The 59,816-nt window shown below is 41.2% G+C and overlaps 3 protein-coding genes and 2 pseudogenes across 5 annotated transcripts; 2 read left to right on the forward strand and 3 right to left on the reverse strand.

Annotated features, from left to right (window-relative positions):
• Positions 1-4,430: 4,430 nt before the first annotated feature.
• LOC309960222 (protocadherin beta-3-like) lies at positions 4,431-6,810 on the reverse strand (annotated as a pseudogene). Its single transcript has one exon. The product of its transcript is annotated as a protocadherin beta-3-like (transcript).
• A 3,519-nt stretch (positions 6,811-10,329) lies between these two features.
• On the reverse strand, positions 10,330-48,693 carry LOC309958907 (uncharacterized protein; the record flags this gene model as incomplete). The annotated part of the gene is given in 9 exon segments (XM_082835034.1): positions 10,330-12,684; positions 12,688-12,745; positions 14,606-14,679; positions 35,058-35,234; positions 35,319-35,430; positions 46,342-47,324; positions 47,328-47,684; positions 47,687-48,606; positions 48,609-48,693. Coding segments are annotated over 9 exon segments (5,121 nt in total).
• On the forward strand, positions 29,372-30,793 carry LOC309960227 (transcription initiation factor TFIID subunit 7-like). Its single transcript, XM_082836883.1, has one exon. The coding sequence runs from the start codon at positions 29,507-29,509 to the stop codon at positions 30,554-30,556; it is 1,050 nt and encodes a 349-aa protein (XP_082693009.1). The 5' UTR covers positions 29,372-29,506; the 3' UTR covers positions 30,557-30,793.
• On the forward strand, positions 35,800-36,702 carry LOC309960234 (mitochondrial ornithine transporter 2-like; annotated as a pseudogene). Its single transcript has one exon. The product of its transcript is annotated as a mitochondrial ornithine transporter 2-like (transcript).
• A 3,519-nt stretch (positions 48,694-52,212) lies between the features above and the next one.
• On the reverse strand, positions 52,213-54,606 carry LOC309960216 (protocadherin beta-2-like; the record flags this gene model as incomplete). Its single annotated transcript, XM_082836875.1, is given in 2 exon segments — positions 52,213-54,567; positions 54,571-54,606. Coding segments are annotated over 2 exon segments (2,391 nt in total).
• Positions 54,607-59,816: the final 5,210 nt, after the last annotated feature.

The following is a 59,816-nucleotide window of genomic DNA, read 5'->3' on the forward strand; positions in this document are numbered from 1 at the left end:
TTTGTGCCTGGCTGTGTCTGTCTCTTAGGAGCCTAGATATGCTTCAGTGCTCTATACTTCCAGGTTGTGGGTCCATGTGCTAAACATTAAGTACTTTGAGGCTTTGAATCTTTGATAAAATAGTCATGAGTTCTAGCTCATCACCATCCAGGATACCACCTTGTTCTACCTGGTACCAACTCAGTACACAATATAGGATTGCTTAGCAGTGGGTTTTCTTTGTCATCCAGCAAGTTGGGTGTGTCATCCAGGACCACCATATGCAGCACTGTCATGCATATTAATCAAGACCATGTTTTTTCCCTGTAGGTAATTCTCATGTATCAATTACTTCAGTTACAAATCATTTTCCTCAAAATCAGCTTTATTCTAAGATTAAATCAGCTTGCTTACTCTAAAGATTGAAAAGTAAATGATGTCTTCATTAGGTCTCATGTCTATAGCCTTATCAGACATCATGACAGCCAAGAAGCAGAGGGTGACAGTCCCTAAGATTTTGCTTCATAGAGCAAATGCAGAGCAGTGCCACCCAAGGGAGACTGGGGCCCAGCTCAAACACATCATTAGGTGTTGGTCCAGAACTTCTACTTGTGTGTGGCAAAGTTGAGCTAAGCTTCTTAATTAAGGCTTGGATTTGTAGAGCCTGAGGCTGTAACCACTTTGAGACTCCTTCCTCCCTTTGCAAGACTACCAAAACCAGTAATGGTATGAGGGAAACCTCCAATAGAACATGAGTTCTCAATAAAATATCACCAACTAACAAGACTAACAGTGTGAAAAACAGACTCAACAAATAAAAGATGTTTACAGAAGAAAGAGAGATTGGAACAACATGGAAAGAACTTAAAAGTAGGGCTTCCCTGGTGGCGCAGTGGTTCAGAGTCCGCCTGCTAAGGCAGGCGACACGGGTTCGTGCCCCGGTCCGGGAAGATCCCACATGCCGCGGAGCGGCTGGGCCCGTGAGCCATGGCCGCTGAGCCTGCGCGTCCGGAGCCTGTGCTCCGCAACGGGAGAGGCCACAGCAGTGAGAGGCCCGCATACCGCAAACAAACAAACAAAAAAAGTAAAAGATATTTAATTTCCTCCAACAAAAAAGAAGGAAATGGCAATTGTTTAAAAAAAAAAAAGAACAAATTGTTGTGAAAACCTGCCAAATGGAAATTTTGGGGGAAAAAAGCCCACCAAAAACTATAGTTAACTTAAAAAAATTCAGTATATTGGGTGAATCTCAGGTTTGGACCTAGCAAATATCAGAACATCAAGAATAAAGAAAACATCTTAGAGTAAAGAAGTTTATAGATAAAAGAATGAGAACTAGACTGATAGACTGTTCATCAACAGTCTTCAATACCAAAAGAGGGAGAAGGAAAATTAGTTTACATTTTATTTTTTGATATAAATTTATTTTTTTTTTTGCTGCGTTGGGTCTTCGTTGCTGTGCACGGGCTTTTGCTAGTTGCGGCGAGCGGGGTCTACTCTTCGTTGCGGTGCGGGGGCTTCTCATTGAAGTGGCTTCTCTTGTTGCAGAGCATGGGCTCTAGGCGCGTGGACTTCAGTAGCTGTGGCTTGTGGGCTCTAGAGTGCAGGCTTAGTAGTTGTGGTTCACGAGCTTAGTTGCTCTGCAGCATGTGGGATCTTCTCAGACTAGGGCTCGAACCCGTGTCCCCTGCATTGGCAGGCGGATTCTTAACCGCTGCACCAACAGGGAAGTCCCTAGTTTACATTTTAAAATCTATGACCAACCAAACTATTGGCTAAGAACATGAGGATTAGACATACAAATAACTGAATTATGCCTAATAAGTTGCCAGCTTTAAAACATGTAACAATCTACTCTAAAAAGCAAAATATAGTAGTGGAATATATGTTTAAAAACTGTCATTTTTTAAAGTCCCCATTTGCAAGGAAGCCATATTCAAGGATTAAGGAAGATTTATTAAAAGTGTGGTAAGTTAGTTCACTAGTTTTAATGAGTGATATTTGAATATAGTTTAGTCTTTTAACAACTCTACATAAAAGTTTAAAGTTCATTTTCATCTCTTTGCCTTTCAGTATTAAAAACTAGATTAGAATATTAGTAAGAGATCAATCTGGAAATAATTCACAGTAATGAATTTGTCCATCCTTTAAAAGGAAAACTACTGGGAAATTATTATGAATGTAGAAAGTCATCATTTTTACCTAGTGCTGGACTTTCGGTTGGGGGAATTCCAAAAAGTGGCAAAGATACTTAGTACTATACATATAGTGCCCTCTCTGTCATGTACTTAATAAAATATCCAGGTAAAGAAGTTTCTGAAAGTTGTCTTCAAATAAAAGGGTAAAAGGTTTCCAATAGCCAAGAAATAAAAGCAACTTTGAACCAAGAGTAAGGTATAATTTTTTCCTATCTTCAAATTTAGTCCATATGATCTTTTCTGGCTTTACGAAACCCTGATCACTTCTCAACAATATGTGAATTTAGTGCATCTATCAACTAAGATATTATTAAGTATCTGTCTTCTTATGTCTGGGTCTAAATAACTCCCCGGTTATATAGTGCCTCCAATTTGAGTCCAAAATCATATACCATATTGGCCAAAAAAGAACTGGCCTCCATATTTTCTGTAGTTGAAAACTTCCCTGGTTCTCACATGAGCTGGAACTAAGCCAGCCAAATACAGAGAAGTCTTGATCAGAATTCTTTGCCTTTTCTCTGATCTTCATGAAAATTCAGCTAAGTATGAAAAGAAGAAAAAGAAATCTGACCGAAGATTCAGATTCAATATCTCTATAAAGTACTTAATGAGTGAAAGGAAATACTGTCTTTCCCCTGATTAGTAAGGATTCGTGTATTTCACTCTCATACCTAAAATCACACCATTTTAATATGATTATAACTTTATGTGTGATTGAAGACATGTCAGTATTAAATTTTTATTTTAACAGTCATTAGGCATTTAAAATTTTTGAGCTGTAATTGACATGTAACACTATATTGGCTTCAGGTGTGACAATGATTTGATATTTGTGCATATTGCAAATGATGACATAAGTCTAGTTAACATCTAGTTAACAACATTCTTTTTCTCTTTTGAGAATTTTCAAAAATTTGAGAAACTTCAGTTCTCTTTCTTCTAGTCATGAGTATTCAATTTCTGGAAAGTTCTATGCCTCTGGATGAGAAAATGCCTATGAGGAGAAATTTTATTTTTTCCTAATCAGATTTGATAATTGGAGACTAAATATTTTGTACTTTAAAATAAGGTTTTTTTCTATTTCATTCAAAATAGACATAAAAATTGATGTTTGGTTGCTTCAAGAGTTTATTCTTAGTTGTAGTTAATTTAGACTTTCACAGTGATATCGCTCTCTCCCCTTTAGAACTTCCCATTCTTCTAATCTTCTTTTAGTTACTCTATAGGAGGTAGAATGCTGATGTGGTTGGGCAGTGTTTATCCCAGAAGGACCATACATAATCCTAAGTCATGTCAGGTTGAAATCTGAAGGAGGGAACTAAGAGAGGAAACAAAGAAAATATTTCCTTCATATATCACCATATAAATGCCAAGTAGATATTAATTTTTTTAAAGTAGGATTAGATGGGACACCACTTTTGCTATAAAGCATTTAGAGAACATATATACATGTACTTTCTTGAAATTTTTTTAAAATGGCCCTCAGGTTGATAATACTTACATCCAGAAGTTAAAAAACAAACTGTCATTCCACCAGATGCTTATTAAGTAATCTTTTCATGCTAAACGGAAAAGCACGATCAGTTGTTCAAAATGCCTATGTTTAATTTTTTTCTCAGTCATCCATCATAAATACACTTTAGGCAAATCTAAGAGTAATCTGACCTATTAAGCTAATTTTTGTCCATTTTTAGCCAATATAAGCATATACAGTGTTGAAATATTAATTGCAAATGTCAAAACAGAAAATGAATTATATGTGTAAGTTTTATTTGAGTACTAAGCCCCTACAGGATGATACACCTTAAAATGGTACATATTAAAACATTTTTAGTTATCCACTTCATTAACCACAGACAAAGCTGCTTTAGGAGTAGTATAAAGAATATTACCTGACTATATTCAATAGGGTAAATTATAATATTGGTGGTTCAGAACTCTCTCTACATTGCTTTGGATAGAGAATTTGAAATGACTACCTTAAATAAACCTATTTGAAATCATCATTAAAAGATAATGCATTTATTTTTACTCACCTATTAGAAAAAGAAAGAGACATTAATACTGGATTGAAAAGGTAGGAAGCAGATGAAAAAAGAACATGCAGGGTTAACTAGACAGAAAGTAAAATCAAGATACAAACAAAATACTATATCAACTCAAGAGCCTTGACTTAAAAGTCAAGGAAAGAAAGAAAGCATTTGTAGCCAGAAAACTTTCTGATTCTTCTGTTAATGAAACCTACGCTATTCTTGCAATTGCCTTTTTGCACTAGTCCTGCCCAGTGTCTTGAACCAGACCACTAGGGAGAATCGGCTTCAAGAAGTTAAACTCATTTAACCCGGAGCCTCCCGTCAGACACACCTCGTACTGGTAGCTCTGGGACAGGGTCCCCGTGCCGCTGACGTCCACCAGGTGGCCTGGAAAGTGGCCCTCGGGCACCGAGCAGCGACTCACCGAGGCCGCCCCGCCCCTCCTGCACAGCCGCACCGCGACGAACACCAGCACCGAGAAGAGGAAGAGCCAGGACACCGACGCCAAAGCAACCACCAGGTAGACGGTGAGCCGGGCGGCCGGAACCGCGTCCGCCGCTTCCGCTTCCGGGGCCGGCAGGTAGGGCTGCGAGAAGCCGTCCACCAGCAGCACGTGCAGCGTGACGCTGGCCGAGAGCGGAGGCTCGCCGTTGTCCTTGACCAACACCACCGGCCTGTGCTTGGCCGCGTCGCGCTCGCTCAGCAGCCGGGCCGTGCGAACCTCGCCGTTGTGCGCCCACACGCCGAACAGGCCGGGCTCCATGGCCTTGAGCAGCTGGTACGACAGCCAGGCGTTCTGGCCCGAGTCGCCGTCCACCGCCACCACCTTGGTCACCAGGTAACCCGCCTCGGCCGCCCTGGGCACCAGCTCGGTGCAGGAAGCCGAGGCGTTCTGCAGCGGGTACAGCACGAAGGGCGCGTTGTCATTGCCGTCCGCCACGAGCACGCGCACCAGCGCCTGGCTGCTGAGCGCGGGCGAGCCGCGGTCGGCGGCGCCCACGCGGAACTCGAACGCCCGCAGGGCCTCGTAGTCCAGGGACCTCAGGGCGAACAGGTGGCCGTTGTCCGGGTTGATGGACACCAGGGAGGCCAGGGGCACGTGCGCGTCGAGGGGCGGCAGCAGCGAGTAGGTGACCTGGGCGTTGGCGCCCGCGTCTCTGTCTGTGGCGCGGACGCTGCCGAAGTGCAGGGCGGGGCTGTTGTCCTCGCGGACGGACAGGGTGTAGGAGGTCTGGGTGAAGGCGGGGGCGTTGTCGTTGACGTCGGACACCAGCACGGTTATGTTGTGCTCGGTTTTCAGCCTGGGGATTCCCATATCTGTGACTGTGATGGTGATGTTGTACTCAGCTCTGATCTCTCTGTCCAGCTCTCCTTCTGACAATAGGGTATAAAAATTCTCTACAGATGGTTTCAAGATGAAGGGGAGATCGTTCTCGATGGAACACACCATTTTCCCATTGTCTCCAGAGTCTAGGTCGGAAACACTGAAAACAGCCACCACAGTCTCTGGCGAGTTCTCTGGGATAGGGCTGGTAATTGAGAACAAGGTCAGTTCTGGTGGGTTGTCGTTCACATCAACCACCTGAACTATATCACTGTTGATTTTCCTGAAAGGCCTCCACCATCCTTGGCTTCTATGTCCACTTCATAAGTATGGATCGCCTCAAAATTCAAATATTTTATTAGTTGGATATCACCAGTAATTGGATTAAGTTGAAAAGTTTTTCTAATTTCTTCAGAAACATGAAAAAATGCATATGATATTGTCCCCAAATTTCCTGTATCTAAGTCAGAAGCTGAAACAGTGACAATAAGAGAGTTAACGGGGCTGTTCTCTAGAACTTGAACCTCATAGAGGGACTGTGTAAATTCTGGGGTGTTGTCGTTTATGTTTAAGACCAGGATGTGAACCTGGACGGTCCCAGACCTCAGTGGGGTCCCGCCATCCAGCGCAGTGAGCATTAACCTAAGCTCTGGCTGCTCCTCACGATCCAGTGCTTTGTCTAGTACTAGTTCTGGGTACTTCCTTCCATCCCTACGACTGCGTGTGAGAACGTGGAAATGGGAATTAGGAGTGATCGTGTAGTTTTGGAGACTGTTTCTTCCCACATCCAAGTCTTCAGCATTTCCCAAAGGAATTATTGTTCCTGGGGGAGTGTTTTCTAGGATTTTCAGCTGCATTTCATTTTCAGAGAATGCCGGAGAATGGTCATTTACGTCTATCACCTGGAGCTCATTTGTAATAAACTGCAAGGGATTTTGCAGGAATATCTGAAACTGCAGTATGCATGGCTCTGCGGAGCCGCATAGCTCCTCCCGGTCCAATTTCTCATGCAGGAGCAAATCACCGGTCTGATGGTTGAGCTGAAAATACTGTCTGTTCCCTTTAGACACAACTTGGGCCCCTCTCGCGGCCAGTTTCCCTACACTCAGCCCCAGATCCTTTGCTAGATTGGAGATGAAAAACCCCCTCTCTTTTTCCTCAGCCACAGAGTAGCGTCTCGACTGGGAAGAGACCCACCCAGAAAAACAAAGAGAAACAGGACTTGCCTTTGTCTAAGAAAGCGCTCCCCTCCGGCCTCCATTGCATTTTCTGCCATGTTCTTCCGAGAAATATTGTCAAGCTAGCCTCCAACAGCACTGGGAAACGCAGTCTTTTGCCTCCTAACCTTTGAAGAAAACCTAGCGAATAATCCTTACTAGAGTCTTAGATTTGCTTGCTTAAAAATCTGCCCCGACTCACAACCCCTAGTTTACTGCACTGAATCGTTGTGTTACTGAGTATACACAGTGCCTGCGGTTTAATTCTCCTTCTTAGTCAACAGCGCCACCGTGCGTTCGCTCACAGTTTCAGAATCTTGGAGAAGGTGATGTTTGCTGGGCTTTTTGTTTTGATTTTTTTAATCGCTTATTCCCTTTTATCAAACCGAGTTGATGCTACTGTAGGAATTCCTTCTGTTATATGGTTCAAATAAACACAATCTAGGGAGAAGAAATGCGCTCTTATCTAAAAGAAGTGACTGTCCCTGGTAGAGTCCCATTTCCATGATTTTGCGGAAGTGGGCACCTGCTAGAACTACTCACCCCACCTCCTGTAATTATTACAGAAAAAGTTTTACAAGATTTTGCTCTAAGTGATGAAGCTTCGCTTTCCTACTTGTGTTTTTCTTTATTTTCCAAATTTTGTAAAATGCACACGAGTTGCATTTATAGTCAGAAAAATGCTACGAAAAGACAACCTCAAGCAAGGTGATAAAAAATTATAATAGATCATGTCAGGGGATATATCCAGAGACCACAAATGCCTAATTCCTTCCACATTTTCGCACTCACTCAAGGAACACAGAGCTTTCTCCTCTTCCTATTTCACAGTAATTCTATGATTACTGGTTTCATCTGTATTAACTCTTTAATCTGCATAACTGTATTTCACCTGTGGAAACCGATATTTATTGCGTTTGTAGAAGTTAGATGTATTGTGGTAATAAGACAGACTGTGTCTATATATCTTATAGAGTTTCCCATCTAATGGGGTGAACAGAATTTAAACAGATGTTTAAACAGTACTATACAGGAAATGTATAATGAGTGCACTGGAAGTATACAATATGGAGACCTAACTTAATGGGGGGGATTCAGAAAGTTTCCCAAAGATGTCCCATTTAATCTGGAATATGAAGGATGAGAAGAAGTTTGCCAGGCTAAAACTAAAATGGGAAGATTCCATATATAAGGAATGCAAAGGCCCGGGGACAGTAAAGCATAGCTATTCTAGATAATGAAGGTAGGATAGTGTACCCAAAGTTTAGTGTCTCAAGAGTAAGTGGGGGGCTTCCCTGGTGGCGCAGTGGTTAAGATTCCACCTACCAATGCAGGAGACACGGGTTCGAGCCCTGGTCCAGAAGATCCCACATGGCGAGGACTAAATTAGCCCGCACGCCCTAGAGCCCGTGCTCTGCAACAAGAGAAGCCACCACAATGAGAAGCCCGTGCACCACAACGAAGAGCAGCCCCAGCTCATGGCAACTAGAGAAAGCTGGTGCGCAGCAACGAAGACTCAACCCAGCCAAAAATAAATAAATAGACATTAAAAAAAAAAAAGAAACATAAATATCACCTATTAAAAAATAAAGAGTAAGTGGGAAGACAAGGCTGGACAGGGAGGCAGGGGCCAAATAATAGATGGCTGGATTTTATTCTAAGAGTGAAAGGAAGCTATTGCAAGGTTTTGGGCAGAGCAACGAAACAGCACAAATATTATGTGTTCAATATAGCTTCTTCACAATTATAAGTAATGTTATATGAAGGACCATTTATTAAATTTACTCTTAATATTAATGATACTAAAAATAACAAAATTACACTTCTTATCCTTATGTTATCTTATTTGGACATAACTGCAAGCTATTTAAATAGCTGTTATCATTTCTGGGGGTACAGAAATTATATGACTTATCCAAGATCCAACAGGTAATAATTTGATACCAAGATACTTCTCTATATGAATGCTAAACTCAAAATGAGACCTTTAAATTTTATATTATAATTTTAATAGTATGTTCAAATAAACATGAAATAATATAAAAATTTAAAGATAGTCTGAAGAACATTAAAAATTAAAATTCCGTTTTAATGTGTGGATCAGAAATTGAACTGCAAGAAATAAATAAGAATAAAGAAAGTTAAATGAATCACTTAAGGAATTATGGAAGGAAAATATACATCATAAAATTGAAAACACAATTTCCCCATGTGGATTCCTTAAGCTAGTGGGCAGGAGAGGAGATTAAAATTAAGCAGAAAAAGAAAAAGGAAAACTATCTTGAAGGAAAGAGACACCAAGTACTAGTAACTGCATAATGTTTGAATAACAGTGAAGTTCTGTTAATAACCAAAAATTAAATCAGAGAGCATTTAATTCCAGCAAAATTTGTCCTGTGAGTATTTTAATGTATTTGAGTGTCAGTGTATCAAAGATGAAATAAAGACATTTCTTCAATCAGTCACTTAAAATTTTTATGAAGAACCTAGTCTTGCAGTCATTGTGCTAATCATGCAATAAATGGAGAGCTACTGAGAAACATAACTCAAGCACTAAAAAGGAAACAAAATAGCATTGAAAAGTCTAGGAAACTGAAAGGGGGAAAATGGAAGTATTCAGTGAAAAAAAAATAGAATGAGCAAACCAAGATAAATTTTTTTTTCCATGGGCTTATTTCCAATTGAATCATAAATGCTCCAGATATTTTTTTTAAATGCAATGCCAAATTACATATGAAGTTTCTAAAATTTGGTCATAGACAAAAACATGTACTCTCTCAGATCTTTTGGATTTTAATGAAGTACTCAAAGAATAGATGGTTTTAAATAATTAAAACAGATTTTTAAATGGAGGGATTGAAACAAGCAGAGGTTTTAAAATTTTTAATAAAAAGCATGAATAATTAGCATGTCTGAAAATGACTGGACATTGCTATTTATTTAACTACATTTTAGAATATTGGTAGTTGATTTATTGAAGACTTTTAATGTGGATGATTTGTAGAATCCAACAGTCAAGGTTTTCACAATCTCTAAAGAATCATACTTATCAGGTATGAACATTTTAAGGAAGTATATATTTAGAAAAGTGTGAGAGGGTGCTTTGTGATTCATGAATGTACCTATGTTAATGGTTTTAGCCAATGTGAGTTCACAGGAAGAAAGTTTAAACTAGCCTAAGAGAATACTCTATACAAACACAAATATTCTGGGTAGGAAAAAGAGTAATCCTGTGTACTTACTGCAAACTTTCAAAAATGTAGGAATGCAAAAATTACCTAGGGACTATGGAAGGTGAATTTTGAAAAAAAGTGCTCTAAAAATTAAAGACTTCAGAAAATACAAAATATACTTTTACACATTAAATCGAATAAAGTTACAGTGATATTAACAGTAAGAAAGAAAATTTGCATTCATTATACCACAGAGCAGCACATCTAGAAACACCAGTAACATGCGCTGAATTGGAATAAGATAGTTACATTTCAAATACAAAGAAAACAACTCCAATGGGCAAGGCAGTAAAAAAGGACTCTGCACAATTTGACTGAGACGGCATCATAGACCCTTATTAAAATTTAACTGAATTCAAAACTATTCCTGAAACTGGGGTTTGCCTCACTAACCCTCTCCTCATCTTGAGTAAGGAAGTTTGGGATAACCGGCTTGAGGAACTTGAAAGTCCCAGAGCCTCCCGTCAGACACACCTCGTACTGGTAGCTCTGAGACAGGGTCCCCGTGCCGCTGACGTCCACCAGGTGGCCCGGAAAGGGGCCCTCGGGCACCGAGCAGCGACCCACCGAGGTCGCCCCGCCCCTCCTGCACAGCCGCACCACGACGAACACCAGCACCGAGAAGACGAAGAGCGACGACACCGACGCCAAGGCGACCACTAAGTAGACGGTGAGAGGGGCGGCCGGGGCCGCGTCCGCCGTTTCCGCTTCACGGGCCGGCAGGTAGGGCTGCGAGAAGCCGTCCACCAGCAGCACGTGCAGCGTGACGCTGGCCGAGAGCGGAGGCTCGCCGTTGTCCTTGACCAGCACCAGCAGCCTGTGCTTGGCCGCGTCGCGCTCGCTCAGCAGCCGGGCCGTGCGCACCTCGCCGTTGTGCGCCCACACGCCGAAGAGGCCGGGCTCCATGGCCTTGAGCAGCTGGTACGACAGCCAGGCGTTCTGGCCCGAGTCGCCGTCCACCGCCACCACCTTGGTCACCAGGTAACCCGCCTCGGCCGCCCTGGGCACCAGCTCGGTGCAGGAAGCCGAGGCGTTCTGCAGCGGGTACAGCACGAAGGGCGCGTTGTCGTTGCCGTCCGCCACGAGCACGCGCACCAGCGCCTGGCTGCTGAGCGCGGGCGAGCCGCAGTCGGCGGCGCCCACGCGGAACTCGAACGCCCGCAGGGCCTCGTAGTCCAGGGACCTCAGGGCGAACAGGTGGCCGTTGTCCGGGTTGATGGACACCAGGGAGGCCAGGGGCACGTGCGCGTCGAGGGGCGGCAGCAGCGAGTAGGTGACCTGGGCGTTGGCGCCCGCGTCTCTGTCTGTGGCGCGGACGCTGCCGATGTGCAGGGCGGGGCTGTTGTTCTCGCGGACGGACAGGGTGTAGGAGGTCTGGGTGAAGGCGGGGGCGTTGTCGTTGACGTCGGACACCAGCACGGTTATGTTGTGCTGGGTTTTCAGTCTCGGTGTCCCCATATCTGTGACGGTGATGGTGATGTTATATTCGGATCTTGTTTCTCGGTCCAGGGCTCTGTTTGTGACTAAACTGTAAAAATTCTCAACAGAGGGTTTAAGAATGAAGGGAAGATCATCTTGGATGGAGCAAACCATCCTTCCATTGTCTCCAGAGTCAGGATCTGAAACGCTGAATACAGCAATTACAGTCTCCTGCAAGCTTTCTGGGATCTCAGTGATAAGCGTTGACATGGTCAGTTCTGGCGGGTTATCATTCAAATCCATCACTTGGACAAACACCACACAACTGCCAGAAAGGCCCCCACCATCTGTCGCCTGAATATTTAATGTATAAGTCTGAATAGTTTCAAAATCCAGTTCCTGTGTTAAAAGGAGTTCTCCCGATTTTGCATTTATTCCAAATGTTTTCCGAATATCCTCAGATGCTTGGGAAAGTACGTAAGATATTTCTCCATAGGTTCCAATATCTAAATCTCTGGCAGAGACAATGGCAACCTGGGATCCAATGGGGCTGTTTTCTAGGACATGCGCCTCATAGTGCAGCTTTGCAAACTCGGGGGCATTATCATTGACGTCTAAGACTTCAATGTGGATTAGGGCGGTCCCAGACCTGGGTGGAATCCCGCCATCCAGCGCTGTGACGGTTAATCTGATCTCAGGCTGTTCCTCTCTATCCAGTGCTTTGTCCAGCACCAGCTGTGGTAATATTGTGCCGTCGGCACTGTCTTGTAATTTAAGATGGAAGTGGGAATTGGGGCTGACTGTGTAACTTTGGAGACTGTTGCTTCCTACATCTAAGTCCTGGGCACGCTCTATTAGGAAAGTAGTTCCAGGAGTGATACTTTCTGAAATTTTCAATATTATTTCTTTGTCTAGAAAAACTGGAGAATGATCATTTATGTCCCTACTCCGTAGCTCAGCCTGGAAAAACTTCAAGGGATTTTCCAGTAACATCTGGAAAGGTAGTACACAGGGCTCGGTAGGGCCACATAGCTCCTCCCGATCCAGTTTCTCATTTAACAACAAATCCCCGGTCTGCCTATCAAAATGCAAACGCATTTTTTTCCCTTTGGAAACGACCCGGGGGGCCCGAGCAGCTAGATCATCTACCTCCAACCCCAAGTCTTTCAACAGATTGGCCACAAAGGAGCCACTGTCCATTTCCTCGGCCACTGAATAACGCCTAGGCTCAGAGCCAGCCTGAGCTATGCCCAGCCAAACAAAGAATATCAAGACTTGCCTTTATTTCAGAAAGCATTTCTTCCTCTCTCCTGCCTCCATCGCTCTCTCGTTTCCCAGCAAACTTGACCCAGCTCGGATTCACGTTGTCGCTGATCTATCTCCCAGTATCACTCAGACACTGGGATAGGTGGAGATGCCTATGGCCCTGATTTCCCGGAGCAACTGCCTTAGAAAGCCTCCTTTTCCTGCTTGCTTCTTTAGCAGAGCATCTGGCTAGAGGAGCGCAGACTGGTAGCTTTCTTCCTTCTACTTCTAATGCTGCAGCGCCACCCTGCGTCCTTTCCGAGTGTTTATTTTTACCAAAACATTAAGGAAATCCCAATCCTTTCTTTCAGACTGATGGCAATCTAAATGGAATATTTTCAAGTAGTGTCTCTCAATGTACCGAAGTAACAATAATTCCATATTAACTAAAATCCAGTCCCTAATAACTTTTTAAAATTATCCTTCCATTATCCTCCCCCAGTTTTCTTCAACTTAAATAAGAATTCATATTCACTCTTGAATTCCTTTTACAAATGCACTTATTTTCTTAACCACTTGACATAAGGAATGTCTTAGAAAATTTGTTTTTAAACCAAGTTTTATGATTGTATTGGTGTTACATCTGTTTATTCTAGAACAGTCCCCTGTATTTTATTGATATTGAATTTTTTGAAGTGTCCAGATCAGTTGTCTTACAGGTAAACAAAAGATAAAAATAGCTAAGGCATTGGTACTTGTGACTATAAATTAACAATTAGCTATGCTTCAGAAGAAAAGAAAACACTACTGAAGATAGAGCAATAAAACAACAACTATAGCATTATTCAGAAAGGGGGTGTTTCCTCTACTTTTTACCCAGAGCCCAAAAAGCAAGAATGCCAAGGGTGATAGCTGTCTCCACATACTATCTTGTTTTTAGCTTCAAGTAACCTAATTTAATTGGAGATAAGGTGATGTTAAAGAGATGTATCTCCCGTCTCTCTGTCTTGCATTAGGTTGGCAGAATATGGGGATTTTTTTTTTTTTTTACATTCAATGGAAAGAAAATTCTGGAAGGAAGGACCAAGGCATTTTCTTTTTATTCCAGAGTTCTGAGATAATCCTTAAAGAGGTGAAGTCTTCTTCTGGAAGTACTTGTAGGATGAGCAGGTAAGTGTCAACATCACCAATTTTATGGAATTGTCATCCAACATCTTTTACATGAAGAAAGGTATTTCTGAAACTATGTCCTATGTAAATTTCCTGAATGTTTGCCATGTAGCCATGAAGTTGCCTGGTAATTTTCTTGCAGTGGATGTTTATAATGCACAGATATGAGTGGTATTTAAAATGTGTGGTGAGTACGCACCAGAGATTGGAGAATTCAGTGAGACTGGAAAATTCAGTGAGCCTGGAGAATTCTGTGAACAGCTCCTTAATATACTGAGATTAAATCTTGAGCAGGCTTTGACAACCAGGTTGCTGAGGAGCATGCATCTCAAAGGTTGCCACTGATTGTCACGATCTGGACCTTAGGAGGTCTGCGACTAGTGTTGATACCTACCATTTTCTTCTGTGAGAGTTAAACTTACCATAGGTTGTTCTTCATCCAGTGATTTTCCCCCAAGAATGGGCAAATTACTCACCCCACTGTTGCATCGCATATTATTGTGAAATTAAACTCCCTGTGTGGTTTCCAATGGTGGAAAATTCAACCAAATCTCATGCACATCCCCATGCACATTCTGAAACATTCACAAGAATTTTTCAAAGGGGCAACATCTCAGATTCAGAGTTTTCTCAGAAAACAAAAAAATTTACAGGTAATACTTGGAAATGTATAGTTTCTATAGGTCTGGCTTCCTATTCAGGAGGAAAGGCTCTTCTGTGGGTGTATCTAAACTATTCTTTGATCTCTTAATAGTTTAGATCCACCCACAGAAGAGCCTTTACTCACGAATCTTTGGTCAGTTTGGAAACCACCTTGCTCAGGTCTGTCCGCCCGCCGCTACGCAGACACTCCCCTTTCCGCTGCGAGGCCAAATCTCCAGGAACCGGCTATAAAAAGCAGCCTTCCTTTTCCTGGGCTGCTTACGCTACGCCCAGGAAGAAAAGGAAAACTCACCACTTGCCTTTTTCTGCTGGATTTTCTCTCAGTTTCCAGCATAGCCTCTTGGACTGCGTTGTCTTTAATGAAAGAAGCCTTCGGAAGTCTTCCAGTAGGGATAACATCAACATATATCTAGTTCCCATTTGTTTGAAGAAAAGTCTAAAATCTCAGCTTGCTGCCTACGTTTTCCAAGGCGCGTCAACCCCCAGCCCCTCTCAGTTTTGTCTTTTGTAAAATGGAGTCTGTGGCAAGCGCCTGGCTCCACCTCCATTTTTAGCCTGCAGCGTCGCCAGGCGTCTGAACTGCAAACCTGGTTTGTAAGGCGCTTTCCCTCAGAAACTGTCAAAAAACAAACAAACAAAAATCTGTTCGTGTCACGTGGTCTAGTGGCACAATTCTTACCTCCTGATAGTTTAAATTACTTCTCCGACTTTGGGTTGAGCTAATTACAATTTTTAATTAGTATACGGCTTTATTATCAGCCAGCTGTACAATTTCTTTTGAGAGTAATTTGAATTTGATTTCTTCCATTTTAGACAGGCCAGTCGTTTGGCTGTACATTCATTGAGTTTTTAAATTCATCGGCAGCTGTTTATTACACACAGATTAATTTCAGGCACTGTGAAAGGCATTAGGGATATAAAATGGAATAAAGCCTGGTACTTACACCCCAAGAGGTTACAGCCTAGAAGTAAAGTAAAGCAATAATTACTGTAGTGAGTCGTAAGTGCTAAGACAGTGATTTGCACAGGCACTCTGAAGTACTCAAAAGGAATATTTAAGCAAGAACAGAAATGGGGTATCAGGAAAGATTCTCAGAGGAGGTGAGGTTCGAGGTACGTTGAATTTTATGGTACCAACTTAAAAAGAAACCCATTGAAATAGTTTTCGACTGCAGATAAAGTAGATAAAGTATTTCTGATTTTACAGGAAAGAAGTTTTACTCAAATGATGGGACCATCATGGCTTATTTGGGATACAGTCTTTTACTCAGTCAACATCACAGAGTTCTGTATGACGTGTTGTGGGGTGACAACTAACTAAAAGACTAGGGCTGGGCCCTTGTTTCCTGTTTCAATTTGCTCATCTATCTAATACTCAACTTAAAGGAGAGTCCTAAGCATGAGTATGTGTGTGTGTGAGTGGCTTGTTCTGTTAACAATATCTTTAGGAGATATTTTTGAGTGGTGATTAAGAGCACAGACTTTTATGTCAGGAAATATTCAAGTACTGGCTCTGCTACATCGTATATGTTAAGTTAGGAAAATTCTTTACTCTCTCCAGACTTCAGTTTCCTCATCTGAAGGAAAAAAAAAAAAAAAAACAACTGATGTAAGGATGGTATCTACTTCATGAATTTGTAAGAACTAAGTGAAACAATGCTTATGAAATAGTCAGCCTAGTTCTTGGAACATCATAGTGTTTCATAAGTGCTCGCTATTTTAAGTGGTGATACAGTGAAAACAGGGAACTTACCTACATAGTTCGGTTTACTCCTACCAACAAATGTAAGTCTAAATGACTCCCTTGTGTATGTTGGTGGGAATGTAAATTGGTGCAGCCACTATGGAAAAGAGTATGGAGGTTCCTCAAAAAAAGAACTGTCATATGATCCAGCAATTCCACTTATGGGTATATATCTGAAGGAAATGAAATCACTATCTCAAAGAAATATTTGCACCCCTATGTTCATTGTAGCATTATTCACAATAGCCAAGACATGGAAAAAACCTAAGTGTCCATCCATGGATGAATAAAGAAAATGTGGTGTGTATATATACATGGTAATTATGTCAGAAAAAGGATATGTTAACTGACCTTACTGTGGTAAACATCTTGCAGCAGAAAGGGGAATATTAGAGTAGTGGCAAGAGGACAGACCCAAGCAGGGTGGTTTACAAAGAAACCAAAGAATATCTTAGATCCACCCACAGAAGAGCCTTTGGTTCCAAAGGGAAGGCAGATGTATAGAAGCGCTACATTTCCAAGTATTACTTGTAGACTTCCTTTCTGTATTCTGAGAAAAATCTATGAATCTGAGATGTTCTCCCTTTGAAATATTCTTCTAGAGTACCAGAATGTACATGAGGAAGTGCATGAGATTTGCGTGAATATTCCATCATTGGAAACTACACAATCAGTTCAATTTCCGTTTTGTTGTTGTTGTAATTATGGTGACAATATTGAGCTCTCCTCTCATAGCAACTTTCTATTATTGAAGTATAGTTGATTTACACTATCATGTTAGTTTCAGGTGTACAGCAAAGTGATATAGATATATATACATACATATATATATATATTCTTTTTCAGATTCATTTTCATTATAGGTTATTACAAGATATTGAATACAGCTCCCTGTGCTATATAGTAAATCCTTGTTGTTTATCTGTTTTATATATAATATTGTATATCTGTTCATCCAAACTCCTATTTTATTTCCTCCCCCTTCCCCTTGAGTAACCATAATTTGGTTTTCTGTCTGTGAGTCTTTCTAATTTGTAAACAAGTTTATTTGTATTATTTCTTATATTCCATATATAAGCAATACCAGATAATATTTGTCTTTCTTGGTCTGACTGACTTCACTTTCTATGATAATCTCTAAGTCCATCCATGTTGCTGCAAATGGCATTATTTCATTCTTTTACACGGCTGAGTAACATTCTTTTTGTATATGTACACCACATCTTTATCCATTCATCTGTTGATGGACATTTCCATTCTTTCCATGTTTTGGCGATTGTGAGTAGTGCTGCTATGAACGTAGGGGTGCATGTATCTCTTTGAATTATAGTTTTGTCTGGATTATGGCCAGGAGTGGGATTGCTGGATCATATGGTAATCTATTTGTAGTTTTTATAGGAATCTCCATGCTGTTCTCCATAGTGGCTGCACCAATTTACATTCCTACGAACAGTGTAGGAGGGTTGCCTTTTCTCCACACTGTCTCCAGCATTTGTTATTTGTACTTTTTTTTTTAACATCTTTATTGGGGTATAATTGCTTTACAATGGTGTGTTAGTTTCTGCTATATAACAAAGTGAATCAGTTATACATATACATATGTTCGCATATCTCTTCCTTCTTGCGTCTCCCTCTCTCCCACCCTCCCTATCCCACCCCTTTTAAAGATGGCCATTCTGACCGGTGTGAGGAGGTACCTTATTATAGTTTTGATTTGCATTTCTCTAATAATTAGCGATGTTGAGCATCTTTTCATGTGTCTGTTGGGCATCTGGATGTCTTCTTTGGAGAAATGTCTATTTGGGTCTTATGCTCATTTTTTGATTGGGTTCTTTGTTTTTGTTTGTATGTTTGTTTTTTGGTATTAAGTTGTATGAGCTGTTTGGATATTTTAGAAATTAAGCCCTTGTTGGTCGCATCGTTTGTAAATATTTTCTCCCGTGCTGTAGGTTGTCTTCTTGTTTTGTTGATGGTTTCCTTTGCTCTGCAAAAGCTAATAAGGTGGATTAGGTCCCATTTGTTTAATTTTGCTTCTATTTCTTTTGCCTTGGGAGACTAATCTAAGAAAATATTGCTGTAATTTATATCAGAGAATCATTGACCTATGTTCTCTTTTAGGAATTTTATGGTGTCATGTCTTATATTTAAGTCTTTAAGCCATTTTGAGTTTATTTTTGTGTATGGTGGGAGGGAGTACTCTAACTTCATTAATTTACATGTGGCTGTCCAGAGTTCCCAACACCAGCTGAGAAGACACTGTCTTTTCTCCACTGTTTATTCTTCTCTCCTTTGTCAAAGATTAATCGACTGTCGGTGTGTGGATTTATTTCCGGGATGCTTATTCTTTCCCATTGATCTGTATGTCTGTTTTTGTGTCTATATCACACTGTGGTTTTTTTTAATAACATTTTTTAAATTTTGGATTGCACTTGGGCAAGGGCGAGGGATCTGGTGTGTGTTTGTGTCTGTGTGTGTGTGTGTGTGTATGTGTTTTCCACTCATTGTTTTCACAGCTTGGGACTGCTAAGGTCTTTTCTTTTGTTAAGACCGTGCTGTGCGGCATAGGGGATCTTAGTTCCCTGACCAGGGATCGAACCTATGTCCCCTATATCGGGAGCACAGAATCTTAAACAATGAATCGCAAGGGAAGTTCCCACACTGTGTTTTTTGTAATTTATTTTATTGAAGCATAGTTGAGTTATGATGTTGTGATGATTTCTGATGTAGAGGAGAGTGATTCAGTTTTACATACATACAGATACTTTTACATATTCATGTCCATTACTGTTTTTCATAGGATATTGTGTATAGTTAAATGTGCTTTACAGTAGTACCTCGTTCTTGATCCATTCTTTATATAATAGTTTGCATCTGCTAATCCCAAACTGCCAATCCATATCTCTCCTTCTTGGCAACCACAGGTCTGTTATCTATGACTCTGAGTCTGTTTCTGTTTGCAGATGAGTTCGTTTTTGTCATATTTCAGATTCCACATGTAAGTGATACCATATGGTATTCGTCTTTCTCTTTCCGACTTCCTTCACTTAGTTTTGGGAAGTGGTAGTGGGAAGATATTTTCCATACCATGTCATGGAAAGACCAGAATGAAATTTTTGGCCAACCCAATGTGATAATCTCTTGGTCCATCCGTGTTGCTGCAAACGGCATTATTTCAGCATCTTTTATGGCTGAGTACTACTCCATTATATATGTATATATACACCATATCGTCTTGATCCCTTTCTCTCTTGACTGACATTTAGGGTGATCCCGTGTCTTGGCTATGGTGGGTAGTGGTCCTCTGAACCTAGGGGTGCATGTATCTCTTTGAATGATAGTTTTGTCTGGATGTATGACCAGGAGTGGAATTGCAGGATCATATGGTAATTCTAGCTGTACTTTTTTGAGGAACCTGCCTACTGTTTTTTATAGTGGCTGCAACAATTTATATTCCCCCACACACTGTAAGAGGGTTACCTTTTCTCCACACCCTCTCCAATATTTGTTATTTGTAGAATTTTTAATGATGGCCATTCTGACCCGAGTGAGGTGGTACCTCAGTGTTCTTTTGATTTCCATTTCTCTACTAATCAGTGATGTTGAGCATTTTTTCATGTGTCTATTGGCCATCTGGATGTCTTCTTTGGAGAAATGTCTGTTTGGCTCTTCTGTGCATTTTTGACAGGGATGTTCATTTTTCTTTTATACATTTGTTTGTATGAGCTGTTTGTATATTTTAGCAGTTAAGCCCTTGTCAGTCACATGCTTTGCACATCTTTTCTCCCATTCCGAAGGTGATCTTTTTCTTTTGTTGATGCTTTCCTTCGCTGTGCAAAAGCATATAAGGATGATTAGGTCCCATTTGTTTATATTTGCTTTCATTTCTTTTGTACTGGGAGACCAATCTAAGAAAATATTGCTATAATGTATGTCACAGAATGTTTTGCCTATGTTCTAGGAGTTTTATGGTGTCTGGTGTTACATTTAAGTCTTTAAGGCATTTTGAGTTTATTTTTGTATATAGTGGGAGGGAGTGTCTACCTTCATTGATTTTCATGTGTCTGTTCTCATTCCCAGTACCACTTGCTGAAGAGACTGTCTTTTCTGTCTTATATACTTGCCTCCTTCATGGAAGATTAATCGTCCATTGGTCTGTGGATTTCGTGCCGGGCTCCTTCATCTGTTACAGTGATGTATGTATCTGTTTTTTGCCTATACCACATTATGTTTCTTTCGATTTATTTTATTGAAGTATAGTTCATTTACACTGCTTTCTGCTGTACAGCACTGTGATTCAGTTTTACATATATATATATATATATATATATATATATACTTTCCACATTCTTTTTTAGTACAGTTTATCAGGATATCGAATGTAGTTCCCTGTGCTGTACAATAGGACCTTGTTGTTTATTTATTCTCTATAGAATAGGTTGCATCTGCTAATCCCAAACTTGCCATCCATCCTTCTCCCAGTTCCTCTCCCCCTTGGCCACCACAGGTCTGTTTTCTATGTCTTTGAGTCTGTTTCTCTTATGTTGGTAAGTTCATTTGTGTCCTATTTCTGATTCCCTGTATAAGTAATATCACATGGTATTTGTCTTTCTCCTTTTGACTTCCTGCATGTAATATGATAATCTCTAGGTCCTTCCAGGTTGCTGCAAATGGCATTGTTGCATTATTTTTTACGGCTGAGTAGTACTCCATCGTATACATGTACCACGTCTTATTTTTTTTCCAATTTTTAAATTTTATTATTATTATTCTACATCTTTATTGCAGTATAATTGCTCTACAATGGTGTGTTAGTTTGTACTTTATAACAAAGTGAATCAGTTATACATATACATATGTTCTCATATCTCTTGCGTCTCCCTCCCTCCCATCCTCCCTATCCCATGCCTCTAGGTGGTAACAGAGCACTGAGCGGATATCCCCGTGCTATGCGGCTGCCTCCCACTAGCTATCTATTTTACGTTTGGTAGTGTATATATGTCCATGCCATTCTCTCACTTTGTCACAGCTTACCCTTCCCCTGCTCCATATCCTCAAGTCCATTCTCTAGTAGGTCTGTGTCTTTATTCCTGTCTTACCCCTAGGTTCTTCATGACATTTTTTCTTAAATTCCATATATATGTGTTAGCATACAGTATTTGTCTTTCTCTTTCTGACTTACTTCACTCTGTATGATGGACTCTAGGTCCATCCACCTCATTACAAATACTTCAATTTCGTTTCTTTTTATGACTGAGTAATATTCCATTGTATACATGTGCCACATGTTCTTGAACCATTCATCTGTCGATCGACACTTAGGTTATTCCCATATCTTGGCTTGTGAATAGTGCTGCTGTGAACATAGGGGTTCATGTATCTCTTTGAATGATAGTTTTGTCTGGATATATGCCAAGGACTCAGATTGCTGGATTATAATGTACCTCTTTTTGAACTTTTTGGAGGACAGTGCTTATTGTTTCCTCTAGTTGCTACACCCATTTACATTCCCACCAATAGTGTAGGAGGGTTTCCTTTTGTCACACCCTCTCCAGCATTTCTTCTTTGTAGGCTTTTTAGTGATGGCCATTTTGACTGGTGTGAGGTGATACCACTTTGTAGTTTTGATTTCCATTTCCCTAATAATCAGCAATGCTGAGCATTTTTCATGTGTCCATTGGCCATCTGGATGTCTTCTTTGAATAAATCTCTAAGTCTTCTGCCCATTTTTGGATTGGTTGTTTAGTTTGCTTGTTGGTTTGTATTGAGTTGTGTGTGCTGTTTGTATATTTTAGAATTTAAACCCATTTTGGTCGCATCGTTGAAAACATTTTCTTTCATTCTGTAGGTTTTTTGTTTTGTTTTGTTGATGCTTTCCTTTGCTGTGGAGGAGCTTCTAAGGTTGATTAGTCCCGTTTGCTTATTTTTGCTTTTAATTCTTTTCTGTTGGCCAGCTGATCTAAAAAAGCATTGCTAGGATTTTTGTCAGAGGATGTTTTGCCTATGATTTCTTCTAGGTGTTTTATGGTGTCATGTCTTTATATTTAAGTCTTTAAGCCATTTTGAGTTTATTTTTGGGTACGGTGGGAGGGAGAGTTCTAACTTCATTGATTTACATGTGGCTGTTTATCTTTCCCTATGCCACTGGCTGAAGAGACTGTCTTTTCTTCATTGTCCATACTTGCTCCTTCATCACAGATTAATTCACTGTCGGTACGTGGATTCCTTTCTGGGTTCCTTATTGGGGTCCGTTACTCTATATGTCTGTTGTTGTGCCAATACCACACCGTGTTGTGTTTTTTTAACATTTATTTCAATGAAGTGTATTTGATATACGATGTTGTGTTAATTTTCTGCTCTGCAGCACAGTATTGAGAATTAGTATATAAAGATTCTCTTTCATATTTCTTTCTGTTACAGTGTATCACAGGATGTTGCATATAGTTGCCTGTGGTATACAGAAGGACCTAATTGTTTGTCCACTCTCCATGTAATAGTATATATCTGCTAATCCCAAACTCCCAATCCATCCCTTCCCTACCCTTCTGCCCCTTGGCAACCACTGGTCTGTTCTTTAGGTCTCTGAGTCTGTGCAGATGAGTTCCTTTTTGTCATATTTCAGATTCCATATGTAAGTGATACCATAGGGTAACTGGTAGTGGGAAGATGTTTTCCGTACCATGTCAGGGAAAGACCAGAGTGAAATTTTTGGTCAACCCAATGAGATAATCTCTTGGTCCATCCGTGTTGCTGCAAATGGCATTATTTCAGCTTTTTTTTATGGCTGAGTAGTACATTATTATATATGTGTATATATACCATATCGTCTTGATCCCTTCATCTCTTGACTGACATTTCAGTTGATCCCATGTGTTGCCTATCGTGGTTAGTGCTCCTGTGAACCTAGGGGTGCATGTATCTCTTTGAATGATAGTTTTGTCTGGATGTATGACCAGGAGTGGAATTGCAGGATCATATGGTAATTCTAGCTGTACTTTTTTGAGGAACCTGCCTACTGTTTTTTATAGTGGCTGCAACAATTTATATTCCCCCCCACAGTGTAAGAGGGTTACCTTTTCTCCGCACCCTCTCCAGCATTTGTTATTTGTAGACTTTTTAATGATGGCCATTCTGACCGCTGTGAGGTGGTACCTCAATGTACTTTTGATTTGCATTTATCTACTAATCAGTGATGTTGAGCATCTTTTCATGTGTCTATAGGCCGTGCAGCAGCATAAGTCTTGGGTTCTGCGTTTGGAGGCTGCCGCGGAGCCATTACTGTCTTTTTTTTTTTTTTTTTTTGCCATTACTGTCTTTTGTAATGCATTAAGGATTTTAGCACACACTGCTTTTTATTTTTAATTCTCTGCTTCTATTTTTATGCTTGCCTCTTCACTTCTCTTTGCCGTGTGGAGTCAAAGCTGAACCACGTCTATAAGAGTCTTGCACTATATCCAAGTCTGTTAGTGTGAAGAACTAGGCAGGAAGTCTCCTGGTTTTCAGGACTTTCACTCCTTGAGAGAAGGTCTAAAGGCTTGGTTGAGCTTAAACATTTTTGGCAAGAATACTTCATTGGTGATTCTGTGTGCTTTATATTCTCTCACATGTGCTGTTTTGTTTTATTTTTATACGGTTGGACCTCAAGTTCACAGAATTGGATTATGCGAAACTGTCATCATTAGTCCATACCTGACCTGAATTGTTTATTTACTTACCTATCCAGTATCATTTAGCTGTATATCTATATATGCAGTTATCTATCGAAATAGTAATAAGAATTTGTGAACACAGTACCTCCCCACAAATGCCAGGACCTTGGTAGTAATATACATCTGATTGTACAAATGGTCCCTCCTACCACTCCCTGGACCCAGCAGATCAAGGTAACTATCATCCTGAATTCTATGTGCATCATTCTTTGCTCCTCTGAATTTTTTTTTGTATTATATTTTACTCCCACATATATATTTTTCTAGTTGTTTTAAATTTTATAGTAAGGGTAAAATACTGTATGTGATACTTTGGTACTTTTTTTTCTCTAATATTTATTTTTAAAATCCAATCATCTTGTGTTCCTGTAATTCATTTATTTAGACTACTGTAAAACATTCCATTTTGTGAGTATGCCGTAGCTTATTCATTCAGTTGATAGGCATATGGATTGTTTCCTGATTTTTGCTCCTGTTGCCCACTGTCAATATAAACATTCTTATATATACCTCCTGATGCAAATGTGCAAGAATTTCTTTTGGGTATATAACTAGGAATAGAAATTCTGGAACTCGCAAGTATTTATCTAGGAGTAATCGTTATATTTAATAGCTAATATTCAACTATTTGGCAAAGCAGTTGTACTGATTTTTACATGCACTTGCAGTATATAGGCCTGAATTTCTTGTATCCACAGGCTTTCCAACACTTGGCATTGTCAGGCTTTTAAATTTTTGTCAAACAAAAAAATCTACCTGATCTTGGTTTTGATCTATATTTCTCTAATTAGAGCAAAAGAACATCTCTTTGTGCATTTATTGGTTATATGTTTCTTCTGTGAAATGTTTGTTCATATCTTTTACCATTTTTCTATTGTTATTTTTATTTATATTGGTTTGTAGGAGTTCTTTATATATCCTAGATATTAATTCTTTGTCAGTGTGTATATGTGAGTATCCTCTCCTGGTTTCTACCTTTTCGCATCTTTAAGATGTCTATTGATAAATGAAGTTTCTTGATTTTATTACAAATGTATTAATCTTTTATTCTATGGTCAGTGTCTTTTTAAGGAAATTATTTCTAGCCCAAGGTCTAAAATCCATTAACCTGTATTTTCCACTAAGAGCTTGAATGTTGTTTTGGGTTTTGCTTCTGTTTTTGACATTTGAGTCTTAGAACGATTTGAAGTTGATTTTTAAATTAAGACCCAATTTAATCTTTTTCTCTTTGGATAACCATTTTTAACTGAACATTTCATCTTTTCAAATTGATCTGTGTTATGGACTGAATGTTTGTGCCCCACCCCCTACCCTAGTTCATATATTGAAGCCCTAGCTCCCACTGTGATAGTGTTAGGAGGAGGGGCCTTTGGGCACTAATTAGGTTTAGATAAAGTCATCAGGGTGGAGCCCATGATGGGATTAGTGTCTTTATAAGAAGAGGAAGAAATATCAGAGCTGCTTCTTTACACCATGTATACATACATGGTGTATGTATACGTACATGGTGTATGTATACGTACATGGTGTATCTATACGTACATGGTGTATGTATACGTACGTGGTGAGGAGGCTGCAGCCTGCAAGCCAGGAAGAAGACCATCATTAAGAAACCAGCTGCTACATAGAGAATGGACTTGAGGACACGGGGAAGGGGAAGCTGGGACGAAGTGAGAGAGTGGCATGGACATACATACACTACCAAATGTAAAATAGATAGCTAGTGGGAAGCAGCCACATAGCACAGAGAGATCAGCTCGGTGCTTTGTGTCCACCTAGAGGGGTGGGATAGGGAGGGTGGGAGGGAGGGAGACGCAAGAGGGAAGAGATATGGGGATATATGTATATGTATAGCTGATTCACTTTGTTATAAAGCAGAAACTAACACACCATTGTAAAGCAATTATACTCCAATAAAGGTGTTAAAAAAATTAAACAAAATTAAAAATTCAGTCCCCTGAGATTAGCCAGGCAGTGTAGTGGTTAAGAATCTGCCTGCCAATGCAGGGGACACGGGTTCGAGCCCTGGTCCGAGAAGATCCCACATGCCGCGGAGCAACTAAGCCCGTGAGCCACAACTACTGAGCCTGCGTGCTGCAACTACTGAAGCCCGCGCTCCTAGAGCCCGTGCTCTGCAACAAGAGAACCCACCGCAATGAGAACCTCACGCAATGCAACGAAGAGTAGCCCCAGCTCGCTCCAACTAGAGAAAGCCGGTGCGCAGCAACAGAGTCCCAATGCAGCCAAAAATAAAATAAATAAATAAAATTCAGTTCCCCAGTCAAAACAACAAGAACAACAACTGGATCTATCAATAGACATTAAGGAAATGGTGATGTGGCAGTGCCCTTAGCTTTAAGATCAGTGTAACTACCCCTCAAAAAATAGCATTCAGAAAATGTATTAAACTCAAAAACAGAAAATATGTTTCAGGATTGAAGGAGGTAGATACTTTAGGGGACACTTCAGTTGATCCTTTTAATTAACTCTGACAACCTTCCATTTCAAGGTTTAATAACTAAACTACACCATAATTTTGGCAAATCTGAATTGCCCAGAATTTATCTCAAGTTATTTTCTGTGACAAAGATATTTGAGCATCATAAAACTCATAGGCAATTAAAATGCAAAGCAATATTTGGATTATTTTCATGTATAAGCATGGCCTCACATTTTATAGGGTTAAATAAAGCATTATGCAAAGGCTAGCATGCTAAACTCATATCTATGAAGTAAGTAAAATCAGGTACAATTAAGGGACAAGCACATTGGAAAAACTTCTTCAAAAAGAGGAAATAGACCATCCTATTACATATACATCAGCTAACGTTCTTCTTTACATTACAAAACAAAGAGCTAAAATACAGTTATGTAGAAGAGCATAATTTTCCTTCAAACTTAACATAAAAAACCAGACTGGTACCAAACCATTTAAATTGCACCCCATGACACACGGTAGCACAGTGTACGAAACAAAAGGGGTCACATTCACACACGCTATTTGCAAACTTCTGGCCTCATAACAATTGGTACCGTCCGTGACTGGAGTGGAAATGTATATATGAAGTGGCTCTATCTCATTTTAAGGCGACACAGAATGTATTTTCTGACAAATTATTATAGGATTTAGATTGTATTTATGTTCTTTGTGGATGGATCAATTGTTTCATTCAATTAGCAAATATTTTTTATCTCCCACGTTTTGATACTAGGCACTGGGACCGGATGAACATGATATTAGACTCCTGATTATCATGGAGCTTCCAGTCTTAGGTGAGGGAAACAATAAGTACATAAAGAAATAAAGTGAATTTTCTAAATGTTAATCACATTTTAAGTGAATTCTCTAAAACTTAGATGCAGGTGTTGATATATTAGAGAATAGAAATTGAAATTTTAATGACCTTGATAGTCTACCAAATTGATCCTATTAATAAGTAAATGGAAATGAATAGGAATAAGTGGAAACTGTTACACAGTTAGACTGAAGTACTATAAATACATGTTGAAGAATACTTGCCCACCTAAAGAAGAGGCAAGCAGAAAAGTTATCCAAACAGTAGAGGTGGATTTTTTAAAATTCCAAACTAATTTAAAAATTACTGGCAAATGAGTAGAAGGAAGTAATACTTCCATTATATTCTACTTTAATCAGACTATTCGTCTTTCAGCCAACTGTCCTAAATGAACGTGGGCCTCCAGAAGAACACGACCTTCTCTGTTTACATTTATATCTACGTCAAACACATTAAAAAGAGGAATCACTACTCAGCCATAAAAAGGAACGAAATTGGGTCATCTATAGAGACGTGGATGGATCTAGAGACTCACACAGAGTGAAGTCAGAAAGAGAAAAACAAATATCGTATATTAACGCATATATGTGGAACCTAGAAAAATGGTACAGATGAACCAGTTTGCAGGGCAGAAATTGAGACACAGATGCAGACAACAAACGTATGGACACCAAGTGGGGGAAGTGGCAGGGGAGGGGAGGGCGGGGATGAACTGGGAGATTGGGATTGACATGTATACACTAATATGTATAAAATGGATGACTCATAAGAACTTGCTGTATAAAAAAATAAATAAACTAAAATAAAAACAGAGGAATCACCCTTGTTCCCTCAGGGGGTCTTCAAAACAGAAACAGACCGAGTCACGGGCCCCCTTCAGCCATCTTCATAATCAAACACAGACTAAGAATTATAGTGGGCTGCACGTCCTCACTCCACTGACTTGGGTACTTTAAAATCCACGGTATGGTTAGTTATGAGTTTTTTTTTATCGGCTCCAGATTGAATATAGCCTGTGGAGATGCCGAGATGTTTCCAGAAACAAAAACCACTTTCGCACGGACGCCCTATCTCCGGCAATCACGCGGAGGCCTAGGAGGTATCCGGCCCCACAGAGATCCGGTAAAAGCCTTGGCTTAGTGGAGGCGGGGAGAATCTATGTCCCTTTTATAACCGTTTTCTCTAAGTACCCTTAAACCAACAAATTTTTGTGTGTGTGTGTCGGGGGGGTACGCGTTCTTCTCACTGTTGTGACCTCTCCCGTTGGGGAGCACAGGCTCCGGACGCGAAGACCCAGCAGCCACGGCACGCGGGATCCTCCCCGACTGGGGCACGAACCCTTGACTCCTCCATCTGCAGCCGGACTCCCAACCAATGCGCCAACAGGAAAGTGCTAAACCAACACCTCTTTACGAAACATAGTCTTCATCCCGTTAAGGCCAAGTTCTCGCGAGACTACAAGACACGCCGGAGAGCGTATTCGGGCGTTGCGCCTGCGCGCGCTGGGGCAGCCCGCACTTCCGCCCGAGGCGTGTTGCGGCTCACAGTAGCATCCCGTCCCGTGTGGTGACGTAGCTGTCTTTTTTCGACTAGGTCGGCCGTTAACGGACGGAGGCCCGCTGAGCTGCGGAGTTGCAGAATCTGGCGTTTGGAGCTGCGGTTGTTGGCGAGATTTCGCGTTGCCCGTCCTCCGCCATTTCACCGATAATCAGCGGATCGCTTTGCCAAGTGCCGGGAAGAACAAAGGAATTCGGAAGGAGACGCTCGGCTCCCGGCCACCTTGCTCTGAGTGGCTTCCTTTTCCGCTCGCGCCTGTCCGGAGAAACTGGACTTATAATCGTCAGTGGATTGTAAGTACCCGAGACGAAGAGAGCTCACTGCGCCCCGCTTTTTGCGTATCTTTCTTCCGGGAGAGTTTGTGGATTGGGAGTATCTGCTGAGCCTTACTTTCTGTGCCGAACATCATTCCGTAGGAGCCGCCATTTGCTTTCCCTGCGTTGTCCTGTAGCGGCATCTAGAGGTTGGAACTTGGCATTGCAGCTGATAGATTTAAATGGACCTGCGTAAGGCAATGCGTCAGTAACGACTGGTATTGTTACAGCATATTTAGAAAGACTTGGGGCTTAATTCAGAATAGACGCTTAATTGCTATTCTACCTAGAACTCTTTGTAGTTAAAGACTTCAATTTATAAAGAAGTGGTCTTTCTGTTGAAATAGCTGAAATTTTTCAGTGCAACAAGTGGTTATTAGAGAAAAAGTGAGTCACAAAGAAATAAAGATGAGTAAGAGCAAAGATGATGCTCCTCACGAACTAGAGAGCCAGTTTATCTTACGCCTACCTCTGGAGTATGCCTCTACCGTGAGGCGGGCGGTACAGTCTGGTCATGTCAACCTGAAGGACAGACTGACAATTGAGTTACACCCTGATGGGCGTCATGGAATTGTCAGCGTGGACCAGGTCCCATTGGCGTCAAAATTGGTAGATCTGCCATGTGTTATGGAAAGTTTGAAAACCATTGATAAAAAAACCTTTTACAAGACAGCTGATGTCTCTCAGATGCTTGTCGCCACAGTTGACGGTGATCTCTATCCTCCTGTTGAGGAACCAGTTGCCACTGCTGATCCCAAAGCAAGCAAGAAAAAGGATAAGGACAAAGAGAAAAAGTTTGTATGGAACCATGGAATTACTCTGCCTCTAAAAAATGTCAGAAAGAGAAGGTTCCGTAAGACAGCAAAGAAGAAGTATATTGAGTCTCCAGATGTGGAAAAAGAAGTAAAGCGGTTGCTGAGCACAGATGCTGAAGCTGTCAGTACCCGTTGGGAAATAATTGCTGAAGATGAAACAAAAGAAGCAGAAAACCAAGGCCTTGATATCTCTTCCCCAGGCATGTCTGGCCACAGGCAGGGCCGTGACTCATTAGAACATGATGAGCTTCGGGAGATATTCAATGACCTTAGCAGCAGCAGTGAAGATGAAGATGAGACACAGCATCAAGATGAAGAAGACATAAACATCATTGACACTGAGGAAGATCTGGAAAGGCAGCTACAGGACAAGCTAAATGAGTCAGATGAACACCAGCAAGAAGACGAGGGAACTAATCAGCTGGTTATGGGAATTCAGAAACAGATTGATAACATGAAAGGCAAGCTCCAAGAGACCCAGGACAGGGCAAAGCGACAGGAGGATCTCATCCTGAAAGTGGAAAACCTGGCTCTCAAGAACAGATTTCAGGCTGTGCTGGATGAACTGAAACAAAAGGAAGACCGAGAAAAGGAGCAGCTCAGCTCTTTGCAAGAAGAGCTAGAATCACTCCTAGAGAAGTGAGGAGAGTTTTGATACTTAATTTCATTCCTGACAGTGGTCAGCCTTGAAAGAAAAACTTTGTTTTCATCACCTGGACTAGATAGTAAAACTTTGTAGTAGTTCCCAATTTCCTCCACTGCCTTCTATTGGATTTGTCTTGCAGACAAAGATAACTGTGAATTTCTATCTCATTTGTCTTTTGGAACCACTTTGGTGGGTGTTTGTCCTGTAGTAAGTAGGAATGTATAGACAGATAAATGTAGGGAAGTTGTAGGATTAGTGGGGTGAAGAGTTCAGTTTAGTAATTAATCACAGCTTCACTGCAGGACTTTGCTGCTGTTTCTCTGTTTACCAGAAGCTGCCGTTGCTACTCTGTGATGCCATCTGAGATAAATTAGTAGAGTCTAGTTTGGTGGCAGTGAAGTTTGTTTACATATGTTTTCCCATGCTGTAGCTATTGTCCCAGTTATTCAAAGCAGTTTTCCACGTTTTGCATTGCAAATCATTTCATAAAGTTGTTTTCACAATAAATAAAAGCAAGTAATTTTCACCTTATAATGTGTCTTGCTCTTTTAGGGGTAGTGGGTATCAGATCCTCTTCTGAAGTGGTTTCTTTATGGGGTTTAAGGGACTGACCAATTGGATTCTGTTTTGTAGGAAAAGAAGCAGTTATGTTAGAATTTAAGAAAAAGAGGAACAGCAGAGGCAAAGAAATGGGGAAATGTCATCTTTGCATTATGTTTCCAATCCACCTGCTCCATTTGGAGGTCAGGAGATAAAGAACGTTCCTAAACTATCCTAAATTCTTTTCTTTCAGCCTGGTCTCACCACATTCTCTCACTATTTTCAATCCTGAGCTTATTTACATTTTTTTCAAGGAGTTTAATTACTACTCTTTCTCTTTAATAGTCTATTGGGATAAATACTATTACGCATCTATCATACCAAAGTCTAAGTTACCTGTTGCCCATGTCCTCACTAGGCTGTAAATTCACTGAGATTACGTACTTTGCCTTGTTAGTCACTGTAAACTTACTAAAGAAGAGTAGAGATTAAAATCACAAGTTCAGGAGATGTGGTGCCTGTGTTTGTATCCTATTTCAGTGACCTAGTTGAGATTGATCTTGGGCAAGTAAATTAATCTGTTGGTTTCAGTTTCCTCATCTCTAAAATGGAGGTGATAATATTACCTACCTGGGGGCCCTTGAGTTGTTGGCTATTGAGTTGATACATATAAGGACTTAGAACAATTCCTAGAATAAAAGCAAACTATTATTGCCTATTTACTAGGGTCTGAACGTACAGGGATCAAAAATTTGATTTAAAGCCTGATTGAAATGGTAGAAAAGTGTATAAAGAAACAGCTGCTTTAAATGGGGTTGACTGATTTCAAATTAAAGAATCATTCTAAAAGTTTATAAATTACAGCAGAAACAAAGTTTGCTTCAAATACATCCGCAGCATAAGCAAACTGAGTCAGTTTACTACTGTAGCTTTGGTTTTTATTTGATTCATTTACGGCTTGGTCTTGCATAAATATTAAAACCTCCATAATGAAGAGTAATTATCTGTTATGTAAACTTCAAAAGAGAAAACCTTAAGAAGATTGGGATCCATTTCCCTTCATGTAAATCCAGAGTTACCAAAAAAGACTCACTTTTCTCACAGCTCCCTTGCCTGATGAGTGTGATGTATAGGTGGGCTACGGTTTTCAATATTTCTGAGTTCATGAATGGAAGTTGAATATTTTAAATTAGTGTTTTAAAATATTATAAGAAAAAACTAACTGAAAATTTTAAGCAATGCAGAAATTTTACAAATTCTTAATTTTATTCACTCCCCTATTGCCGGTCACTTAGGTTGTTCCATTTTACATTTGCTATTACACAGAATGCTGCAATAAGCATGTCAGTGTGGTCTCTGTTTTGCATTATTTCTATAGATTACGTAAATGGGATCTTTATGTTCACATCTAAATGTCATAAAGCCTGACGTTTTGAATTTGTAGATCAAATGTTTGAGACAAAAACTTTGGACAAATTGTGACCAATCATGCCTCTGAAGGACTGTCTTCAACTCTGCTTAAACTTTTATTACCTGGTAAGAATTGTGTGAAAACACAGACTAGGAAGACTGCTCACCACACAGCAGGTATATTGGCCTTCTTTCTGTATTTCAGACGCCCAGCTCTTTCACACTACAGAGCTCTACTTATATTACACTTATATTTCCCTTTTCCTGAAACAGTCTCCAGATAGTCTCATGGCTAGCTTTTTGTTACTCAGCCCTCAGCTCAAACCTTACTTTCTCTGGTAATCCTATCTGGCTACTCCATCTGATTGCTAGGGAACATGTGATGTGGATGTGCATCTTCACTGAAAATTTGGAAGTTCCTTTGCCATTGTTTTCCATGTATGCGTGGGAGTGCATGTGCTCCAAGTCCAGCTGTTTAAATACATTTCATGGAACTTGAGATCTGTGTATTATTTGCACAGCTATGTCTGATAATTCAATGAAATTACAGACGATTTCCCTATTAATGCCCTCATGATCCCTGGCGCTGATTACTAACTTGGTTTCTCCAGAACATATACATATATGAATTTAATGCAAAAGCAGTTGATGACTTATTGTAGTATCCAGCATCTCTTGTGTTTGTAAAAACAGTATGTGCTTCTAAAAAACAAACAATGAACCATAGGTAATTAATGGACAGTTTTAAAAAACCAAAACAGTTTTTAAAAACCCTCAAATGTGAGGGACTTCCCTGGTGGTGCAGTGGTTAATCCACCTGCCAATGCAGGGGACACAGGTTTGAGCCCTGGTCCGGGAAGATACCACATGCTGTGGAGCACCTAAGCCCATGTGCCACAACTACTGAGCCTGTTCTCTAGAGCCCGTGAGCCACAACTACTGAGCCTGCATGCCACAACTACTGAAGCCCGTGCATCTAGAGCCCATGCTCTGCAACAACAGAAACCAGCGCAATGAGAAGCCTGTGCACCGCAACGAAGAATATCCCCCGCCCTCGGCAACTAGAGAAAGCCTGAGCACAGCAACAAAGACCCAATGCAGCCAAAAATAAATAAAATTAATTTTTAAAAAACCAAATGTGATACGAAATTTTAAAAATTTTTAAAATTAAAAAAATTTTTTTCTAGTTTAAAATGGCACATTGTTCTCATGAATCTCTTTTCTCTGTCAGATAGCCTGCTAATATAGTAACCCCCAAGGGCAAGGAAAATAGGAGATGAGACAACAGTGGATGAGAGATGTCAATGTTTTCAGAAGGCCAAAGCAGATGAAGAAACGATAAATTCATAGATCACAGAAAGTTACATGCTAAATGTCTGCAAGGAGGTATACCAAGGAGAAACAAACCCACGCACTTGATATAGACACTGAGGCTCAGTTTTTGCAGGCAGTTTCCAAGGAAGAGGGAAGGTGTGAGGCTAGAAACAGGATTCATTAATAGCTGTGTTCAGGGACTTCGCTGGCAGTCCAGTGGTTAGGACTCTGGGCTTCCACCGCAGGGGCCACAGATTCCATCCCTGGTCTGGGAACTAAGATCCTGCATGCCATGTGGCACAGACAAAAAAATAAGATAATAAGATCTGTGCTCAGAGCTGTTGGATGTCCAGGAGCCCTATCTCACTCAAGCCCGATGACTTTTCCTTCCCCATGCCACAGACAGAAAGTTTATTTTCTGGGTAAATTGAACCAAAGAAGGCACAGATGGAGGCTGGGGGTCCATAGCATTGAACAAGGGAATTGTGTGAAAGTCTGTTTTCTGACTGCAGGATGTCAACCCTCTTCTCCCACTTGGTGTCATTAAATCAGTACCCAAGGTAAACACCCCCCGCACCCCCCCTCCCCCGCAAACACACACAGACACACACACACAGTCAAGACTGGAGGATTATTCTCTGAAGAAACCATATGGTACCAGAGAAAAGAAATCCAGATACATTTGGGCACTCTCCAAAGAAAAGGCCAAGTCACCACTTACTACAATGAAGTCTACCTGTTGACAAACAGTATCCACGCATAATCTGCTTTTAGGTGCCTCACTTTTAAATATTAACTGATACCCAAAGAATCAGACAAGGAAAGCTTTCTAAATGAAAGAATCCTTTTAGCATACTTTCTGCCCCCTCCACCATTTTGTTTTTACCCCCAAAGTAAAATACCGCCTAGGGCTTAAAATGTAAACTTTAAGAGAATTCGTTCCAACGCTGGGATTATAAGCATATGGGAGGAAAAGTGTGTCCTGACAGCGGTACCCTCACTGATGCCCCAAACTGCATCTTGCCTACTAGGCCTGTAGTCAGTTATATCCAGAACTGCTGCTGCATAAAGCTGCATGGCTCCTCAGCAAGAACCCCGAGACTTAGCACGCACAGAGCGCTGGAGCCACACAGGTCTTTTATATCAAGGTTTTTAGCTGTATATAAATGTTTTCCAATGCGATTGTACACGGCCTTGACTTAACCTCTAGAAATAACGAGGGTGTGCGTCCCACCAGCTCACAGGGCTTCAGGCCAGGATCCTCGGCGATGTTACCACGAAAGAGAGGATCTGCCCGCCTCAGGCCTCCCCCGGCGTCGCCCCCAGCGGGCAAAGAGCTACACCTGGAGAGGCGCGGCGGCCGGCGCCTTTGTGGAGCCGCCATTCCTCTCCGGAGACGATTAAGGGTTTTCTGATCCGAAGGAGCCACCGATTGTCAGGTAAACCCCGCAAAGTGTTTGTTCGTTTTCCCTATTTTAAACCTTTGTAGATTGACCCTTTGACCCGAGGCGCGATCAAGCACCTCCCATTTTGTTTTGCCGGGAGGTGGGGGTCTCTGGCCGAACAGGAAGGCGAGTCTTCCTACGCCGCAGCAGCGCCTAGAGTTTCTGGCCGTAATGGCAGGAATTTATCGGACAGCTTTCTACTGCTGTATTGAGATTCATTAGAAGTGTTTCTCTAGTCTGCCCCGGGGCCCGCGGGCGCTGGGACCGCCGGGCGGCGCGGAGCGAGCAGGAGGGCGGCTGACGGGTTTAGGGCCCAGACGCGGCGGCCGCAGGGCGCCAGGAGAGGCGCGCGCGGGCCCGCGGGCCGGGGGTTATTTCAGTGCGTGGGGAGGGCGGCCCGCGGCCTAGTCTGGGGTTAAGCGGCTTCTCCCGCGCCGGAGAGAGAGCCAAGAGCAGGCGGCTGGACACGGGACGGCCTCCTAAGCTCCAGAGAGTTCCCTTCCTCGGAGACCAGCAGAAGAGTGGGCGAACATGAAATGCAGTCCTGCCATCCAAGCCGCCATCGACCTCACCGCGGGGGCCCTTGGGGGCACAGCATGCGTCCTGACCGGGCAGCCCTTCGACACAATGCAAGTGAAGATGCAGACGTTCCCTGGCCTGTACAAGGGCCTCGTCGACTGTGGCCTGAAGACGTACTCCCAGGTGGGTTTGCGGGGCTTCTACAAAGGGGCCGGCCCCCGCGCTGATGGCCTACGTCGCCGAGAACTCAGTCCTCTTCTTGTGCTACGGCTTCTGCCAACAGTTCGTGAGGAAAGTGGTTGGATTGGACAAGCGGGCGAAGCTGAATGATCTGCAGACTGCGGCCGCTGGTTCCGTCCCCTCTGCGTTTGCCGCGCTGGCCCTGTGCCCCACTGAGCTGGTGAAGTGCCGGCTGCAGACCATGCACGAACTGGAGATGTCAGGGAGGATAGCAAAAAGCCATAATACAGTTTGGTCCGTCGTGAAGAGTATCCTTAGAAAGGATGGCCCCTTGGGCTTCTACCACGGACTCACGAGCACTCTGTTTCAAGTAGTACCAGGCTATTTCTTCTTCGGTGGCTATGAACTTAGTCGATGGTTTTTTGCCTGGGATGGATCAAAAGATGAACTAGGCCCTGTCCCCTTGATGTTAAGCGGTGGAATTGCTGGAATTTGCCTTTGGCTTGTCATATACCCAGTGGATTGTATCAAATCCAGAATTCAGGTTCTTTCCATGCTTGGAAAACAGGCAGGATTTATCAGAACTCTTAAGTGTTGTGAAAAACGAAGGAGTAAGCAGCTTTATATTCTGGTCTGAAAGCTACTTTGATTCGAGCGTTCCCTGCCAATGCGGCACTATTTTTGGCTTATGAATACAGCAGGAAGATGATGATGAGCCAGTTTGAAGCATACTGAAGTGTCTTGGTGAATCTGGATCCAAGTACACGCCTTTGAGGACTATAATTTAACTCAGAGTTTCATGGAGCACTGGACCAGTGTGGTATTATTTTTGACTTCATGGGAACTTTGCTTTTGTCTTCCCTGCTTATATGCTAAATCTTAACCTTTACGGAAGAACCTCTATTTTATATCATATAATTTCTGCCCATAATTGTATTGAAATAGAAAAGTTGCTGCTCTTGTGTTTGGTGAGATAATACAGGGCGAGTGGGTGGCCGTATGTACCTAATCTGAAAAGCTAAACATAGTTGTGTCACCGGGCTTTTGCATAAATCTACACATGTACATGCAGTTTGTTTGCTTATATGTTGTGAGTGAAACACAGTTTGGTTTCCATGTTTAATCTCATGTCACTAGAAAAACCGAGTTAAACATGTTTCAAGATGGTTATAAATGATTACTTAACCCACTCAAGATGTAGAGTCTCTTTAAAAGTCTGCTTAACATGTGCACTATATTAGCCAATTAAAGTTTTTAAAAAGTGTTTGGTGCTTGAAAACGAAAATATCCATCTACATTTTTTCATTTACAATGATTTATTTTATTTTTTATTGAGGTAATCTTGATTTATGGCATTATATTTCTACATCTGTATACCCTACAATGTGCTCACCACCAAAAATTTATTTTTCATCTATCACCATACAGTTGATCCCCTTTATCCACTTTGTCTCCCTCGTTTACCTACCCGCTCTGATAACCACTACTCTGTTGTCTGTAATGACATGTTTGTTTTATTTGGTTTTGGTTTGTTCATTTATTAGGGGTTTTGTTTGTTTATTATAGTTTTTCATATTCCAGATATGAGTGAAATCCTATAGTATTTATCTTTCTCTGTCTGACTTACTTCACTTAGCATAATACCCTCAAAGTCCCTCCATGTTGTCGCAAATGGCAAGATTTCATATTTTTTCTCCTCTAGATTTTTTGTTTAATATTTATTTGGTTGCACCGGGTCTTAGTTGCGGCATGCAGGATCTTTAGTTGCAGCATGCAGAATGTTTTTTTAGTTGTGGCATGCGGGATCTAGTTCCCTGCGCAGGGATCCAACCTGGGCTCCCTGCACTGGGAGCGTGGAGCCTTAGTCACTGGACCACCAGCGTGGTCTCTGTCATCTTAGATTTTTAAGAGGAGAATATACCTGCATACTGATGTGTCTTCCACAGCCTCGAGTTAAAGTTTCAGAGTAGGCATCCTGGATTTTCCCGAGATGTTCTACGCTTAAAATAGTGCTATTCATCTTCAAAGTGGGACCATATTCCACACTCTTAGTTAGGTGTGGCCTAGAGCATTAGGCCTCTGGGAAGTAGCCTGGCCTTTGTCTGTACCAAATTTCCTTCCTCTCTTCTCCCAAAGAGCTTCCCCTCTGCTCTACTTTAGACTGAGGAAGGGGTGAGGGATGGGGCTGTGCTTCTGTGCTTGGATGAAGACCCATGTAGTTGACAACAGTTCTTGGCTTCCAGTCTCGGGTCCTGGCCTGGGTAGGATTCCAGGATGTACAATTGGCCCATTTAGGGGTTGTTGATTCCTTTTGGATCGTTCACTGTCCTCTCTGCCTCCACCAGTCAGAAACCCTTCCAGGGAACAGAGAGTGCCAAAGCCATGAGAACTTTTTGTGCCCTGATGGTGATCAGGTGACGGTACCAGTGGATGAAGTCCTCTCCTCTCAAATAGAACTACACAGAACTTAGTGCTTGCAGTCCACAGTGATTAATGTTAGGGCTGACCCATCCTGAAGTTTACCTGAGGGCTGATAACTCCTTGTCATTTTTTTACAGTGTTGGAAACTTCTAAATTTCGTACTGGCCATCTGTGAGTTTTATTGATGACTGTATATATGATGTGATTTTACAAAGCAATGAAACATAAGAAAAGCAACTTTATTAAACTGTGCCATATGTATGTATATAGGCACTGACAAAAACCAAAAACAGAAAAACATAGTTTGTCTGATCCCCACACTCTTGTGCATGTGTTCTTTGGCCCTATAATGTAAGAGGGTCATTCTTACTAAAGTAAGCCTCATCATTCCATGATGATCCAAGACCAGCAGAGTCTCTCTCATTAAGAAGTGTTCTTAAGCAGCCTGTAAAGCTGAAAACAGGCAGGCTCCCAGTGTTAATGATCGCACGTGGCATGTGTGTCAATCACTGCTGGTGGAATGTACACCTGGTATGGAATCCCCAGTTTCCTTCAGCTTTTTTCTATCTGTGAAACCTCTGAGGTAAGTCTAGCCATATTGCCAGAGGCAAGAGGGTCAGGGTGATGGATGTTGACAAATGGGGGCTGGGGCAGACATTTGGGGAGGGGATGCTCAGTGTCATGCCTGGTGTGCTCCAGAGCGGTGGCTGGTCTTCCATTTGCTTTTTCTTTAAAAGAAAACCATTTTTCTACTTTACTTCTAAGTTATTTATACATTTAAGTTATATATTACGTACGTAAGTGGTCAGTAGCTACTTAATGGGGCTTCATTCAAGCAGGTCTGGATTAAAGTAGAAAAGAGAACAGGAATGGCTTCTGCAGGAAGTGGACCTTTCAAAGTCCGAAGGCCCCCTGCTCAGTACCCATGAGCTTGTCTCAATTAGCCCTATAGTCAACGGACCTTTTCACATGTTGTCCATTAAAGGTTTACCTAAATATCTTCAATAGAAATCATTTGAGGCAAGCAAGAGTGGGAGTAAGGAATTGAAACCTAAGTCAGAAGAATTGTTTTCCACCCTTTTTGCTTAATTCATGGTTCAATCTTTAGATACAATTTGTACCACTTCAGATCTGTACTCAGACAAAAATATAATAACTTGAAATATTGTGTTTAAAGAAATTTGAGTGTTCTATCATTAAATTATGTACCTAAATAAAAATATTGAATTCACACCATTTACAGTATACTGTATTGAGCTCTGGGTATTCAGATATTAATGGTCTGGTTTCTGTTCTCAGGGATCTGATGGTCTAGATGTTTGTTTTCAGTCAGAAGAGCAATATTCTAGAATACAATTTAGAACAAAAAAATAGAATCCAAATTATGTGTGTGTGTATGTAAAATCAATGATGTGTGTGTGTAAAATCTTTTCCTTAACTGTGTTTTTGTTTTTATATTGTGGTTTCTTTGTAGTCTTTAAATTAGTTTCATGGTATTTCTTTCTTTTTTCTTCCCCAGCTTTATTGAGATATAATTGACAAATAACATTGTGCATGTTTAGGGTGTACAGTGTTATGATTTATATATGTGTTTATTATGAAATGATTATTACAATAAGGTTAGTTAATGTCCATCACCTCACAGGTTACTATTTATTTATTTTGAGGTGAGATGGTATTTATTTCTAAGATTTAAGTTGGTCAAATCCATATTTCTGATGCCTAGCCTTATTTTAAACTTTATTTCCATATGGTATAATTTATCCCTCAACTTTTTAAAAATTATTATTATTATTATTTTTTTTTTTTGCGGTATGCGGGCCTCTCACTGTTGTGGCCTCTCCCGTTGCCGAGCACAGTCTCCCGACGCGCAGGCTCAGCGGCCATGGCTCACTGGCCCAGCCACTCCGCGGCATGTGGGATCTTCCCGGACTGGAGAACGAACCCGCGTCCCCTGCATCGGCAGGCGGACTCCCAAACACTGCGCCACCAGGGAAGCCCTTAAAAATTATTTTTATTGAAGTATAGTTAATTTACAATGTTGTTAGTTTCCAGAGTACAGCAAAGTGATTCAGTTATACATGTGTGTGTATGTGTGTGTGTGTGTATATATATATATATATATATACTTTTTCAGATTCTTTTCCATTATAGGTTATTACAAGATATTGAGTATAGTTCCCTGTGCTAAAGAGTAGGTCCTTGTTGTTTACCAATTTTATATATAGTAGTGTGTATGTGTTAATCCCAAACTCCTAATTTATCCGTCCCTCCCCCACTCCCCTTTGGTAGCCATAAGTCTTTGACTCTATTTCTGTTTTGTAAATAAGTTCATTTGTATCATCTTTTTAGATTCCACAAATAAGTGATATCATATATTTGTCTTTTTCTGTCTGACTTACTTCACTTAATATGGTAAACTCTAAGTCCATGCATGTTGCTGCAAAAGGCATTATTTCATTCTTTTTACGGCTGCATAATATTCCATTGTGTGTGTGTGTATGTGTGTGTATATATATATATATATGCCACATCTTCTTTATCTATTCATCTGTTGTTGGACATTTAGCTTGCTTCCATGTCTTGCCTATTATAAATAGTGCTACTGTGAACTTGCATGTATCTTTTAAAATTAGAGTTTTCTCTGCTATCCCTCAATTTTTTTTTTTTTCTTTTTTGGCCATGGTGCAAAACTTGCAGGATCTTAGTTCCCGACCAGGGATTGAACCCAGGCCATGGCAGTGAAAGCACTGAGTCCTACCACTGGACTGCCAGGGAACTCCCTGGTATCCCTCAACTTTGAAAAATCTTATTATACCCTTTGGTCTACTGTCAGGACCGGATGGTATGCATCTTGCAATGGTATAGTGATACTGTAGCTAGAAATTCATTCTCTGTTCCAGCTTTCATGGGATACTAATACCAAGCTACAGCAGTTAAGTATATGTAATATCTCAGAAGGACCATATCTGGCAGTGGAGTATCAAACTTGATCATTTTCTTGAATTAAACAAGAAAATGTCCCCAAGTTGTTGAACTTGGAAGAAAAAGCCTGTGCGTCTAGAGCCTGTGCTCTGCAGCGGGAGAGGCCACAACAGTGAGAGGCCCGCATACCAAAAAAAAAAATAAATCTGAACCCATTTGTCTCTGATATTCCAATCAGAAACCTCTCATATTAGTAGTTCTGGAACTAAGTCTTAGTGATGTTGACATCCCCAGAATGCTCAGAAGGTGGCCTTATGAGCAGCCCTCCACTGAAGGCTCCTTGTTCATCCTCCACATCTGAGTATCATTGAATAGGAGCAGAGAGAATTGGAAGAGGAAGATGGCTAAATCAAATTAGTGATCAAGAGGATAGAGCATGTGTTGGCTTGAGTAAACTTCTGTGGGTGGTTCAAGGAACAGAAGGTAGGGCTGGGATAGGTCCTAGACCAGGTATAGCATGATTATGCCAAATAGAAGGTGGCTTCTAGTTGTCTTTAATAACAGCACATGTTTGTGCCTGGCTGTGTCTGTCTCTTAGGAGCCTAGATATGCTTCAGTGCTCTATACTTCCAGGTTGTGGGTCCATGTGCTAAACATTAAGTACTTTGAGGCTTTGAATCTTTGATAAAATAGTCATGAGTTCTAGCTCATCACCATCCAGGATACCACCTTGTTCTACCTGGTACCAACTCAGTACACAATATAGGATTGCTTAGCAGTGGGTTTTCTTTGTCATCCAGCAAGTTGGGTGTGTCATCCAGGACCACCATATGCAGCACTGTCATGCATATGAATCAAGACCATGTTTTTTCCCTGTAGGTAATTCTCATGTATCAATTACTTCAGTTACAAATCATTTTCCTCAAAATCAGCTTTATTCTAAGATTAAATCAGCTTGCTTACTCTAAAGATTGAAAAGTAAATGATGTCTTCATTAGCTCTCATGTCTATAGCCTTATCAGACATCATGACAGCCAAGAAGCAGAGGGTGACAGTCCCTAAGATTTTGCTTCATAGAGCAAATGCAGAGCAGTGCCACCCAAGGGAGACTGGGGCCCAGCTCAAACACATCATTAGGTGTTGGTCCAGAACTTCTACTTGTGTGTGGCAAAGTTGAGCTAAGCTTCTTAATTAAGGCTTGGATTTGTAGAGCCTGAGGCTGTAACCACTTTGAGACTCCTTCCTCCCTTTGCAAGACTACCAAAACCAGTAATGGTATGAGGGAAACCTCCAATAGAACATGAGTTCTCAATAAAATATCACCAACTAACAAGACTAACAGTGTGAAAAACAGACTCAACAAATAAAAGATGTTTACAGAAGAAAGAGAGATTGGAACAACATGGAAAGAACTTAAAAGTAGGGCTTCCCTGGTGGCGCAGTGGTTCAGAGTCCGCCTGCTAAGGCAGGCGACACGGGTTCGTGCCCCGGTCCGGGAAGATCCCACATGCCGCGGAGCGGCTGGGCCCGTGAGCCATGGCCGCTGAGCCTGCGCGTCTGGAGCCTGTGCTCCGCAACGGGAGAGGCCACAGCAGTGAGAGGCCCGCATACCGCAAACAAACAAACAAAAAAAGTAAAAGATATTTAATTTCCTCCAACAAAAAAGAAGGAAATGGCAATTGTTTAAAAAAAAAAAAGAACAAATTGTTGTGAAAACCTGCCAAATGGAAATTTTGGGGGAAAAAAGCCCACCAAAAACTATAGTTAACTTAAAAAAATTCAGTATATTGGGTGAATCTCAGGTTTGGACCTAGCAAATATCAGAACATCAAGAATAAAGAAAACATCTTAGAGTAAAGAAGTTTATAGATAAAAGAATGAGAACTAGACTGATAGACTGTTCATCAACAGTCTTCAATACCAAAAGAGGGAGAAGGAAAATTAGTTTACATTTTATTTTTTGATATAAATTTATTTTTTTTTTTGCTGCGTTGGGTCTTCGTTGCTGTGCACGGGCTTTTGCTAGTTGCGGCGAGCGGGGTCTACTCTTCGTTGCGGTGCGGGGGCTTCTCATTGAAGTGGCTTCTCTTGTTGCAGAGCATGGGCTCTAGGCGCGTGGACTTCAGTAGCTGTGGCTTGTGGGCTCTAGAGTGCAGGCTTAGTAGTTGTGGTTCACGAGCTTAGTTGCTCTGCAGCATGTGGGATCTTCTCAGACTAGGGCTCGAACCCGTGTCCCCTGCATTGGCAGGCGGATTCTTAACCGCTGCACCAACAGGGAAGTCCCTAGTTTACATTTTAAAATCTATGACCAACCAAACTATTGGCTAAGAACATGAGGATTAGACATACAAATAACTGAATTATGCCTAATAAGTTGCCAGCTTTAAAACATGTAACAATCTACTCTAAAAAGCAAAATATAGTAGTGGAATATATGTTTAAAAACTGTCATTTTTTAAAGTCCCCATTTGCAAGGAAGCCATATTCAAGGATTAAGGAAGATTTATTAAAAGTGTGGTAAGTTAGTTCACTAGTTTTAATGAGTGATATTTGAATATAGTTTAGTCTTTTAACAACTCTACATAAAAGTTTAAAGTTCATTTTCATCTCTTTGCCTTTCAGTATTAAAAACTAGATTAGAATATTAGTAAGAGATCAATCTGGAAATAATTCGCAGTAATGAATTTGTCCATCCTTTAAAAGGAAAACTACTGGGAAATTATTATGAATGTAGAAAGTCATCATTTTTACCTAGTGCTGGACTTTCGGTTGGGGGAATTCCAAAAAGTGGCAAAGATACTTAGTACTATACATATAGTGCCCTCTCTGTCATGTACTTAATAAAATATCCAGGTAAAGAAGTTTCTGAAAGTTGTCTTCAAATAAAAGGGTAAAAGGTTTCCAATAGCCAAGAAATAAAAGCAACTTTGAACCAAGAGTAAGGTATAATTTTTTCCTATCTTCAAATTTAGTCCATATGATCTTTTCTGGCTTTACGAAACCCTGATCACTTCTCAACAATATGTGAATTTAGTGCATCTATCAACTAAGATATTATTAAGTATCTGTCTTCTTATGTCTGGGTCTAAATAACTCCCCGGTTATATAGTGCCTCCAATTTGAGTCCAAAATCATATACCATATTGGCCAAAAAAGAACTGGCCTCCATATTTTCTGTAGTTGAAAACTTCCCTGGTTCTCACATGAGCTGGAACTAAGCCAGCCAAATACAGAGAAGTCTTGATCAGAATTCTTTGCCTTTTCTCTGATCTTCATGAAAATTCAGCTAAGTATGAAAAGAAGAAAAAGAAATCTGACCGAAGATTCAGATTCAATATCTCTATAAAGTACTTAATGAGTGAAAGGAAATACTGTCTTTCCCCTGATTAGTAAGGATTCGTGTATTTCACTCTCATACCTAAAATCACACCATTTTAATATGATTATAACTTTATGTGTGATTGAAGACATGTCAGTATTAAATTTTTATTTTAACAGTCATTAGGCATTTAAAATTTTTGAGCTGTAATTGACATGTAACACTATATTGGCTTCAGGTGTGACAATGATTTGATATTTGTGCATATTGCAAATGATGACATAAGTCTAGTTAACATCTAGTTAACAACATTCTTTTTCTCTTTTGAGAATTTTCAAAAATTTGAGAAACTTCAGTTCTCTTTCTTCTAGTCATGAGTATTCAATTTCTGGAAAGTTCTATGCCTCTGGATGAGAAAATGCCTATGAGGAGAAATTTTATTTTTTCCTAATCAGATTTGATAATTGGAGACTAAATATTTTGTACTTTAAAATAAGGTTTTTTTCTATTTCATTCAAAATAGACATAAAAATTGATGTTTGGTTGCTTCAAGAGTTTATTCTTAGTTGTAGTTAATTTAGACTTTCACAGTGATATCGCTCTCTCCCCTTTAGAACTTCCCATTCTTCTAATCTTCTTTTAGTTACTCTATAGGAGGTAGAATGCTGATGTGGTTGGGCAGTGTTTATCCCAGAAGGACCATACATAATCCTAAGTCATGTCAGGTTGAAATCTGAAGGAGGGAACTAAGAGAGGAAACAAAGAAAATATTTCCTTCATATATCACCATATAAATGCCAAGTAGATATTAATTTTTTTAAAGTAGGATTAGATGGGACACCACTTTTGCTATAAAGCATTTAGAGAACATATATACATGTACTTTCTTGAAATTTTTTTAAAATGGCCCTCAGGTTGATAATACTTACATCCAGAAGTTAAAAAACAAACTGTCATTCCACCAGATGCTTATTAAGTAATCTTTTCATGCTAAACGGAAAAGCACGATCAGTTGTTCAAAATGCCTATGTTTAATTTTTTTCTCAGTCATCCATCATAAATACACTTTAGGCAAATCTAAGAGTAATCTGACCTATTAAGCTAATTTTTGTCCATTTTTAGCCAATATAAGCATATACAGTGTTGAAATATTAATTGCAAATGTCAAAACAGAAAATGAATTATATGTGTAAGTTTTATTTGAGTACTAAGCCCCTACAGGATGATACACCTTAAAATGGTACATATTAAAACATTTTTAGTTATCCACTTCATTAACCACAGACAAAGCTGCTTTAGGAGTAGTATAAAGAATATTACCTGACTATATTCAATAGGGTAAATTATAATATTGGTGGTTCAGAACTCTCTCTACATTGCTTTGGATAGAGAATTTGAAATGACTACCTTAAATAAACCTATTTGAAATCATCATTAAAAGATAATGCATTTATTTTTACTCACCTATTAGAAAAAGAAAGAGACATTAATACTGGATTGAAAAGGTAGGAAGCAGATGAAAAAAGAACATGCAGGGTTAACTAGACAGAAAGTAAAATCAAGATACAAACAAAATACTATATCAACTCAAGAGCCTTGACTTAAAAGTCAAGGAAAGAAAGAAAGCATTTGTAGCCAGAAAACTTTCTGATTCTTCTGTTAATGAAACCTACGCTATTCTTGCAATTGCCTTTTTGCACTAGTCCTGCCCAGTGTCTTGAACCAGACCACTAGGGAGAATCGGCTTCAAGAAGTTAAACTCATTTAACCCGGAGCCTCCCGTCAGACACACCTCGTACTGGTAGCTCTGGGACAGGGTCCCCGTGCCGCTGACGTCCACCAGGTGGCCTGGAAAGTGGCCCTCGGGCACCGAGCAGCGACTCACCGAGGCCGCCCCGCCCCTCCTGCACAGCCGCACCGCGACGAACACCAGCACCGAGAAGAGGAAGAGCCAGGACACCGACGCCAAAGCAACCACCAGGTAGACGGTGAGCCGGGCGGCCGGAACCGCGTCCGCCGCTTCCGCTTCCGGGGCCGGCAGGTAGGGCTGCGAGAAGCCGTCCACCAGCAGCACGTGCAGCGTGACGCTGGCCGAGAGCGGAGGCTCGCCGTTGTCCTTGACCAACACCACCGGCCTGTGCTTGGCCGCGTCGCGCTCGCTCAGCAGCCGGGCCGTGCGAACCTCGCCGTTGTGCGCCCACACGCCGAACAGGCCGGGCTCCATGGCCTTGAGCAGCTGGTACGACAGCCAGGCGTTCTGGCCCGAGTCGCCGTCCACCGCCACCACCTTGGTCACCAGGTAACCCGCCTCGGCCGCCCTGGGCACCAGCTCGGTGCAGGAAGCCGAGGCGTTCTGCAGCGGGTACAGCACGAAGGGCGCGTTGTCATTGCCGTCCGCCACGAGCACGCGCACCAGCGCCTGGCTGCTGAGCGCGGGCGAGCCGCGGTCGGCGGCGCCCACGCGGAACTCGAACGCCCGCAGGGCCTCGTAGTCCAGGGACCTCAGGGCGAACAGGTGGCCGTTGTCCGGGTTGATGGACACCAGGGAGGCCAGGGGCACGTGCGCGTCGAGGGGCGGCAGCAGCGAGTAGGTGACCTGGGCGTTGGCGCCCGCGTCTCTGTCTGTGGCGCGGACGCTGCCGAAGTGCAGGGCGGGGCTGTTGTCCTCGCGGACGGACAGGGTGTAGGAGGTCTAGGTGAAGGCGGGGGCGTTGTCGTTGACGTCGGACACCAGCACGGTTATGTTGTGCTCGGTTTTCAGCCTGGGGATTCCCATATCTGTGACTGTGATGGTGATGTTGTACTCAGCTCTGATCTCTCTGTCCAGCTCTCCTTCTGACAATAGGGTATAAAAATTCTCTACAGATGGTTTCAAGATGAAGGGGAGATCGTTCTCGATGGAACACACCATTTTCCCATTGTCTCCAGAGTCTAGGTCGGAAACACTGAAAACAGCCACCACAGTCTCTGGCGAGTTCTCTGGGATAGGGCTGGTAATTGAGAACAAGGTCAGTTCTGGTGGGTTGTCGTTCACATCAACCACCTGAACTATATCACTGTTGATTTTCCTGAAAGGCCTCCACCATCCTTGGCTTCTATGTCCACTTCATAAGTATGGATCGCCTCAAAATTCAAATATTTTATTAGTTGGATATCACCAGTAATTGGATTAAGTTGAAAAGTTTTTCTAATTTCTTCAGAAACATGAAAAAATGCATATGATATTGTCCCCAAATTTCCTGTATCTAAGTCAGAAGCTGAAACAGTGACAATAAGAGAGTTAACGGGGCTGTTCTCTAGAACTTGAACCTCATAGAGGGACTGTGTAAATTCTGGGGTGTTGTCGTTTATGTTTAAGACCAGGATGTGAACCTGGACGGTCCCAGACCTCAGTGGGGTCCCGCCATCCAGCGCAGTGAGCATTAACCTAAGCTCTGGCTGCTCCTCACGATCCAGTGCTTTGTCTAGTACTAGTTCTGGGTACTTCCTTCCATCCCTACGACTGCGTGTGAGAACGTGGAAATGGGAATTAGGAGTGATCGTGTAGTTTTGGAGACTGTTTCTTCCCACATCCAAGTCTTCAGCATTTCCCAAAGGAATTATTGTTCCTGGGGGAGTGTTTTCTAGGATTTTCAGCTGCATTTCATTTTCAGAGAATGCCGGAGAATGGTCATTTACGTCTATCACCTGGAGCTCATTTGTAATAAACTGCAAGGGATTTTGCAGGAATATCTGAAACTGCAGTATGCATGGCTCTGCGGAGCCGCATAGCTCCTCCCGGTCCAATTTCTCATGCAGGAGCAAATCACCGGTCTGATGGTTGAGCTGAAAATACTGTCTGTTCCCTTTAGACACAACTTGGGCCCCTCTCGCGGCCAGTTTCCCTACACTCAGCCCCAGATCCTTTGCTAGATTGGAGATGAAAAACCCCCTCTCTTTTTCCTCAGCCACAGAGTAGCGTCTCGACTGGGAAGAGACCCACCCAGAAAAACAAAGAGAAACAGGACTTGCCTTTGTCTAAGAAAGCGCTCCCCTCCGGCCTCCATTGCATTTTCTGCCATGTTCTTCCGAGAAATATTGTCAAGCTAGCCTCCAACAGCACTGGGAAACGCAGTCTTTTGCCTCCTAACCTTTGAAGAAAACCTAGCGAATAATCCTTACTAGAGTCTTAGATTTGCTTGCTTAAAAATCTGCCCCGACTCACAACCCCTAGTTTACTGCACTGAATCGTTGTGTTACTGAGTATACACAGTGCCTGCGGTTTAATTCTCCTTCTTAGTCAACAGCGCCACCGTGCGTTCGCTCACAGTTTCAGAATCTTGGAGAAGGTGATGTTTGCTGGGCTTTTTGTTTTGATTTTTTTAATCGCTTATTCCCTTTTATCAAACCGAGTTGATGCTACTGTAGGAATTCCTTCTGTTATATGGTTCAAATAAACACAATCTAGGGAGAAGAAATGCGCTCTTATCTAAAAGAAGTGACTGTCCCTGGTAGAGTCCCATTTCCATGATTTTGCGGAAGTGGGCACCTGCTAGAACTACTCACCCCACCTCCTGTAATTATTACAGAAAAAGTTTTACAAGATTTTGCTCTAAGTGATGAAGCTTCGCTTTCCTACTTGTGTTTTTCTTTATTTTGCAAATTTTGTAAAATGCACACGAGTTGCATTTATAGTCAGAAAAATGCTACGAAAAGACAACCTCAAGCAAGGTGATAAAAAATTATAATAGATCATGTCAGGGGATATATCCAGAGACCACAAATGCCTAATTCCTTCCACATTTTCGCACTCACTCAAGGAACACAGAGCTTTCTCCTCTTCCTATTTCACAGTAATTCTATGATTACTGGTTTCATCTGTATTAACTCTTTAATCTGCATAACTGTATTTCACCTGTGGAAACCGATATTTATTGCGTTTGTAGAAGTTAGATGTATTGTGGTAATAAGACAGACTGTGTCTATATATCTTATAGAGTTTCCCATCTAATGGGGTGAACAGAATTTAAACAGATGTTTAAACAGTACTATACAGGAAATGTATAATGAGTGCACTGGAAGTATACAATATGGAGACCTAACTTAATGGGGGGGATTCAGAAAGTTTCCCAAAGATGTCCCATTTAATCTGGAATATGAAGGATGAGAAGAAGTTTGCCAGGCTAAAACTAAAATGGGAAGATTCCATATATAAGGAATGCAAAGGCCCGGGGACAGTAAAGCATAGCTATTCTAGATAATGAAGGTAGGATAGTGTACCCAAAGTTTAGTGTCTCAAGAGTAAGTGGGGGGCTTCCCTGGTGGCGCAGTGGTTAAGATTCCACCTACCAATGCAGGAGACACGGGTTCGAGCCCTGGTCCAGAAGATCCCACATGGCGAGGACTAAATTAGCCCGCACGCCCTAGAGCCCGTGCTCTGCAACAAGAGAAGCCACCACAATGAGAAGCCCGTGCACCACAACGAAGAGCAGCCCCAGCTCATGGCAACTAGAGAAAGCTGGTGCGCAGCAACGAAGACTCAACCCAGCCAAAAATAAATAAATAGACATTAAAAAAAAAAAAGAAACATAAATATCACCTATTAAAAAATAAAGAGTAAGTGGGAAGACAAGGCTGGACAGGGAGGCAGGGGCCAAATAATAGATGGCTGGATTTTATTCTAAGAGTGAAAGGAAGCTATTGCAAGGTTTTGGGCAGAGCAACGAAACAGCACAAATATTATGTGTTCAATATAGCTTCTTCACAATTATAAGTAATGTTATATGAAGGACCATTTATTAAATTTACTCTTAATATTAGTGATACTAAAAATAACAAAATTACACTTCTTATCCTTATGTTATCTTATTTGGACATAACTGCAAGCTATTTAAATAGCTGTTATCATTTCTGGGGGTACAGAAATTATATGACTTATCCAAGATCCAACAGGTAATAATTTGATACCAAGATACTTCTCTATATGAATGCTAAACTCAAAATGAGACCTTTAAATTTTATATTATAATTTTAATAGTATGTTCAAATAAACATGAAATAATATAAAAATTTAAAGATAGTCTGAAGAACATTAAAAATTAAAATTCCGTTTTAATGTGTGGATCAGAAATTGAACTGCAAGAAATAAATAAGAATAAAGAAAGTTAAATGAATCACTTAAGGAATTATGGAAGGAAAATATACATCATAAAATTGTAAACACAATTTCCCCATGTGGATTCCTTAAGCTAGTGGGCAGGAGAAGAGATTAAAATTAAGCAGAAAAAGAAAAAGGAAAACTATCTTGAAGGAAAGAGACACCAAGTACTAGTAACTGCATAATGTTTGAATAACAGTGAAGTTCTGTTAATAACCAAAAATTAAATCAGAGAGCATTTAATTCCAGCAAAATTTGTCCTGTGAGTATTTTAATGTATTTGAGTGTCAGTGTATCAAAGATGAAATAAAGACATTTCTTCAATCAGTCACTTAAAATTTTTATGAAGAACCTAGTCTTGCAGTCATTGTGCTAATCATGCAATAAATGGAGAGCTACTGAGAAACATAACTCAAGCACTAAAAAGGAAACAAAATAGCATTGAAAAGTCTAGGAAACTGAAAGGGGGAAAATGGAAGTATTCAGTGAAAAAAAAATAGAATGAGCAAACCAAGATAAATTTTTTTTTCCATGGGCTTATTTCCAATTGAATCATAAATGCTCCAGATATTTTTTTTAAATGCAATGCCAAATTACATATGAAGTTTCTAAAATTTGGTCATAGACAAAAACATGTACTCTCTCAGATCTTTTGGATTTTAATGAAGTACTCAAAGAATAGATGGTTTTAAATAATTAAAACAGATTTTTAAATGGAGGGATTGAAACAAGCAGAGGTTTTAAAATTTTTAATAAAAAGCATGAATAATTAGCATGTCTGAAAATGACTGGACATTGCTATTTATTTAACTACATTTTAGAATATTGGTAGTTGATTTATTGAAGACTTTTAATGTGGATGATTTGTAGAATCCAACAGTCAAGGTTTTCACAATCTCTAAAGAATCATACTTATCAGGTATGAACATTTTAAGGAAGTATATATTTAGAAAAGTGTGAGAGGGTGCTTTGTGATTCATGAATGTACCTATGTTAATGGTTTTAGCCAATGTGAGTTCACAGGAAGAAAGTTTAAACTAGCCTAAGAGAATACTCTATACAAACACAAATATTCTGGGTAGGAAAAAGAGTAATCCTGTGTACTTACTGCAAACTTTCAAAAATGTAGGAATGCAAAAATTACCTAGGGACTATGGAAGGTGAATTTTGAAAAAAAGTGCTCTAAAAATTAAAGACTTCAGAAAATACAAAATATACTTTTACACATTAAATCGAATAAAGTTACAGTGATATTAACAGTAAGAAAGAAAATTTGCATTCATTATACCACAGAGCAGCACATCTAGAAACACCAGTAACATGCGCTGAATTGGAATAAGATAGTTACATTTCAAATACAAAGAAAACAACTCCAATGGGCAAGGCAGTAAAAAAGGACTCTGCACAATTTGACTGAGACGGCATCATAGACCCTTATTAAAATTTAACTGAATTCAAAACTATTCCTGAAACTGGGGTTTGCCTCACTAACCCTCTCCTCATCTTGAGTAAGGAAGTTTGGGATAACCGGCTTGAGGAACTTGAAAGTCCCAGAGCCTCCCGTCAGACACACCTCGTACTGGTAGCTCTGAGACAGGGTCCCCGTGCCGCTGACGTCCACCAGGTGGCCCGGAAAGGGGCCCTCGGGCACCGAGCAGCGACCCACCGAGGTCGCCCCGCCCCTCCTGCACAGCCGCACCACGACGAACACCAGCACCGAGAAGACGAAGAGCGACGACACCGACGCCAAGGCGACCACTAAGTAGACGGTGAGAGGGGCGGCCGGGGCCGCGTCCGCCGCTTCCGCTTCACGGGCCGGCAGGTAGGGCTGCGAGAAGCCGTCCACCAGCAGCACGTGCAGCGTGACGCTGGCCGAGAGCGGAGGCTCGCCGTTGTCCTTGACCAGCACCAGCAGCCTGTGCTTGGCCGCGTCGCGCTCGCTCAGCAGCCGGGCCGTGCGAACCTCGCCGTTGTGCGCCCACACGCCGAACAGGCCGGGCTCCATGGCCTTGAGCAGCTGGTACGACAGCCAGGCGTTCTGGCCCGAGTCGCCGTCCACCGCCACCACCTTGGTCACCAGGTAACCCGCCTCGGCCGCCCTGGGCACCAGCTCGGTGCAGGAAGCCGAGGCGTTCTGCAGCGGGTACAGCACGAAGGGCGCGTTGTCGTTGCCGTCCGCCACGAGCACGCGCACCAGCGCCTGGCTGCTGAGCGCGGGCGAGCCGCAGTCGGCGGCGCCCACGCGGAACTCGAACGCCCGCAGGGCCTCGTAGTCCAGGGACCTCAGGGCGAACAGGTGGCCGTTGTCCGGGTTGATGGACACCAGGGAGGCCAGGGGCACGTGCGCGTCGAGGGGCGGCAGCAGCGAGTAGGTGACCTGGGCGTTGGCGCCCGCGTCTCTGTCTGTGGCGCGGACGCTGCCGATGTGCGGGGCGGGGCTGTTGTTCTCGCAGACGGACAGGGTGTAGGAGGTCTGGGTGAAGGCGGGGGCGTTGTCGTTGACGTCGGACACCAGCACGGTTATGTTGTGCTGGGTTTTCAGTCTCGGTGTCCCCATATCTGTGACGGTGATGGTGATGTTATATTCGGATCTTGTTTCTCGGTCCAGGGCTGTGTTTGTGACTAAACTGTAAAAATTCTCAACAGAGGGTTTAAGAATGAAGGGAAGATCATCTTGGATGGAGCAAACCATCCTTCCATTGTCTCCAGAGTCAGGATCTGAAACGCTGAATACAGCAATTACAGTCTCCTGCAAGCTTTCTGGGATCTCAGTGATAAGCGTTGACATGGTCAGTTCTGGCGGGTTGTCATTCAAATCCATCACTTGGACAAACACCACACAACTGCCAGAAAGGCCCCCACCATCTGTCGCCTGAATATTTAATGTATAAGTCTGAATAGTTTCAAAATCCAGTTCCTGTGTTAAAAGGAGTTCTCCCGATTTTGCATTTATTCCAAATGTTTTCCGAATATCCTCAGATGCTTGGGAAAGTACGTAAGATATTTCTCCATAGGTTCCAATATCTAAATCTCTGGCAGAGACAATGGCAACCTGGGATCCAATGGGGCTGTTTTCTAGGACATGCGCCTCATAGTGCAGCTTTGCAAACTCGGGGGCATTATCATTGACGTCTAAGACTTCAATGTGGATTAGGGCGGTCCCAGACCTGGGTGGAATCCCGCCATCCAGCGCTGTGACGGTTAATCTGATCTCAGGCTGTTCCTCTCTATCCAGTGCTTTGTCCAGCACCAGCTGTGGTAATATTGTGCCGTCGGCACTGTCTTGTAATTTAAGATGGAAGTGGGAATTGGGGCTGACTGTGTAACTTTGGAGACTGTTGCTTCCTACATCTAAGTCCTGGGCACGCTCTATTAGGAAAGTAGTTCCAGGAGTGATACTTTCTGAAATTTTCAATATTATTTCTTTGTCTAGAAAAACTGGAGAATGATCATTTATGTCCCTACTCCGTAGCTCAGCCTGGAAAAACTTCAAGGGATTTTCCAGTAACATCTGGAAAGGTAGTACACAGGGCTCGGTAGGGCCACATAGCTCCTCCCGATCCAGTTTCTCATTTAACAACAAATCCCCGGTCTGCCTATCAAAATGCAAACGCATTTTTTTCCCTTTGGAAACGACCCGGGGGGCCCGAGCAGCTAGATCATCTACCTCCAACCCCAAGTCTTTCAACAGATTGGCCACAAAGGAGCCACTGTCCATTTCCTCGGCCACTGAATAACGCCTAGGCTCAGAGCCAGCCTGAGCTATGCCCAGCCAAACAAAGAATATCAAGACTTGCCTTTATTTCAGAAAGCATTTCTTCCTCTCTCCTGCCTCCATCGCTCTCTCGTTTCCCAGCAAACTTGACCCAGCTCGGATTCACGTTGTCGCTGATCTATCTCCCAGTATCACTCAGACACTGGGATAGGTGGAGATGCCTATGGCCCTGATTTCCCGGAGCAACTGCCTTAGAAAGCCTCCTTTTCCTGCTTGCTTCTTTAGCAGAGCATCTGGCTAGAGGAGCGCAGACTGGTAGCTTTCTTCCTTCTACTTCTAATGCTGCAGCGCCACCCTGCGTCCTTTCCGAGTGTTTATTTTTACCAAAACATTAAGGAAATCCCAATCCTTTCTTTCAGACTGATGGCAATCTAAATGGAATATTTTCAAGTAGTGTCTCTCAATGTACCGAAGTAACAATAATTCCATATTAACTAAAATCCAGTCCCTAATAACTTTTTAAAATTATCCTTCCATTATCCTCCCCCAGTTTTCTTCAACTTAAATAAGAATTCATATTCACTCTTGAATTCCTTTTACAAATGCACTTATTTTCTTAACCACTTGACATAAGGAATGTCTTAGAAAATTTGTTTTTAAACCAAGTTTTATGATTGTATTGGTGTTACATCTGTTTATTCTAGAACAGTCCCCTGTATTTTATTGATATTGAATTTTTTGAAGTGTCCAGATCAGTTGTCTTACAGGTAAACAAAAGATAAAAATAGCTAAGGCATTGGTACTTGTGACTATAAATTAACAATTAGCTATGCTTCAGAAGAAAAGAAAACACTACTGAAGATAGAGCAATAAAACAACAACTATAGCATTATTCAGAAAGGGGGTGTTTCCTCTACTTTTTACCCAGAGCCCAAAAAGCAAGAATGCCAAGGGTGATAGCTGTCTCCACATACTATCTTGTTTTTAGCTTCAAGTAACCTAATTTAATTGGAGATAAGGTGATGTTAAAGAGATGTATCTCCCGTCTCTCTGTCTTGCATTAGGTTGGCAGAATATGGGGATTTTTTTTTTTTTTTACATTCAATGGAAAGAAAATTCTGGAAGGAAGGACCAAGGCATTTTCTTTTTATTCCAGAGTTCTGAGATAATCCTTAAAGAGGTGAAGTCTTCTTCTGGAAGTACTTGTAGGATGAGCAGGTAAGTGTCAACATCACCAATTTTATGGAATTGTCATCCAACATCTTTTACATGAAGAAAGGTATTTCTGAAACTATGTCCTATGTAAATTTCCTGAATGTTTGCCATGTAGCCATGAAGTTGCCTGGTAATTTTCTTGCAGTGGATGTTTATAATGCACAGATATGAGTGGTATTTAAAATGTGTGGTGAGTACGCACCAGAGATTGGAGAATTCAGTGAGACTGGAAAATTCAGTGAGCCTGGAGAATTCTGTGAACAGCTCCTTAATATACTGAGATTAAATCTTGAGCAGGCTTTGACAACCAGGTTGCTGAGGAGCATGCATCTCAAAGGTTGCCACTGATTGTCACGATCTGGACCTTAGGAGGTCTGCGACTAGTGTTGATACCTACCATTTTCTTCTGTGAGAGTTAAACTTACCATAGGTTGTTCTTCATCCAGTGATTTTCCCCCAAGAATGGGCAAATTACTCACCCCACTGTTGCATCGCATATTATTGTGAAATTAAACTCCCTGTGTGGTTTCCAATGGTGGAAAATTCAACCAAATCTCATGCACATCCCCATGCACATTCTGAAACATTCACAAGAATTTTTCAAAGGGGCAACATCTCAGATTCAGAGTTTTCTCAGAAAACAAAAAAATTTACAGGTAATACTTGGAAATGTATAGTTTCTATAGGTCTGGCTTCCTATTCAGGAGGAAAGGCTCTTCTGTGGGTGTATCTAAACTATTCTTTGATCTCTTAATAGTTTAGATCCACCCACAGAAGAGCCTTTACTCACGAATCTTTGGTCAGTTTGGAAACCACCTTGCTCAGGTCTGTCCGCCCGCCGCTACGCAGACACTCCCCTTTCCGCTGCGAGGCCAAATCTCCAGGAACCGGCTATAAAAAGCAGCCTTCCTTTTCCTGGACTGCTTACGCTACGCCCAGGAAGAAAAGGAAAACTCACCACTTGCCTTTTTCTGCTGGATTTTCTCTCAGTTTCCAGCATAGCCTCTTGGACTGCGTTGTCTTTAATGAAAGAAGCCTTCGGAAGTCTTCCAGTAGGGATAACATCAACATATATCTAGTTCCCATTTGTTTGAAGAAAAGTCTAAAATCTTAGCTTGCTGCCTACGTTTTCCAAGGCGCGTCAACCCCCAGCCCCTCTCAGTTTTGTCTTTTGTAAAATGGAGTCTGTGGCAAGCGCCTGGCTCCACCTCCATTTTTAGCCTGCAGCGTCGCCAGGCGTCTGAACTGCAAACCTGGTTTGTAAGGCGCTTTCCCTCAGAAACTGTCAAAAAACAAACAAACAAAAATCTGTTCGTGTCACGTGGTCTAGTGGCACAATTCTTACCTCCTGATAGTTTAAATTACTTCTCCGACTTTGGGTTGAGCTAATTACAATTTTTAATTAGTATACGGCTTTATTATCAGCCAGCTGTACAATTTCTTTTGAGAGTAATTTGAATTTGATTTCTTCCATTTTAGACAGGCCAGTCGTTTGGCTGTACATTCATTGAGTTTTTAAATTCATCGGCAGCTGTTTATTACACACAGATTAATTTCAGGCACTGTGAAAGGCATTAGGGATATAAAATGGAATAAAACCTGGTACTTACACCCCAAGAGGTTACAGCCTAGAAGTAAAGTAAAGCAATAATTACTGTAGTGAGTCGTAAGTGCTAAGACAGTGATTTGCACAGGCACTCTGAAGTACTCAAAAGGAATATTTAAGCAAGAACAGAAATGGGGTATCAGGAAAGATTCTCAGAGGAGGTGAGGTTCGAGCTAAGTTGAATTTTATGGTACCAACTTAAAAAGAAACCCATTGAAATAGTTTTCGACTGCAGATAAAGTAGATAAAGTATTTCTGATTTTACAGGAAAGAAGTTTTACTCAAATGATGGGAACATCATGGCTTATTTGGGATACAGTCTTTTACTCAGTCAACATCACAGAGTTCTGTATGACGTGTTGTGGGGTGACAACTAACTAAAAGACTAGGGCTGGGCCCTTGTTTCCTGTTTCAATTTGCTCATCTATCTAATACTCAACTTAAAGGAGAGTCCTAAGCATGAGTATGTGTGTGTGTGAGTGGCTTGTTCTGTTAACAATATCTTTAGGAGATATTTTTGAGTGGTGATTAAGAGCACAGACTTTTATGTCAGGAAATATTCAAGTACTGGCTCTGCTACATCGTATATGTTAAGTTAGGAAAATTCTTTACTCTCTCCAGACTTCAGTTTCCTCATCTGAAGGAAAAAAAAAAAAAAAAACAACTGATGTAAGGATGGTATCTACTTCATGAATTTGTAAGAACTAAGTGAAACAATGCTTATGAAATAGTCAGCCTAGTTCTTGGAACATCATAGTGTTTCATAAGTGCTCGCTATTTTAAGTGGTGATACAGTGAAAACAGGGAACTTACCTACATAGTTCGGTTTACTCCTACCAACAAATGTAAGTCTAAATGACTCCCTTGTGTATGTTGGTGGGAATGTAAATTGGTGCAGCCACTATGGAAAAGAGTATGGAGGTTCCTCAAAAAAAGAACTGTCATATGATCCAGCAATTCCACTTATGGGTATATATCTGAAGGAAATGAAATCACTATCTCAAAGAAATATTTGCACCCCTATGTTCATTGTAGCATTATTCACAATAGCCAAGACATGGAAAAAACCTAAGTGTCCATCCATGGATGAATAAAGAAAATGTGGTGTGTATATATACATGGTAATTATGTCAGAAAAAGGATATGTTAACTGACCTTACTGTGGTAAACATCTTGCAGCAGAAAGGGGAATATTAGAGTAGTGGCAAGAGGACAGACCCAAGCAGGGTGGTTTACAAAGAAACCAAAGAATATCTTAGATCCACCCACAGAAGAGCCTTTGGTTCCAAAGGGAAGGCAGATGTATAGAAGCGCTACATTTCCAAGTATTACTTGTAGACTTCCTTTCTGTATTCTGAGAAAAATCTATGAATCTGAGATGTTCTCCCTTTGAAATATTCTTCTAGAGTACCAGAATGTACATGAGGAAGTGCATGAGATTTGCGTGAATATTCCATCATTGGAAACTACACAATCAGTTCAATTTCCGTTTTGTTGTTGTTGTAATTATGGTGACAATATTGAGCTCTCCTCTCATAGCAACTTTCTATTATTGAAGTATAGTTGATTTACACTATCATGTTAGTTTCAGGTGTACAGCAAAGTGATATAGATATATATACATACATATATATATATATTCTTTTTCAGATTCATTTTCATTATAGGTTATTACAAGATATTGAATACAGCTCCCTGTGCTATATAGTAAATCCTTGTTGTTTATCTGTTTTATATATAATATTGTATATCTGTTCATCCAAACTCCTATTTTATTTCCTCCCCCTTCCCCTTGAGTAACCATAATTTGGTTTTCTGTCTGTGAGTCTTTCTAATTTGTAAACAAGTTTATTTGTATTATTTCTTATATTCCATATATAAGCAATACCAGATAATATTTGTCTTTCTTGGTCTGACTGACTTCACTTTCTATGATAATCTCTAAGTCCATCCATGTTGCTGCAAATGGCATTATTTCATTCTTTTACACGGCTGAGTAACATTCTTTTTGTATATGTACACCACATCTTTATCCATTCATCTGTTGATGGACATTTCCATTCTTTCCATGTTTTGGCGATTGTGAGTAGTGCTGCTATGAACGTAGGGGTGCATGTATCTCTTTGAATTATAGTTTTGTCTGGATTATGGCCAGGAGTGGGATTGCTGGATCATATGGTAATCTATTTGTAGTTTTTATAGGAATCTCCATGCTGTTCTCCATAGTGGCTGCACCAATTTACATTCCTACGAACAGTGTAGGAGGGTTGCCTTTTCTCCACACTGTCTCCAGCATTTGTTATTTGTACTTTTTTTTTTAACATCTTTATTGGGGTATAATTGCTTTACAATGGTGTGTTAGTTTCTGCTATATAACAAAGTGAATCAGTTATACATATACATATGTTCGCATATCTCTTCCTTCTTGCGTCTCCCTCTCTCCCACCCTCCCTATCCCACCCCTTTTAAAGATGGCCATTCTGACCGGTGTGAGGAGGTACCTTATTATAGT

Source organism: Leucopleurus acutus, assembly GCF_964270905.1.
Source record: "Leucopleurus acutus genome assembly, chromosome: 3".
Taxonomy (NCBI): Eukaryota; Metazoa; Chordata; class Mammalia; order Artiodactyla; family Delphinidae; genus Leucopleurus; species Leucopleurus acutus.

Coding starts and splice junctions, on each gene's coding strand:
- LOC309960227 (XM_082836883.1), top strand. CDS start 29,507: ATGAGTAAGAGCAAAGATGATGCTCCTCACGAACTAGAGAGCCAGTTT.